The sequence below is a fragment of the Pieris brassicae genome, chromosome 12, assembly GCF_905147105.1.
Source record: "Pieris brassicae chromosome 12, ilPieBrab1.1, whole genome shotgun sequence".
NCBI lineage: Eukaryota > Metazoa > Arthropoda > Insecta > Lepidoptera > Pieridae > Pieris > Pieris brassicae.
In genome coordinates, this window is record NC_059676.1 from 4652641 (window position 1) to 4724729 (window position 72089).

At 32.4% G+C, this 72089-nt stretch overlaps 2 protein-coding genes across 2 annotated transcripts; both read left to right on the forward strand.

Moving 5' to 3' along the window:
• The first annotated feature begins 2334 nt into the window (after positions 1–2334).
• LOC123717350 (phenoloxidase-activating enzyme 1-like) lies at positions 2335–10568 on the forward strand. Its single transcript, XM_045673292.1, has 7 exons — positions 2335–2493; positions 3996–4201; positions 4724–4892; positions 5892–6006; positions 7591–7778; positions 9337–9432; positions 10227–10568. The coding sequence occupies exons 1-7, from the start codon at positions 2442–2444 to the stop codon at positions 10535–10537; spliced, it is 1137 nt and encodes a 378-aa protein (XP_045529248.1). The 5' UTR covers positions 2335–2441; the 3' UTR covers positions 10538–10568.
• A 3232-nt stretch (positions 10569–13800) lies between these two features.
• Positions 13801–16584, forward strand: LOC123717371. The gene is made up of 4 exons (XM_045673323.1): positions 13801–13901; positions 14364–14525; positions 15310–15462; positions 16285–16584. The coding sequence occupies exons 1-4, from the start codon at positions 13806–13808 to the stop codon at positions 16450–16452; spliced, it is 579 nt and encodes a 192-aa protein (XP_045529279.1). The 5' UTR covers positions 13801–13805; the 3' UTR covers positions 16453–16584.
• The last annotated feature ends 55505 nt before the right edge of the window (positions 16585–72089 follow it).

The following is a 72089-nucleotide window of genomic DNA, read 5'->3' on the forward strand; positions in this document are numbered from 1 at the left end:
TGTGCAACTCTTATAAGTAATAAGTTATATAAATGAGCTCTTGAATACAAATGACATAAATAAATACAAATTTCACTTTACCACATTATGAAGTGATAATCAGGTTTCAACATATAAATCAAACATCTATCGCATAGACGAGAAAATAATCAAATGACGATTGAAATGGGGGGCGGAACACAGTTAGTAGTCGGAACACGAAAGTTAATGATGTTAATCCTTAAGCGAATTGAGGAAATTGCGCCCCAGTTCCGTAGAAAACGACTGATTGGGCACTAGGTCGATTACCGATTAAAGTAAGTGTGAGTGATAAAATAGCTTTGCTTTTGAACATATATAATATACTTACTATACCTATTTAAAAACGAATTAATATAAAACATGATGATATAAAATCTATCTAAAAGGTAACTGTGACATACTTCAGATAGTAACAGGTTTTCATGTACATAGATAATGTTAGTTTTGGTTCCTAGAACGCTTAGGTATAGTTTCTACAGGTTATCAGTGCAACACTGACTGATACCTGGCCTGGCTGGATTAAGAATGATTGTCGAGCTAAAACAGGGCTTTAGGGATAAATGATTTTTACAAAAACCGACACTGCTATAGTCAACATATTAGTTTTTTTGTAAAATTTAAATAATTTATTTAACTAGAATGCGTTATAAAAACTTTAATGTATTAAATGCATTTTTTATTGTTAGTGTAGATTTTTCTTTTATATTTACGTAGAGTAAATTTTTTGAAAAGATTTTTATATTGATAGGCCAAAGAACGCGTGTACATAAGGACACACATTGCTTTTTCTCTTTTAAAGTCTTGTGAGATTTTACCTTGTCGAAGTAAATAGGACAAATAAAGTAAAGTCGGCTTTGGGGAGACCCCAGTGAGTGAGAAGTAATATTGGAATTACATCTTATTAATTATACATTTATTTTTATACTTACTTACCTATATCATATTTAATATAACATATTTATTGGCTGAATAATTGAGTCTTAAAAAGTAAAACACAGCTTAATTTTACTAAATAAAAATAATCATTTATTCTTTTCCTTATTCCACGTTTAAAAGGAAATAGCAAGAAACATGTTTTCACTAATTATAATCAACTTATAATCCATAAAAATTCAAAAGAAAATATTGATTTGTTTGTTATGAACGAAATCCAGCAATGTATAGATTATGATAAGTTGTATTTTAAAACGTTTTATCAATTATGAGATAAGGAATCATAAGTAAAAAGCATTGAATAATCTCAAATCATTATATATAAAGTAATAACAAAAAACAATAACTAACCTCAAAATATAGTTACTAGAATATGTTAGTAAAACCAGTCCATTTAGACGAGGTTCCGAAGATACTGGCAGCGTTCCCCTATAAATAGACTTATTCTTAGTCCGAGGTACGTGTCAGCTTTTCGGTTTCCTGTGATGTCGACTAACCTTTTGCTATTTCCTTAAAAAGCCTTATAGCACTACGGACCAAAGGTCTCGACACTGAATGGGACAAAAATATATTCGGAGCCCAGACCACTGTATTTGAATGCTTTAGCATTTTTATTATTATTTGAGGAAAATATTTCTATTTTAAAACTACTATCTGCACATGACCAAAAGTTTCATGTTAGATAGAGGAAAATATTTAATGTAAATACAAGAAGCGGTCAGAATAAAAACTGGTTAGTCCACTGACGCATCCGTTTGTACGGTCAGACAAACAAGTATACACTATTTGATAATATAATTATGTTGGTATGAATTTATTTTATTGTTGCGAGATGAGAATTTTCTATATAGTATACCAAATACTATATAGAAAATCAGAAAAAAATAATTGTACAGCTGTACGGTCTTTCTATTTTAACCAACGAGAGCTTGTAAGGAAGTACACGTCTGTCGTGTAAACTCGTTTTGCAATTACGTATACTGTATTAAGTTTGTAATATTAAAAATTGTATGTAACGACAAAAATTTGTAAAGTATTAGTGACCAAAAAAAAGCGATTCTTAAAACGCCGGCAATGAACTTGAGAGCCTTCTAGCATTGTACGAGTCCATGGGCACTGTCACTTAACATCAGGTGAGCCTCCTGCCCGTTTGCACTCTGTTATATAAAAAATATAAAGGGGTAAGTCAGAAATAATAAAATATTTTTGTTTATTTAACCATAACTTTCAAAGCAAAAAAATGTTATTAAAATCCTTGTAATAAATTAAAATTATACCAAAATTCATTGACATTCTCCAACAAAATACAATATTTCCATGCATTGTATATTATGCGGACCGTAATTAATACAGATACACATATACATAAAATATAGTGTACATGACCTCTAAGATCCAGTACTACTCCGCGATCTGAACAAGGCGAGATCTCTTTAGAATATCTATTATTAATTTGTTTAGTGATGACTGCGTAAATATAATTTAAAATGAAGTGTTTTATAGTGATATTTGGACTATTTTTAATTGCGGATAATGCATGTAAGTAATTAAAGACCAATTTTTTGGTATATTTTTATTTAATACAGTTCCTAATAAAAAACTTTATATTAGCAGTGTAGGGTAATTGCAAAACTGTGCATTCTTGACCAACTGATGTCCGTGACTTTAATTTTCTGTTATATGCTCTAATTACGGGCTGATATAAAACCAAAGAACTTGTAGATTATTATAAAGACTTTTTAACAAATTTTAAGTATTTTTTTAAAAATAAAGTGTTTAAAACACGATATTCTGAGGTTTAGATTACGTTCCAAGCTTTTCTACGTTATACTGTATTTTAATTGGAAATCGAATTAAGAGAAAAACAACTAGTTACAAAGACTAGTTAATTGATATTATTTAAGTGAGAATGATAATTTAAAACGACGTTGTTTATAGTATCAATGCAAGAAATCTTAAATGGTAATTCCAAATTGCCGTATTCAAAACATGTTTTTTCACATGAGTATAAAAGGTAATTGTTATATAAAAATAAGTCGTATTAATACTAAAACATGTTGTTGTTTTAAACTTGTTTAAAATTTAATCAATTGTTATTAGTTGTTTTTTTCTAATTTACGATTGAATCTATGATGAACTTTTATAAAGAAGCCGGACATTAATCGACAACTTATTACGACTTAAAATATTATCATCATTATCAAGGGCTGTTATTGGCCTGACCATCCATCAGTATTTTTTCAGACATTAAAGTTAACGATACCCTTGACAACTCCGTCCCGGTAGAATATTTAAATATAATTTTTTATTTTGATTTATCTGGAAAAACATAGTCCCGGAATACTAGTTGCACATTAAGAAGTCATCATAACATAGATCACAGATCAAATGTTATCTTGCAAGTGTTTGCGTACCTATTTGATAATATAATTCTGCGTAGATTTCAAAAGATTTAAGTTCCTTTTTGCAAAAAAACGCTGGTCGGTTCTTTGAGAATTGTTTGGTAATATTTTGGCATCAAGAACCTTACGTATGTTTTATTCATCTCTAACCCTAATTTACTCCTATTACTATAAAGACTATTAAAGAACTGGTTGTACTCCTCCACGTTAGTATTCCTAACCACCTCACAAAAAAAGGAAAATTTTTATAACAAGAATTGTAATTATATTAATTACAACTTTATATTTATCAATGACACTTAAATAGAACTAAAACCTCTCAAAACATAAAGCCTTTGATAATTCATACAATTTACGATTTCTGTTTTGTTGCCTACGCTTAGTTTAAGATGAAAAACACAAAAGCACTCAAAGTTATTTTTCAATAATAGGGTTTCTGATGCTTAAAACTTAAGGTTCTTAAGTATTTCTAGATATTTAGTTTGTGTATCTAATGTAGTGTTAACCATTTAATTAAATAAATTGATTTTTTTATATACCTATTTATAGTTGCACCTTTACAAATTTCCGTTTTCCAATAAAGTGAAATACCTATTTATAATAAATATTATAAATAGTTATAATATTTGGAAAATTCAGTTTCAGAACAGTGTACAACACCGCTCGGCCGGACCAGTAACTGCATATCGCTTTATGACTGCCCCGAGCATTTAGTTGCATTTGCGCAGCGGCCTTTATCTGCCTTTGCAGTAAACTTTCTTCGGCAATCACAATGTGGTTTTGATGGAAGCATTCCTATCGTTTGCTGTGGTCCCTTACCCCCACACACACCAGCTACTCCAACGGTTAGTTCATAAAATATTTTTTTAACACAAATCGATTGTAACTATATTATATTTGACAAAAAAAAACGAAAGAGTGTGGACGTATACTTTATATTATAAATCTTTATGGTATCCACAAATTCGTTATTCGTAATATACTTGTAAAAGCCCTTTCAACCAGACCCCTTTTTCCTCTCTTTTATATAACAATATGCCTTATGAATGATACATTACCAACGTTAATGACACAACGGATGATAGCAATGCTCTATGCTGAAATTAATAACTGAATATAGTTTTTGGTGAAAGTATTATATTTGTAATCGTCAACACAATAATGCATTCTTTTGTAATAAGACGTTTTCAAATATTTGATGATTTTATTAAAATATAGTACATCTGAGATTTCACATATTTTTCGTGCTAAGGCTGTATCCCTTCTAACTTGTATTTATATTTTTCTATTTGATCCGACGAAACATTTCCAATTTGTAAGATCCTATCAAGTTTAAATATAAAATACAATTATACAAACCATTACAGACACGGCCTCGTCCAACGCTTCCACCAGCTGTAGGCGTAGATCCAACAGTTCAAGAGGACTCTTTCCCAGAAGGCCGTGGAAAATGTGGTATCGAAAGGAGTGACAGGATCTTTGGAGGCATAATTGCTGATCTCGATGAGTTCCCTTGGATGACGTTAATAGGATACCGTGAGTAACTACGCATGCATTCGATTGATTTGTAAAGATTGACTTTGTGGGAAGTTTCCACAAATTATTACCTTAAGAAAACACTTTTAAACGGATTGAAACTATGTATTATTATTATAAACTTATAATTATCACCGTAACCACGCACGCTGTAAAGCACGCGAAACGTCGGAAAATGTTAAATTTAAAATTATGTAAAGAATTATAAGTTTATAATAATAATACATAGTTTCAATCCGTTTAAAAGTGTTTTCTTAATGAGTAAAAGCTATATTAACGAAAGACAATACAAAATTATTACCTATTTTGACAATGGCATCATCGCCATATTATAACCGTTTGGCGGGAGGCTGCAATTATAAAAGCCGCCGTAACAAGCTTCACGCACCATGCAAATTGGTATGAATACCACCAGTGATGATAGCGGCTGACAAGGTCTGGTACAACGGCTTGCTTTACAATCTCTACCACCAAGTCCCCATAAGTGCGCATTGTACACTACTTGACCGCTCCCTCCGCTTTCATGTAGAACGAAACTTATCCTTCCCGCGACCTGTTAGGGCCGGAGTCCCTCAAGGCTTGGTCCCAGACCTAAAAGGTTGCAGTGCCACAGAATTTTTATTTCGTATTATTCATTTGATTAAATTTTTAAGTTAGTGAATAAATACACCCAATGTATGAAGTGGTATTATAAGGTCAGATATGCAGCTACAATTTAATAACGTAAAAGTACTTTATGTGGTGTAACAGAAACGATAATTGTCTGCAGGGATAAATAATTTTCGCTTGCGTATTTGAAATTAAGCAGACTAATCTACCAAATCTATGAAACACATCTACGTCAGTCTCTATCATCGTATCGACTATCTAAAAACATTTGCTTCGAAATGTGGAGACGTTATTTAAGGCCTTTAATGTATTATATAACACAGAGAAATACATCTATGTCATTCCCCATTACATTTAACTTTACACAAAATATAATTTATAATATTTCAGGTACTAAAAGTGATCGAGTGACATATCAATGCGGCGGAGTTCTCTTCAATCACCGATATGTATTAACTGCTGCTCATTGCGTCACCGGACAAATTCTTACCGTGGTTGGAAAATTGTAAGTAATAAACAATCCGAAAAAATAATAACAACTCTCTATAACAATATACTAGACACAATTCTTACTGTTTTTGAATGAGGCCAAAAATTATATCCAAGCATGGCAGCGGTGGTACTGATACCATGTGACCTTGATCAACTGAGCGTTTTTTAAGGCAGTTATTACCACGTACCACCACTATGTGGTGCTCACTGGAGTGCGAACCAATTTGACTCCATCCTTTAAGAAACGAGAGTATCAAATCTTAAAACGTATTCAGTGTCCATTAATGGTGGTATCACATAACAAATGATAAATCTCCTAATATGTATATAGCCCGTAATATGTATATAGAAAAAAATGCTACTGTTAAGCTAAGGTTTCCTAAAAAAATTGTCCTTGTCTGTAAATAACATCGGAGTAGGTTTCCTAGAGAACTTTCAGTATCACCGTAACGTCAAATAGTGGTGCTGTCATTTGCATGACGGCCGTCATAGCGGTGATAAACAGTAATTCAACGTTTTTCGCGTGTGGTGCGCATATTTAATTAATACAATGAGTGGAAACGGGACTTGGACCAGCGAAAATGATGAACAATTAATTGATTTTGTTAATAAGTATTGCCTAAATTTTTAATTACACTGCAGATGGCAACGTACTAAAATTTGAAATGCACCCTCAGTATCACGGTTTTTGAACATGACACGAACGCTTTTTTTCGTCTTTCGATCAAATCGTCAATTTTTCACCAGTGAACGCTCGAGTGAGTACTGAGTGACTACGATTGTATACGGTCAAACTACTTCCTAGGAAACCACAGCTTGGCCACCGTAAAAACGGCCGTTATTAACAACCGTAAAATTACGGCCGTTAGTGACGGAAACGCTTTTCTAGGAAACTATAGCTTTAGTCTAGAAGACTACACTGAGGTTGTGGGTTCGAACCCCTGTGTCCACATACATACTCATACGGTTGAGGAAAAGTGAGGAAACCAGCAATTTCAAAAACCAAACATCGACAATCTCTCGGTGAACACGATTGCTGAGAAGTCCTTAAAACAGTTATGTAAATAATATTATAATCGCGTTGTGTTAAACAAGTATTACAAAACAATACTTACTAGCTTAACTTAAAAGCATTTTTAAATCGTGTCTTTCCTCTAAGTAATTGTATGGAAAATCTTAATTTGTACCTAAGTAATGCTGCAAAATTTATTATTTTACTTTTTACTTTCTATTTATAATGTAGTTTTTAGTTTAGTTTGTTTTTGTTTCCTGTTTAGTTTTGTCTTAATAACTGTGTATAAAATGTTTATTGCACTACTTGCCTATCTAATGTAATTTAATACATTTTTATTTTATTTTTTTCTTTACACACTTTTCTTGATCACAGTGGTTGCCTGGAAGAGATCGCTCGAAAGCGATAGGGCCGCCAGTTGCCCTCCTTTTGATTTAATTATGTTAAATTTTTTTATATTGTAGTGTAACGCAGTGATAATAAATAATAAATAAAAATACGATTTTTTTACATACTGCTATGGACAGATAACAGACAAAGACATGGTAGAGCGACTAAAGATTAAATTGAATAAATACTTTTCAGAGAACGCGTACGCCTGGGCGAGTACGACACACAATCAGATATAGATTGCTTAGCTGATGATTGTGCAGAGCCAGTTCAAGAGATACTAGTTCAAGCTGCCTACCCTCACTCTGGCTACTCCGATTCTAATACTAACAGACAAGACGATATCGCCCTCATCAGATTGTCTAAAAGGGCTAAATATTCAGGTATTTATTTTCACGATGTCTAGATTAGATTACCTTCAGTGGCGCTATAGCCTTTTATATTACATATAAATAGATTTGTCTCCAATTTTTGTATGTATCAAATTGATATAAAAACAATGAAACTGACCAGAATGTCGCAAAACAGAAACGTGTCGTATACCAAGAGCCGACTCGTCAGAACTTTGGTATTTTCCATATTTTTAAGTCCTGGTCAATTCATGCAGCTGCAGCGGACCGAAAAAAGATGGAGGTATTCGAGATGTAGTGTTGGAGTAGAATATTTCGAATACCGCTTGAACTGCAAAAATAACCAATAAGTCCATTCTCAAACAACTAAACATCTCCACGAGACTCGTCGACTTTCGTTTACAAGCGGGTGCTTAGCCACTTTGGCCATATTGCCAGAAGAGCACCAAATGGTAGGGACGAATGATAGCAGGAGAAGTAGGGGTCGATCGCCTCCGTTGGTCTGACCAAATAAAGAAAATTATGGGTCTCAATATGCACTAAGACAATGAGATAGGCAGCTAGTCTACGTATCGCTAAAGGTTTTGTCAGAAGAAGAAGACGAAAGACCAGCAGCCTACTGTACCTAACTCGATATTGGTATAAAGGACGCCCTTTCTCCTCACCGTGCGAAAAAGTTTTATTTTAAAAGGCCGGAAATGCACTCGCGAGCATACTGACTTTGAGAGTTTCCATCGGCGGTTTCACTGAACTAGCTTACTTAGCCCAAAAAATTAAAAGCTTTTTTTGTGGTCGGGTTTTCAAACTAAATGTTTCCGATGAGAGATATATGATTTAATTCTAAAGGAAAGTTAGCGATAGCATACGTCGGTCTCTTCGCAATAAGCTAGGAAAGTAAAAACACTACCACACGAAATTATTGCAGTATTCATGAATTTCTAAAATGATTCATGATGTATACAATTTTTCACGGTTGGTCACGGTTGCCCGTACGAGTCCGGAGTACACCCGCTCCGGATCATGCAAAAATTTTAAAATATAATAAGCACATATTATGACACAGAAATTAAATATTTTTGTTTGAAGTAAAATTCTGTAGAAATCACTTTATAAAGTAAATTAATTTAGCACATTTATTCACGATAGTTTTCTACATATAAAATGATGTTAACGGATCGTTTTCACTAATTAAGGATAATGAAACGCTGAGTGCATATAACCATTACTTGTGAGCGCACCTGATAATGCAGACTCATTAATTAACAATTTCTCTCTCCTAGGTTATAAATTTGGCTTAATAATTAAAAGAAAATCCTTTTTAAAATTTAAATTAACATAACCTTTCTATATACCCAAAATTTCTTAAAATATATCAAAATACACTAAAAAGTGATAATATTTATTATTTGTATTAATAACATTGCAATGATATTTAAATGTATAAAGTAATTTTTATAAAAGCACTGAAATCGCACTAATGTAGTCAAGTATATGTTATATAGTATCTATTTTGTGAGATGCACTACGGAGATTATAGAACTAATTCAAACTTACCCGGAAAACCAGTATTAAAGTCGATTTTCTTTTTTAGATTTCGTTTCGCCAATCTGTTTGCCAGACTATCAACAGGCGTTGCCGCCAGTTGGCGATGAAGTCCAGGTTGCAGGATGGGGAAAAACCTTGGAAGGTAATTTTACACTTCACACTCAAGGTCATTTAGCATTGGTTTGATTTCTTGATATAAATTGTTTTGTTTTAGCTGGTTATTAAACTAAGAAAATAGTTTCATCAATTAAGTTTAGGCCAGTTTAGTGAAAGGTTTTTGCCTAGGGTTTATTGCCTATTTCTTATAATATATGTAAAATTTGTAAAAAAAAAACAATTGTAACCCGAAATGAAATCGTTTTTGATATTATAAGATTTGAAAACCCGTCTGACTGAATGAATGACTTAGTAAACAGATATTATTTTTCAGCAACGTGTTTCACCTTATTTTTACTATTAAAAATACTAATATTGTAATATTGAAAATTAAAAACAGTCAAAGAAACACTAAATAAACGTAAAACTAAGTTTATGTTAAATTAATTCCGTTAAATATGTTATCGCATGATCATAACACGACTCAACATATTTATATACATTGATATATATTTTCCTGTTGTGTGAACAAATTATCAGTTACTATGACGAATTCGGTATTTTCCAATGTTTTGACTAACTTGAACTATATTAATAATATACATTTAATTCAAAATGTATTTACTCCTAAATTGATGAAATATTGCGTTAGATTGTGTCATTCTTCTTTTAGTCAACATATCCAACTGATTTTCAGATCCCGATTGGGTTGGGAAATTCAATTACGACATTGCGATTATTTTCAAGATTTATGATACATTAAATAAAAGTAATCAAAGAGAGAGTAACAATATCATGACGACGTAAATTTAACATTCAATATTAAAACATATTTTCCAGGAAGTAGTAGTCCGGTGAAAGTGAAACTCACAATACCAATCTACGATAAAATGGATTGTGCTAGCAAATACAGAACACTTAAAGCACATTTAACGGACAAGCAACTATGTGCTGGTGGAATCTTCGCAAAGGACTCCTGCAAGGGTGACTCTGGTGGTCCACTGATGAAGAGGACTGGAGATATCTGGACCAGTGTCGGTGTGGTCTCATTTGGTTACGGTTGTGGAAGGGATGGCTGGCCAGGAGTCTACACATCCGTTGCCAGTTATATGGACTGGATACAGGATAAGCTAAGATCTACTAATGTTTAGATAATTGTGATAAATACATTTTTTTACCTAATTTGTTGTTGTTTTTACGATATATTTATACTGTACTCTGAAAAATACTTTTAGGTTATGAGATATTTTGTTTCGTTTAAAAAATGAGTAGGAGGCTTCCACCACTGGCTCCACCACCAGCCCACAATATAAATGTTGGTAGATCCCCAGGCTGCAATCGTGTTCTTGGAAGTAAATTTTGCGCTCAATACTGGTTCAAAGATATAGCAACTCATCGACATCGGGCGAAACGTAGAAGGCTTCACCAGATACCAACCAGAACAATATCTGTGGACTTCTATATTAGAGAGCTGTTATCAAACATTAAAGCTGGTTTATTGTTGGAATTTGTATAATCAAGATTCCAATCAAGTGTGCTATATTGTATGTGCGTTTATCCAAGTTTCTGAAAGCTTAAATCGCCTCTAGATGATCTTAGAGATGTTTTTTAAATTAATAATCGGTTTAGAATGTTTTGAGAGATGGGTTATTGGTGCAATATATTTTTTTATATCAGTTTATAAAAGAAGGTTTTTAAAGTTAGTTTAACTTTGTTAAATTACTTTTATTTATTTTGTGAAGATTTATGAAAAAACTTGTAATGCTACGTGGAATACAACTTTAATTTTATTAAGTAACATTAAACCTATATTGTTTATTATATACAAGACAATTGCAAAAATTAAAATAACAAGTAACACACCTTTAATAAATTCTGTGATAAAAAGACATTATTTTTATCATATTTAAGTTTGAAATTAAAGGCGTATTAAAATTAAAAAAAAAGAAAAATGTTCTTAAATATAATGCTTCTGTTGGCTACCAGAAACCCAGGAAGATAAAATAAAAGTGATTTAATGTCGTATAAACCCCTAGATGGGGCAGTGACCACACTGACAATCCAGCGCGTTCAGTCATGATTGTATTTTACCACTCTCTTTTACTTAGGACGGCTACGCTTTCGCTTTTGCCGGATCCAATCCAGCGCTTGTTTGGAATCTCTTTGCAAGTGGAAATAGGCTCATATAGAGTACATATAGACGCTTGATCAGCTGGCTAAATGGGTTTTCTCGGCAGCGCTCCCGAAGTTGCTCGTTGGGGATCTTATGGGCCCAGAATACGGTGAACACAGCAGTTGACAAAGGCTGTTGAGATGCCGCTAGTGACCTCCCACGTTTTCCTCCTACGAGTTTATAGCAGCAGAGATTTGATGTTACAGTCTTCATTACTGAAGGTCCTTTTAGTGGTGGCGCACAACTTCATCCACTTACCCCTGTCTTCGGCAAGCCTCTGTTGGTGATGTTATGAAATCCTTTACGTAATCGGTCCAGCGAGGCCAGACCTGCCTATTCCCTATCCGTACTAATAAATACATACATACATAATATATTATTTATCTAAGCTCTCTATGGTAAAGTAAGCTTCTTTAGGTAAATGACTTAAATTCAATGTAATATTCAATTGAGTTCTGAGCCATTGGCGTTAAGGGACTTCCTAAAAGTCATAGAGTTCTCTAACAAAGATATTCAATTAAGCGGTACGTATCATTTGCATAGGTGTCACTCACAATCAAATTAAATGGGACTACAATTCTATGCGCATAATTAAATCATTTACCCTTTCCAACTTATGGGCGCCTGGTAATCTAAAATTTTATTTGGCTTTCGTCCCTTGAATATATCCTATTTTAATTTAACGGACTTCGCATTAAAAAAGATGGTTGGTTAGTTATGTTACCAAAAATATTATTTATCAAACAACTTTAATTTGAAGCAATATTTATCGTAAACAACTTTTATAACGGTGGCACCGCGGTGGGTATAAAAGTTATAATAAGCTTGCGAAAGTTGAAAAAATATTTTGAGTGATTTTATTCCATATAACTTGTAGAATAAGTCAACTTAATTTAAAAGCTTAATAGGGCTTTTAAGCTTAGATGTTTTAACGCAAATTAATAGGCAAATTTAACAACGCTAAGAATTTTTACTGCATGTATAATTTATTGATCCTAGCAAGACTTCATATATTATAATTACATTAAAATTGTTTTAGCATCCAATTAGTTAGCAAGGTTTGCTCATGATAAACTGTTATTATACAAAGGAAACAATTATTTAAATTAAATCACAAAATAATAAAAATAATATATAAACTATCTAAAAAATTTAAATCTAATTGTGAATTTATTAGCAAGTAACCTAAAAAGCAAATACGGCGTAATATTCAATTTTTACTAAAATTAGTTTTTAAGTATCTTTTCTATTAGTCTGCCTATTTTTTTTAATTATGGCTGATTGAAGAAAGCTTACTTTTTCTAAATCGTCCATAAGCAGTGTACTCTACACGTAATTAAAATTTTCATCTTAAAATCGGTTAATATCAATAAAATAATATATTTTTTTCTTCAAGCAATATTATTTCATAATATCACTACAGCCACAATAACAGGCAGTAAATCAAAAGATTGAATTCATTTATCTCTTAGAGATAACAAATACTGCGAGGGGGAACTCCAATCGGAATCTAAAAATTACGACAGTTTAAAAGTAGGCGATATTTACATAAAACTACTATATTGGAAATGATATACACCTCGCTCACCCCATTTGTTTGTTACACGTGAAAAATACCGCGCCATTTCTATAACATACTTTTGTCTGATTACTGTTTATATATTACACAATGTAATATTTCTTTATTTTATGGCTTTCCTTACAGAGAAAATCAACTATTTCAACGTTCTAGATAAAGTTGTCATATGTTAGTTAGTTTGACAAAAAGCGACCAAAAGATAAAATAATTTAATTGGTACAAAAAAGTTAAGTCAGAAAATGTATTTAGCAATTAAAAAGTAAGAAATATTAAATATACTACTAATAAAACCATTTACATACGAGAGGTAACACAGCTTGTAGGAAATATGACAAATATTTCCTTTCATTATATGGTTTATAAGTATTTACACTTATAATTATAAAATTAAAGAAGGCAAATATGTCAACAAATAAAATTAAACGTACGTTCATTTCATCGTTCGCTTTAAATTTTCTGCCCCGAAGGTTCGGATACAACATGTTTAGCCTTGACAATGAATAACTGGCCTTCATAATACAAAGCTTTACATAGCATGCTTAAAATTACACTAATTATAAAAAACACGCAACCTTTCGTTTTATTTGTTGTATTAAAATTATGTTTATCTAAACACAATATAAAAGATATTGCGTGAAGGAAACTGTTTGTTTCGACAGGATACGTTATGAAAATGTCACATCAATATTTATTTAAATATTTTATATTGATTGTTGTTTTTGTCGATATTAAAATTGCTCTTGCTGATGATGATGATGACGGGGTATGTTTTGTAAATTTGATATTTATTTTGTATTTTATTAACATTTTAGTCTATGCCCAGATGTTCACTTGAATATGTATCGTATGTCGTGTTGTATCGAATTTTTTTTCAAGAGTCACAATGATTAACTCGAAAATAGGTTCATACATACTTCTTTTATTATAGAAATTTTCCAATATCCCCCACTCTTGTGGTGTGGGACCTTATTTTATACATATATTTTGTACAAACATATATATATATATACATTAAAAATTTCCTAATATATATATATATCCATATATACAAATAAATATATTACTACATATTTATATTCATGGGCTAGTCTCGTCTCACCTCTGCAACGCTCTTGTTGTAGTGAGTGACACAACTCACTACCTTACATACTTCACGCACACGTAATATAATTAGTATTAGCGTAATAAATTAAATTAACTAATTTATTAAGTGTTATTGTTATAGTGTGTGATAAGCTTCAGTGATGTGGTGGAAGAGTGCGACGGCTTCAACAATCAGTTTGCAAAATTGAAATCCATGTCCTTAGGATATTCTCACAATAATGGAAGTGGAGTCAGCCTATCTGGCACAATAAGTTTGTTCGACGAAATTGATGACGGATATCAGGTATATATTTATAATTTGACAGCAAAACTTATCGTAAGATTCAGAAACGTATTCAGACTCCTGTATGTCAATGCTTTTGATTTAGATAGACGGGAGTCTCGCTTTGCGTTAAGATTTGACTGAAAATCTAATTTAAAACAAAATGCGTATAAAATATCAGGAAAAGGGTTTTGTTTGGTTAAAAGAATGTTACAACAAAAACAAACGCAGAAGGCTTACCTGATGTTAAGTGATATCGCCGACGATAGACACTCTCAATGCGAGTGCGTTGCCGGCCTTTTAAGAATTTTTACGTTCTTTTCTGGAAGGACCCAAAGTCGAATAGGTTCGGAAATGTTTCAACTGGTTTCACATAGTGGAAGTTTCTGCTGCGCAGCAGAGACTTCCTTAAAAACCCTCAGTTGTGGAACGGCGGACATCAAGGTGAAAAAAGATTTTCAAATGTGTAAAAATGGAAATGTATTACAATTTTGTTATATTTTAATCATTATCACTGTGACGAGCGTCACAGGTATCAAACACAAACAAACACGCTTTGTGTAATCTTCGGTTTAATTTCTTCTAATTTAGATTACATACACTAACCTTTATAATTGAACGCGTGAACAATGATTCTGTCAAAATGCAACACGTTTCAACATACTGTAAGTGTTGCTGCTGAATCTAAGCCAAAGGGCTAATCTGTGACCATCTTACCTATGACAAATGACGATATAGGCCATCGACTACCGAACTGTACTAATATAGACAAGAGTAGTACGTATTAATATATTTATTATTTCAGTTAGAGTTACAAATAGCAAAAGTGTCAGGATCATCGTGTAATGATATTATGTGGATAGCAGCCAGTAATATTTGTGCTAGTTTGAAGGAGGAAGACATGCCATGGTACGAACTAGTAAAGAATTTGAACCTAAAAGAATGTCCAATTGCTAAGGTAATAAATATGATAATAAGCATTACGCTTAGCTGTCTTCTAGCAACGGTGGCCTGTATCCCATAAGGCCGTAATCTGCACTCAGGCAATATTTACTGTGTATTACATTTATTTTTGCAAATATAATTTTAAAAAACATACGGAAACTATAAAAAATATACATGTTAATTTTGCACTTGAGTTACTGTTACTCATTTTGTAAGGAAACATTATTCTAGCCGTAATTTAATTCATAGTTTATAAAGCGATTGAGTCCCTGTTTTGACGCCAAATTATTATTTCTATTATAATATGTATAAAACGTAACATAGTATTGAGTATTGTTTTAATTCAAAGTTAATAGCCTGTCTCGCTTTTACAAATTAATTACTAGCACTGATGAAAATAGAAAGAATAGCAATCTTCCAAATTACCGTAACTGAATTTTTCATGTTCTTAAAAAGGGATTAAGTGTTTATTTATTTTATTTGTTTAAATAAAACCTAAACATAGCAATCAAATATACAGTATTTACAATTTTCTTAACATACATAGTAACAACAAGCTTATTAAAAAGATAATTAAAACAAATTTTAAAAGTTTGGTATTTAGTTTTAATTATTATATTTTGGTTTTATTTTGTGGTTGCTTGTTAAATTGTTTCACATATTCCCTTGGTAAGCTACCAGTTTAAGTTCTAATATTATATTATTCATGTGTATGTGTATTTGTGTAAAAAATTTCATGTCATATTTTCTTATACAATTCAATGCATCGTGTATTCAATGCATTGTTTTTGAAGTTATAAATAAATAAAATCAACGTAGTATAATAACATTTCAGGCTGACTATCCCATGGAGAATCTACTTATAGAAGGTGGCTCGGCATCGGACTTCTGTACCCCCGAAATGGTTGGTGAATATTGCGTACAGTTATCGATCACAGACAGCATGAACAAGCAAGTAGTATGTTACACTTCATACATCAGTGTAGAGGGCGACAATAAATAACTTCAAATTATTTATAAAATCAAATAACTTTAACTATCAAAATCATTCTATCAATATTTTAAAATCTGACTTCATTGTTATATAATTGTAATACGATATAATTGTTAAATTTATAAACTTACTTAAACTTAAAAGGAATCTAATTGTATAATAAATTCTTATATACACAAAGGTATTTAATTGACTATGACAACATTGTTTATCCGTAAATGTACCTCTATAGCTTTTCCTCCTAATTAACACACCAGAATAAATATTGTTCGTAAAACTCACGTATAAATTAATAATTGCGACGGGGAGACCGTCAGGCTTTATTAACTTTTTCCTAGTCTGGGCGGTTTTTATACCCACTGGTCAGTATTAAAGTTTCGAGTCATTAATTCCCTCGGTTTTATGACATTTTAGAGATAGCGGTTCTAAAAATTAAGTTAATAAAAATTATTACGAACTAATGCCTTGTCTTTGTCTCTGTAGAGTTTTCTTCTGGCGATATTTTTGAGTTATTATTATGCGATTTTCGTTATTATTGTCTTTTATTGCCTTATTATTTACTTAACTTGACCTTCCAAAATGCTTTACAAGTTCTGTCTAAAGCAAATGTTCTTCGGCATCTGAGCATACATTGGTATCACTCGCGTTGATAAGAAAAATTAACAAAGTCACTAATGAACATTACAGCAAAACTGTTACGACTATCGGTTACTACTACTACGACTACCGGCTCGTTATATCGATCGGTTGATAGAATTATGGTTTTACTATAAACAATTATAAAAATCATCACAATGAATCCCGAATTTACACTATTCCGCTATCAGACTCTTAAGTACTAGGACTAATATAAAAGTTTTTTTTACATTTTCAATTTATGTATTCTTAAGAAAAATTGTTCTTAATTAAACACCAATTATTTGTAGTTTTACTCTGACTTAAAAAGATGTAAAGGGTCACTATCAGCTGTATGCAAATGCAAGCACGCTTCAACCAACCTTTTAGATTTCAAATCGTTATATTATTCAAATTACCGTATATTTCATACGGATTTGTATAAAATATACTAAAAGTTAAATTAAAAAGCTCGGGTTGAGTTTTAGAATATTGCAAAGTTTCATTAAAAATTTTAATGTAACTTCTTTGATAATGTCATCAATCAAATTTTTATTCTAGCCAAACGAGCCATGGAACCAAACTAATTTTTGCGTCTTACCGATAATGTAACCAGATACATAGAACGACTCCAAACTTACTTAATATTCTTATTTAAACATAAAAAGAAAAATATTTTTTTACGTCTTATTTGTTTTAATAACGAAAACTACATCGTATATGACACCATACGAAATAATTAAAACGGAAAAATTACATATGCTGGAAAGAATGGTATACATTTTTAATTTAATATTAAGGTAATATGTAATATTTTTAAACATTTTCGTATTAATTGTTAATAAATATTTATTTATTATCTATATAGAGTAGTGTTGGGCAAGTGGCTTCAGCGTGCGACTCTCATCCCTGAGGTCGCAGGTTCGATCCCGGCTTTGCACCAATGGACTTTCTTTCTATGTGCGTATTTTACATTCACTCGAACGGTGAAGGAAAACATAGTGAGGACTGAGAACTCGCTTGCCTTAGATGCAAAAAGTCGACGGCGTGCGTGTGAAGGCTAATCACCTACTTGATTATGAGATTGACCAATAATCATGAAACAGATACAGAAATCTGAGGCTCAGACTTAAAAAGGTTGTAGCGCCACTGATTTGCTTTTGTATCGTGACATTTTAACGTGAAACCTTATCACTAGGCTAACATTATTAATAATGTAAATAAGTGCGCAGTTGCAAATTGCGATTTTGGTTGTACTCAACAAGCTTCAAGTAGAATGAGCCTCAAAATCAAGTTCATTGTTCATAAAAACAATGGAGTTGACGTTCGTTTTTCACAATATGGAGGAAGTGCTGTAATTTGCAAAAGGGGTTAGGAAATTATTTGAACTTTGCGTACTTTGAGACTTGCTCATTTTGTCGCATGGGGACCTTGATTACATTGACTGTCATTTTCGATTTTCAGCGCATTGCGAGCAGTGACAAATATTAAGCTAACGTAGGAATTAAATTAGCTATTTTTTTGTTTAGTTCTGTTTTTAACTTTTCCATAAATATTTTTAGTTTTGTAGTATTACAAACAATATACAGGATTAACTCTGTTCATTTAATGATTTCTCAGATATAAATTTACGTGTGTAATGTTGTTGTGTGTTATGTTCCGTAATACTTTAGTGGGCAGTTGGCTCAACATAGTGACGGACGTCGAGACGATACGGGTGGAATTTCGTTGATAACTTATAAAAATATAATGTATACATCAAAACGCAATTAATTATAACAATTTAATTTGAGGTTAAAATGTATGTTGCCATATATAAATAATTAAAATAAAAAAATTCCACCAAAATACAAATGTCAAAATATTTCATTTGTTAAATATTGCATTCAATAGGCAGACAGGTTTTAATTAAGATAGACATTGATTTAAGCCGACTGTCGACTAGCGCAATATGTCAGATGTCGTCAGTAAAAACTAAGCGCGTGCGCATAATTTTCATACCGTGCACATATTTCTGAAACCGTATATTTTTTTAAATTGGAGGAGCCTCACTAAAGCACCAGTGGACATAATCAGTAATTAAACATTCACCAAGCATCACAAGCATTATATGTTTTTGAGGGTAAAGTGAATCTGGCTCGATACCCACACAGCACACTTTGATGTTTCTTTCTTAATGATACGTATCTTCTTTGAAATCAGACTTGTAAGTGGCATCTATGGTCTTCATAAACGAAACCAAATCTACAAACGACACAAAAAGACGAACGAAAACCCGCACACATCAAAAATGTTATAACTAGCGCAAGGGAGGTGTGAAGTACACTTGAGTCTGATAATACCGAGTTGAGTTCGCAATAAAATTGTCAAGTAGTGATCCGCTAACGACGCACTTTGAAATCCAACATTTGAGTTCGGAGTTAAACACTGCTAGACGCTTTGATTATACTCACCATTTTAATATACAGAATATTGAATTTGATTTAAATTACAATCTTATACTAAAATGGGAAATAACTTGTTTTTGGTTTAATAAATTTATATTTATATATATATATATATATATATATAAATTCGGGTTTATTATGGCGTTGAGCAGTATAGCGTATTTATAATTATCATTTGATAAATTAATATTATATAATAAACATACAAACATATAGTCATAGACATGTTTAGGAATTCCGGGAATAATGGACGACGATAAATGAGACACTGTTTTATTATTTTACCATTCCATTACTATTGACTTCAAAAATGTTAAACATTCTCCCTTGTATATTTTTCAAGAGTCTTTCAAATTGTTACGGAACACTTTTCGAAACTTTTTTACCTATTGTACCATTACTTTTTATAAGTGGATTACTTTGTTCGATAACGTCCTTCAATATTCGGTGAAAATGGTCCCAGGTTGAAATGTAGCCTTATCACCGACCATTAGATAACATGAAAATCACACAGAAAGGGACATTTCCAGCAAGCTCTGAACTTTACACACGCACTCATTAAAACTTATTTTAAGACCGCTTTAATTTAAATAATATGTACGCAAATAGAAGAATTGTAATCACTACTAGAGCAATTTGGTTGCGGACAATAACATTCCTTCCTTTGCAATATTACCCGTGGAAGCCATACACCTTTTGGAAAAAGTTAATGGTGCTTCAAGCTTGGCCCGTGTCCTGTAATTACGAATTAAAAAGTTCGTCCGCCGGACCCTACTTTTTTCATTTATTCGAAGATAATGTAGCATTCCAAAACAAAAATTTTATACAATTTTGACTTCTGTTTCACAGATAATAAAGACCTATTTCCATTAATAGCACGGCCAATTACTTTACTGTTATCTTCTCATATACGACGCGTTTTTACTATTTACTTTCGGAATGAAAATTAACTTCTGTTTATTAGGGTGAAGCGGATTTTGGTTTTCTCTTGCAATAGCATCAAAATTTGGATCGTTCGAGCAGTCGTGCCTTAAAAGTTTATATACGTTTTTCTCTTTATGTACATTTAATTGCAATAAATGTATCGTCTCTAAATCCATTTATAATATATTTTAATGCCGCAGTTACAGATATCATACGCCGGTCCCTTGCCATCGTCAACGTGCCAAGTGCCGTGACTGGAATTGCAAGCGACGATGATAAGAGTCCGGACGGTATGACTTTGATTCCATGGAAGATAGGCCGGGTGCCAGTATGGGATGCAACCTGGTCAGACACACTGGCCTCTTCCCATCTACATGGAACCAACAACATAGCTGGTGCGGCTTGTGATGTGGTCTAGGCTCGGAATATGATTTTGTTTTCGGTGTCGAGACCCTTGGTCCGTGGGTCCCTAGCACTATAAGCCTTTTTAAGGAAATAGGAAAAAGGTTAGTCGACATCACAGGAGACTGAAGAGCTGGCAGTTAACTCGGACAAAGACTTAGTCTAGTTATTCATAGGATGGGAACGCTGCCAGTATTTTCGTAACTTATAAATTATTATTCGTAAACTTATTCGTATTATTAAAAGGGACTCCTTTTAATAATATATTTTAGTTTATATAATAATATATTTTATATTTTAAGGTTAGTTGCTGTTTTTTGTTATATTAATTTATGTTAGCAGTATTATCTTTTTTTTTAAATTTTGAATAATAATAGTATAAAGACGATTTGTTTGTAAATATAAAAGCTGTTAAACAACGTTTTATAAATATAAGAGGACAATTCATGTAAGTCGTTTTAATAAATGCCATACTTAATTTGACTAACGCATAGATACAACCTGTTTTTATCGCATTGTTACAGCTAGAAATAGAAATCTACGTGTGACTATTCCCCGTAGATTTAATATAGTATAAAATACGGATTAAATTCAACAAAGCATATCATAACAAAATTCCCCAACTTTTGTTTGATTGTTATAGTTTATGGCGATAATAAAAAGAAGAATTAACTACGAGGGAATGACATTATTCGTATACACATTCAGTTACTAATAAAAATGGCATGTGGTTATATTTTTGAATTACAATGCGTAATAAAATGTATTGTGAGAAGTTGTAAGGGGATGAGATAATTGTTGTAGCGTTTTACGACCGAAAAATGATAGACACTGTCAACAATATAACCAGTATGGGCTGAATAGTATGAGTTTAGTTTACGTAAATTGTCCATAGATTTATCATGATTTGTCTATACTTTCTGGCAGTATGTTTTAATCACTGTGCTGAAACACTTGGCGCGTTGCTTTACAATTTTACATGTTATCCTATGCCAACTTTATTTTTTAAAAAAAGTTAATAGATTTTTCTTTTTTTTTCACATGGTATGGCGACTGTAAGGAGGGAGAGACCATGGCAAATTTGCTATTTTATTTAAAAAAATAGTTAAACCTCCATTATTTTTTTCTTTTTTTTATATCATTGTGTCTATGTCTAATGAAAATTATCCTACGCTATGCTGTGTTTTTGACTATTTACTATTATTTTGATTAGTGCAAATAATGATTCGATTATTATTTAGTCATGACATTCATAGTCATAGTATTTTCCTTAGTTACTATACTTTGTGCATGTGTTTTTGTTTGTGTACCATTCTTAAATTAAGTTATAAATCACATGAATTACGGTCAGTTAGATTTAATAGCAAGTTTCAGATATATAAATTGCGTCATATTTTTCATAACACAACAGCAGGTATCCAAGGCATCTTAGATGCCGCTTCAATAACATATTAATAACTGAACCATCTCTAATATACTTAAATCAAAAATAACTTGAATTCAATAAAAATCTAAATTTTTATTTTTATAAGAAATAACATTTAAACTTAAATTAAAATGAAAACTCTTAAAATGTATAATGTTACGAACTAATATTTTATTCAACCACATGAAAATCAAATTGAAATGATTGTAGTCTACAAATACTGTACCAACATTAATTTCAGAACGAAACATTTAATCAAAATTGCAAAAACCGCTATTGTCGTTCCACTTCAATCGTAATTTTGGTAAAACAAAGGGGGCATTCGGAAGATCGATGTTGGCCGACGGCTTAATGTCGATGTATTTACTGCACTGTAAAGCCAGCGATACCACCGATTGCCTAAAGCGAGCTCATATATCGCCTGAATATTCCACAATCATGCCGTTCCCCACCATTACTTTTTGTTCGTTTGTTTTGCGTAATTATTCTTTTATACTGCTTTTAGGATATTGGAAACTGGCGAGGTTTACACGTGACGTAGTCCTATATTTGCTTACACAAGCTTAGCTTGTATATATTGTTGAATTCATTAAAAAAATCTATAACATTTTATAATAAATCAATTCATTTTTTATTAGAATATCTTTAGTTAAAATAAATATTTTGACTCAAAAACGCTTTTTCAATACTGGATTACTGTTAAGCACGTATTAAACGTAACTAAATAATGTAAGAATATAATACATACAATTTCAGTATTGTTAATCTTTTAAGACGTGAACTATTTTGGCTAACTAATTTTGATAGATAGCTGATATAATTGTACTGTACGTGTGTCAGAAGAGTTCAGTACTTTTCTTAAACGGCTGGACCGATTTGAATGATTTTTTTTGTATGCGTTTGGGTGGTGGATGATATACATACACAAAGCCCGGCAGATAGCGCCGCAGTTGGTAACAAGGTTTTTTATCTATATAGAAAATAAACTGCTGTTATATGTATAAATCTTCTGTGAATGTGTTAGTAATTCAACTCTTAACCGGCTGGACATGTTTGATGAAATTTTTTGTGTGTTCAAGTGGAGTCGATAATTATTTAAGTACATTTTTTTGTATATAAGACGTGTACAGGACAACGCCTGGTGGGTCCGCTAGTCTTCTATAAGTTTTTCATATTTCGTAAACAGAATTATTTTGTAAGTAACGACTTTCTCAGAAATGTATTTAAATAAATGAAATAACACCCTAAAATAACATTATTTTAGTATCATAAAACACCGAAATGTATCTACTCAATATCCAAGTGGAGAGCTACGAGGTCAAACATATACACTGATAAACTTACGAACCAATTAATAACTACTACCAGTTGTGGCATGAGGTTCCACCCGCTATTTCGCTCATATCTTTAACATCACGTATGAACATAGCCTTCTTGAAAATTCATTAACACAGAAATAAGTTTTAATTGGAACCTAATAATTTATTATGTTAGTACAGATTAACTCCAGTTAAACCAAACAAGTACACCAAAACTTAATGTCAAATTAAAGCAGTTTTAATTTGATTCTAGACTTGTAGACGGCTATAGTCAAAGTCCCCAACAATCGTAATTATTAATTAACTGACGACGATTCTTTAGGAATAATTAAAAAGCTTGGAACAAAGGAAGAAAGATTCTCGAACTAGCCACGAAGCACTGCAGATTGCTTCTATGTTTCACTAATTGTGAACGGGACTCACAAAGCCTGGTTAATTGAATGTGGTAAATAGGAGTTCAATTTTCTTATATGACGTCTCATAATGTATGAAAGACAAAAGCTGTAATTGAAATTGGACTAGAGTTCATTATTACATAACAAGTTCAATACTAAAGTATTAAGGATAATATTTTTTTAAAAATGTGTGCGTGTACACACGTAAGAAGTGAAATTTCTTTATTACCTTATTTTTCGAAAAACTATCTAATATATGAAATTTTACAGAAATTACTTAAATGTAGTTAAATTAGATAAAGTTTAACAAAAGGATTTTATTATCATATATATGAATACAAATAATATAATTATTTCATTTTACCTTGTTACTGCTAAGATTATTACAGAATTTCATTAATTGTAATAGTTAATTATTACTATCATTGTTATCGTTATTATATATTTTTCTTATTAATGGCTTCGAATCTCTTAAAATCAACCGTGGTAGGGACATGATAAAGATGGCGCGTAACGTAAAAATGTGACGCGTAACGGAATAATGTGAGGCGTAATCGAAAAATACGACGGTACATTTTTTTTACAACGCCGATAAAGAATTTTTTTTTAGTGGAATGGAAGGTGGTCAGTATTATTTAAAAATAAATAATTGATTACATTATCAGCTTGTTTATGTATATGATAGATTTGATTCAACCTAATCGGTTTTTATAAAATTTACAAAAGTTGATTTCAATTCAAGTAGATGTTTGATCCTTGTTAGTTCCTAATTCTAGTATTTGTAAAAAAGAAGAATCTCTAGTTCCTGGAAAGCTTAACATCCAATAGTTGATCATGTTTAAATTTAATTAGTCGTGATACGTACGAGTCGTTAATACAATCAATGAGTATTTACGGAATTCATAATTACTCCCTTTTACAATTAAGTTAATTGCGGGGAAATAAATAGAATGTAGTTGAAACTAGGAACGGGAAGCAGCCACGTCTAGACTAATGAAATTAAACAGAAAATATCTTTAACTGAACTAGAACATTTTGTTTTACTTATGTCACCAACGCGAGTAAGTAGAAACGTAATAACAACATTAATAAACAGTTGGATAATAACTATAATATAATAAGACTGTCCTATATTGTAACTTACGTCCAATTACGTTTAGAAAATATAATTTATCAAAAGGCCTTAAGGATTAAGGCGTTTATGGCATGGATGATATTTAAAGTAATGTCCGATAAAAGATCTATATACCGGACATTTTTTACCGGGTTGGTAATACGATGGTTGGCTTATTTAGTTCTAGTCTTAGCCCCATTATAATCCTTGCTCTGCCATGTGTTATCGAAAAAATGGTCGGAAGTGATGAGATATGAGATGTAGTGATATACTTTTGTGAGTAAGTAATACTACAGGAGAACGAGAGGGAGCGCTCTAGGACGAATCCTGGGGTAGAGGAGACGAAGTAAATAAGAGAAGATATGCCCATCTCCTGCCTTCTATAAAAACAAGGATAATTCACTGATTATAACTACTGTAAATATATTATACATACTCCTGTTGCAATTTACGTTATCTTTAAATAATTAATGACTATTTATCTTCGTTCTGTGTTCAGAATATACTATTAATTACACAATTTACCACAATAAAACGCCAAACTTCAAATAAATTGAGTTTAACAATTAAACAATAGTGCTTAATCTGGCTAACTTTTGCGGGCTTGCAAAGATAATTTCCGCAGCGGGTTAAAACCGTGGGGGTTCAGATTTAAATTTTATGTTTTTGCCACACTTTAATCCAAGTTTACGATATATTGCTGTCGATATTGAAAGAACTACATTGAAATATACACAACATTATAATTCTATAGAACGCGTTAAATATGCGTACTCGTTCTGAGATACCGTCAGATCTATTTAAAATAGCACTTTGTAAAAAAGAGTTTGTCTATTCCGCTTTCAAATTATTGGAACTTCGGAGGGTCGTTACGTTTACGTTAGGTCTTTCACTGCTTTATGATTCTATATCAATCGTTAACTCTTTAACGCGTAGTAATATTAGTTCTCTTTTAAAGAACATTGACATTCACAATAGGAATACAAGAACCAGCCATCTTACAGGTTGGAGAAAATAGATACTGCATCCCCCGCCCTCGAAGGTTGCAGGGGTATGTGGGACTCAACCCACGCCAAAATCTCTGATATTAAGAGACTGGGTGAACAATACCCCACTAAAACCACCTCGAGTAGTTCCTATAAAGCCGCGTTACAGAGGCTCCGGGTTCGCTGTCGCATTCTACTGGAACCTCAACGGCATGTTACACTCAAAAACCTCCGATGCATTACACACTACATAGGAGGTAGGAGATGGGCATATCTTCTATTATTTACTCCCCGTGTTCCACCCGTATTATTCGTCCTAAAGCGCTCCCTCTCTCGTTCTGCTGTCTCCTTGTGTAGCATAACATGCTCACAGAAGGATACCACTGCATTCCATACCTCGTCACTGCCGACCATTTTTTGTACAATACAAGGCAAAGCAAGCAACCCACCACGAAGCAGCTCGGTGTTCGTTCCCGCCGCACGATGTCATGCAAGTATCGCCCAAAACATCCATGTCCTGTCAACACTTGCACAAGACGACAGGTAAGGGTACCACTTTTTCTATTTGCCCAGTCACTAAGTACTGGACGAATAGCCTCCATCGTCAGCCGTCATTTCCATCATCGCCAGCCCCGCTATTGGATCTGCTAAATCTTGGTACCATTTCTGCATAGTAGCTGATCGCGCCAAACTCATATATGTGCCTAAGTATACGCGGCTATAACATGATTCCCAGTAAAATATTAGAACTGCCTTTAAGCAGATTCAAAACATATTTAATAAAACATTAACGTGTTACACAGTTAATGACTACCTAGAAGACAAAAACGTGTGGCAATAGTTATATTGTTATGATTTGTTTTGTTATCGTTGAAGTGTTATGAATAGGTGTGTAAAGGTGAATGTGGTAAATCACAGTGCAGTTTTTTACTTATGTAAGTTTAATGACGTTGTGGATTATGACATTTTCCTTTGACTAATTGCAATGTAGAGGGAGGATTAAACTTGCTGAGTTTCTTGCTCGCTCAGAACAAGGCCTCCTGGCAGTTTTGCGAACAGATGGTGTACTCTTGCCCTTTCGAAAATATTCTAAATGTTTTTGTCATTCATAAGCATGCGCTAACACGCATCTAAACTGAATGAACGTATTTTGTTTTGATTTTGATTAAATCAAAATTAGTAGCTGTGTTATATGTAAATATATTAAATGTTTAATATTTACTGTAACCATGTGTTACCTAGACCATGTTTATGCTTATAAATTTACCTAGAGTCAATGCGGAACCATTGATTGTGGGATTTGAGGTTTCTGCAGTGCTAAATTACCTTTTATGTTATGGTAATAACACCGTTACGGTATTATAGATCTTGATACTTATTATGAAAGAATTAAAAGTATTTATAAAGTTGTAAGCTTAAATATATGAAGTACGTCTTTATTTGTTCCCAGAGTGAATTCGCAGTAGCGATATTGTATATAATATATATACATCTTATGTCTTTAATATTAGGTATTTTACTATATTTTTTAATGTCTTCGTATTGGCTGGATAGTGTTTTTCTGAATAAATAAATATTTTTTGTTAATTTATAAGAATTATATTAGTTCGCCCAACCGCCACGCCCTTTCCACACTTAATGATATATATTTTAATTGGCGATGCACCTAATATGCACATAAAAAGATAAAAAGATTTCGTGGAGTAAAATTAAAAAAGTTTGTCTCGCGGTTAGAAATAAATAGTATATGACAAGTTGCAAGCGAGAGTTGTAAGTTGTAACAATAAATACAAAAGATCGGACAGCTTAGACGTAGAAACACTTCGGAGTTTTTATTTGAGACAGGTTCTTTATAGAGAACAATCTAGAACTTTGTCTACTTATGTTTGTCTGTACATTCGGATTTGGAACTATTTGTAAGCCTTACAATGTATTCTGTTTTTAAATCTTTTATAAAAGTTCTAGCACTCGCAATAATATTGAATGTATTTATGCACGGGCAGCATATTATGCCTTCATTACGTTACATTATCTATAAGGGCAGAGTCTTCGATAAAGGCTCCTAACAGGCTTGACTTTATCCAACACTTACAACAATTATATTCTCACCTTATATTAGTGCGAGGAACCGCATGAATGCCGTAAAGTATTTTCTAAGTTCATTGTAACACATAAATTCCGGAAGAGTTTTATAATTCTAAAATAAAAAATAAACCGAGTGCATTTTTCATCATTGCATTCCAGCTATAGTTTGAATATAAAATAATCATTTATCTTTTCCATATTAAGAGAGTTCCAAATATACATGTAATTCATTCGCGGTTATATCCAGGGGACGTTTTGAAAATAGTATAATTGTAATTCCAGCTAGTAGTGTTGGTCTAGTGGTTTGAAATTATCAGATATCAGAATTATTAGATATCGGATCAACTCTCTATGTGCGCATTTAACACTCGCTCGTACGGTGAAGGAAAACTTCATAAAGAAACCGGCATACCTTGAACCCAAAAGAGTCGACGGTGTGTGTCAGGAACAGAAAGTTGATCCTACTTGACAATAAATTATCACGGAACAGATATTTAGTCCTAGACCGTAAAGGTTATAGCGCCATTGGTATAATACTTAATACCGAATTTATCAGTTATAGCGCATTTTCTTTTACACGTTAAACAATACGAGGCGTTATTTGCTTTGTCTGCTTATCAGATTTTACCTGAACAAGTGAGACGTCCAATCTGCGCCACTCAACTTTTACGAGCGACTACTCAACGGGAATACAAATTGTTTCAGTGCAATCGTAAAATACAAACACTGAACATTTGTAGATCGTAAATGTATTACGACACGGTCTGATACTAATGCCGTTTGAGAATTATTAATATGGCTCGATTTTCGCAACTCACATGAAATATGACTTCATTACAGTGTTAATCAAAGTTTTATAGATCGATGCGGTTACAACGGCTATCTGTATTGAAATGGTTATTTACACAGGACAATGCATAACCAATATTTATAATATTCTTATCCCGATAAGACGAATACTAACCGAAGTACCCCAATTTCCTAACTAAGCATTGAATTTTTTATTAATACCTTAAGATGCATCTGTATTACATACCGAATCGATTGGGTTTCAAAATATTAAAAAAAAACTTTTCATACATTTACAATACTTTGAGTATGTATCGTTTCTTTAATAGCGTAAAGAATATTTTTGTAAATATATAAACTTTTTCTTGATTGTATCGATCGTCTAATATTTTTATTATTATTGAAGAGCCCATAACATTAATTTCATCATAATATAATAAAGTTAAAACATTTCTTGATATACGGTAACTTTCGCTACTCAGTTTATTTCCATGGCAACCTCGGTCACACATTTCGTAATATAGTACATTTTCCTTTACCACACGTGTAAAGGTGGACCTTTAATACAGAAGTTCAAAGGTTTCTGATTGGCAAATGCTCCGTGCGTGAACATAATCCGCTCAACGTACAAAAAATCGCTACTACTCTTTTGAAAGCGTTCCCGTGTATTTTCGTTGAGCTGAAAAGTTTTCGCAATACTCGGCTAACTCGAGTTTAAATTCCCGAGAAAAGGGGATTCAGCGATCATCTCACTGAGTCTAATAAAAGGCGAAATATGTTGTCACTGAAGTTTATGACTTTAGTTGTGTGATGAAGTTTCGTACGTCATATCGAGTCAGATGAAGATTTAATAAGAAAAAGTATGCAAAACAACATTTTATTTGGAGAAATATATTTGTATTTTCGTAGCACACGAAACTTTAAATCTTTTTTAATGCTAGTCTACATGGTGATCCATCTCCAGAAGTACACTTAATTTTTTTTTTATTCTTCTTATCCGGTACACTCTTGACAGAGCCGTCATGATCGCTATGTAGTAGTGGTATTAGAGGGGGCAGATGTGATGCGCTTCACGACGTTTCACCAACGTTGCCTGCTCACTCCAGAGGTCATCCTGCTACACTTATTGAGTGAACGTCCTACGGGACACTTGATCTGGTCAGTCCAACGCGTAGGTGACCTTTCGCACGGCCTAGTGCCTTCCAAATTCCCTTGGAAGACAAGACGTTCTTTGGACTGTTTTTTTTATTAAGATAGATAAAATACGAATGTAGGACTTTCATTCACGTGTCATAATGTTGTTATTAACAAATTTGACATTTCCATTAATTAAGACCTATTATAATCCAAATGAGAAAATGCATGAAAATAAATGTACTTAGGTTTGCAATTATTTTTTATTTATTATTACTTCTTTGCAGGAACATAATACAATTGACATAATTAAATGAAAAGGATGGCAACTGGCGGCCTTATCGCTCTCGAACGATCTCTTCCAGGCAAACACTGTGTAAAAAGAAAAATAAATTAAATAAGAATCCTTGTTATTTGTGTCTTTTAATTTATAATGTAAAAAAAAAATATGTCGAAAGCTTTGTGGTTTTGTAAGACATATCTACTATTAAACGAGCTTCTCACTATCCGTTCAAAGAATAAAAGCAATTATGTAAAGTTGATCATCAATTCTGTGCGTTACGCAAATTTTATTGTAACCAATCTCGATAGTGCCCCGTAACGCCACTTAATGTGATAAAATTGTAACGATATCAATAATTTTTCGACTCTCGATTTCAATTTACATAAAGCGATTCATTTGCCCTATTGGTTGTTTGAATCAAATTAAGCGTGATTTATTTTTTCCTTTAATGTGTTGTATAATATTCGTATCGGTATACTGAACTATAAATACTATTTTGAAGTTATACTTTTGGCGCGTTAGGGAAAATTTATGAGAGTAAATTTTTACTCTCATAAAAAACCGACACCATGATGTTAGGTTCATTTATTTAATTATGTAGAAATACATTTTTGTGATTTTTAAATAAACTTTTTTAAGGCGTTATAATAAAACTTTCAATGTATTAAATACCTTTTTTTCTATTGTTAGTGTCAGTGTCGTTTTTTCCACAAACGTAGAATAAGGCGATTTTTATCTTGTTACGCCAAAGGAGTATAACTTCTAACGCGTGTACAAAAGTAGAAAGACATCATTTGGCATAACGATCTAGCCTAGCTTAGTTCAATAGTGTCCAATTACAATAACACTAATTACTTTTAAACATTTAAACACAAAGTAAGACAAAACAGACTTTTGTAAGACTAGTTCTTGCTTAGTGATATTAATAATGAATCCTTCGAGTTATATTTAATTTAGAATGATTGAATTTATATAAATATTTGAAGCAAATCCCTTAGTAAATCCCATTAGTATATTATGAATTTCTGACTGTGCATTGCAGAAATTTGATAAACAGTCTCGTCCCCGTCCGTAATTTCCAATTTCGCATCAATAGCTGTGATTTAAGTATTTCCCGTATCATTTGTTTCCTTCGAATTCCAATATAACGTTTTTTTATTTTGTTAAATTGCTTTCCTTTGTAGAGTATCCCCCTTCATATAAACATGCGTGAACCGTAACATAGATTTGTTTTTAAGGACTCTCTTTATTTCGTTTTACCTTACGGCGATATTGTTCATTTCGCGTCTTAGTACAAAGTTTCATCTTTTTATGTTTCTTAATTTATGAGTTTTATTCGTTGTCTTAATACAAGGTACATACTATTCTCGAGGTCTGTCAAAATGTTATCAATTGTTATATATATTTTAGGCGTTTTAGGTATATAAATCCCAGTGTGTACACTAATTTTCATTTGTCATGTTAAAGATTCTTAGGCCCAATAAAGTGTTTATCTGTATTTAAAAAAATCAAAATCATTTATTCATATAGGTAACACCAGGTTCACTTATGAACGTCAAAAACATAAATGTATATGAAATGCTTCTAATTTTACATTTACTACCAGTTTTCAAATCAAAGGAAGAAAATAATAATAAACTTTACGCCACTCTTTCTCTCTTATATATGGATTTTTTTTTCTATATTTGGGGCCACCCAGCACTTCCATAGCACTTCCTAATAATAAAAAGAAAATTTTAATTATTACATACTTATATATATTGTAAACATGATGAATCCATGTAATTTAAACTAACAATAAGGCATAAAATTTAGTACAAAAGCTAAAACGTTGGTCACAATTTTTACGGCGGTTAAAAAGAGTAAAACTTTTATATCAAAGGATCTATGAAAATCAAGGGCTAGTTACTGTATCTCCTTAAACATGTCACTTAAAGACAGTTTAACATTACAAACTAATTAACAAAAGTATGATATTCGCTACCAGAGCAAGGGTACAGCATAAACGATATACGCTAAGTTCTTATTAAATTCATCATAAGCATGATTAGGGGTAAGCTCTTCAACCTCAGCTCTTGTATGAACATGACATATCATAAAAAATTCACATCCAATTCGCCTTTTATATCCGGAAAGTCACCGAAAACCTCTTCATTTGCCGACGCAAATCATTTCTTGGTCGCTGACAATAAATAGATTAAGGCATGTTACAAAAAATGCACAGTACACATTTTATCCTGCCCTCGTTTTGCTCGTAATACAATAATCAAAGGAATATGAGGGGCTGAGTGGAATCAAACGTCTCCATATGCGACAAGCGATAAAATAAAGTAAGCATTGAAGAAAAATCGGGGTCATATGGGGTGTTAGGTGTTGTTTAACGCTGTTTCCTTTATCGGATAAGTTTCCGTGTAGATTCTATATACATCTTTCCATATAATATGGTTGTGTTTGGTATATATTAATTATTTTTCCTCTTCTTGGGTCGACGGTGGCTTGGCAACGCAACTGATACGTGGCAGCCGACGAGTCAGAGAAAGTTAGTTATATATTTGATACAAGACCAAGGTCAATCAACACCGTAAAACATTATTATTTCTTCAGTTTTTGAAAAGTTTGATATTTGTACGGATGTTAATTGTATTTATTTAATGTATTGGATTGTATGTAAAGGTATTTTTTTATATAATAAATATAAAATGTTTAATAATAACAGAGATATAAAGTCACCATAATTCAGCTTAAGTACCAGAGTGTTAGAAGTTCATAGGAGCTGTCACGCATGAGATAATCTGTGTGAATGGAAAACGCGCCCTCAGCGATTGTGACTTTTCAAACCAATCCCCACTCGACAACCAGGCTCACATGATAATGCAAAAAGTAATTTTTATATTAAATCTTGCCGAAACATAAAAGAGATTTCCTGGCGCGTCTTGCTCTCATGGTGAATGCCCCGCATAAATTAGTTTTCCGGAGATTGTCTGTTTAGTAGATGCTTTTTATATTTCACGTTAACATTTATGAGTTTTTCGACGTACTGAAAACGTTTGTTTGGATATTCAGCGGTACGTAACACAATAATGGGGGAACACAAACTCTCGTTTGTAAATTGCATAAAATATGCGCGGATAAAATTTGACGTACATTTTTTAATTTCTTAAAATTTCATTTCCTAAATGGTAATATGTAAATTAAGTGAAAGGCTGAAATTCTCATTCATATGTCGGGATCTTTTGGTCGGGCAGTAATTAATTAGAAGCTTAGTTACTACCATTATGGGTTTATGCTAATAGACGGTGGCTAATATCAGAGCCTCAAAGAACGTACGGAAACATTAAATTTCAACGAAGCGTACAGGCATGAAGGGTGCTTAATACATTAGATTAGAACCTACCCTTTAAACCTTAACATATTGTTTCTACAAACTGAAGATTTCATAAAAATTACAACGTGAGCCTGTTTGTTTAAACTACCGAACGGACCGAGAACTAAGAAGGTTGCGCTAAGTATGACTCCATACCTAATAATTTAGTCCACGCTATATTTTGACTGGCACTTATTAATTTGTCACCTACAGACTCTAAGGCACTACCGTTAGCAATCAAATGATTAGTAAGGCATGACATAATATTGTTAATTCGAAGGTAGATTCCTAATAATTACGTCACTAGAAGTCTAAGAATATTCACACAACTATTTATTTATTAACACTTCGTTACCTTAAACATACATATAAGTAACAGGTTACATAAATTATTAGGCAACAGCCTACTATATTGAGGCTACAAGTAGGGCTAAGCTGAATTAGCAAAAATAAAATTACATTTAACACTAGAATTATGCGATACAGTAAAAATTAAGAGTAATTAATCAGAATTAATACAATATATAAGAGGCTAATTACAAGGTAAAAAAGAAATGCACAAAAATTATTAAATTAATTGAATTTTTCTTGTCTGTGAAGAAATAAAGTACGAAACATGCCGCGTCGGAGAATAGTCACACACTATAAAAATTGCGGTTCAATACTATACATATATATGGCCTTGAAGATGGAACATCAGATTTTAGCATAATTTAGTTGCAGCTGATATGCAATTAGGTGAGCCTATTGAAACTATGTAGTCAAATTTATGCAAGGGTATTGAATGCATAGTCATACACGCATAAAGGACCTTGTACACGTGCGCATTATTAGTTCAGTAACCGACTACAAAATACACTTGAACTATTAAAAAAATATACATTATTTGTATTGATTGGCCCGATTAGAATTAGTTAGAGCTATGGCTGTTCACTACTGGAGTTACTGTTTATCTAACACACGTTAATATGTCGAAACCGGCATGTCTCAAATTCAAAAAATTTATGTGTCACACAGAAGGATGATCACTTTTGTAAATAATATAAAAATGTTTAAAAAACCTATGTAATCCGACTATAATATTCTTATTCGATTTCGGAAAGGTCATGAAATCAGAGTTATTTAAAGAGATTGTCGATTTAAGGCTTTATATAAACATTTTGGCAACTTAAATAGTTTTTATCCATTTTATTTTATTGTTAAATTTAGAAATACTTATATACATACTTTTGGGACCAAACGGGTTTTATATACAAAAACAAATGTATTAATTGGGTCCATGAATGAATAAAGCAGACAACGGGACGTCGTTTTGACACTTTTCTACATGTGTTTTTTTGATCATTTTTATTTTTAAATAATGTTAATTGGCCTATTCCATATAAATGGTAGCCATGGAACCAAACATGGTATCTTTAGTCAACGTTTCATGAAGCCCGTTTGAATTTAACTTTGAAATTTCTGTTAAGGCCGGAATAGTTTAAGCAAAACAGTGTAAAAGTGCTTTAGGGGTGTGAGGGTCGGAGCGAGAGGGGACGGGGCACCGCGTGCGAGTTAAATTGAGCACCGCCCAGACTCATTTCCTTGATCCGCCATTGTACGCTACTCACAATACAAAACATTTTTTTACGAATTTCGAAAAAGTGCTTTGAATTTTTTCCAATCTTCGCTTCCATTCAGCTCGTAAAGTTAATGTCTCGCAATAGCGTGGGCGGGGCGTATGGAAATCTGTGCTAGGATAAAAAGGCTTCTAACATCTTATATTATGATGACTGTCCTTGTCATAATATGACCATAATTTACGCTGTAGTCTTAGCGTAGCCTTTAGGCTAAACTCAAAGATTTTTTAATTATGTTTATAAATAGAATCAGAAGATAATTTTCTTCATAACTTCTTCTATATTTCTGAAAGTCGTGTTAGTTGCGCCGCACAACTTCCTCCACTGTCCCCTGTCTTCGGCTAACGCTGTGCGATGGTAAGACCTGTAAGGGCCTTTACTTGATCGGTCCAACAAGGAATCGAGGTGTGGTGGTTTTTAGATTTTTCACCTGTAGCCGTCTTGGTATGGACACGTTTATTTCCTGACATCACATCTTAAAATATGGAAGAATATTAAAAAATCTTCAAACATTTGGCGAGATTTTGAAGTCTTATTAATCTGTAGTTAAGCACGCATTCCTCAGTTATATGAATATTTACTTATTTTGTTAGGCCCCATCATTGACAAATACTAAAGAAATGTAATTCCTATTATTTTTTACTTAAGCTTTAGCTTTCGTCTCTTTCTATCAAACTGTACTTATACTGGGATGAAAAGAGACGAGGCAGTACTTTTTTTAAATTATGCAATTATACTGATGTAGTTTTTTGTTTTGATTTGTTAACTAACTAAAAAAAGGTAATAAAACTCAAAGTGAATGATATAGAATACAAGTAAAAGAAGTCTTAAGAAGAATTTTAAACGAAAACTCAGAAATCTCAGGTCAGCTTTGAGACATTTTAATGGGAAATTCGATTTTTGATGAAGATCAAATTGAGTCTTTGATGTCGGATGGCCAATCCCTAAATACAAAGTAGTATCCACTTTACTTATTTTAGTTGTAGGATCGTAGATTAATATTAAAAACAAGGCAAAATTGTATACAGCAAAGTTCAGAATAATTAGGTTTTTATTAGCCACATCGCAGGCATATATTTTGAGGACAAGTTAAACGTGTTCCTGTAATAAAAATAAATATTTTTAACTGTAAAAGTAATTTAAATGTAATTATTGTTGCTTGTTGCCTGGGTTCGATAAAGGTCAATTCCGTATTTGACTTTGACATACACGATTCTTGGCTTCAATCGCCTACACAGGAAAGTATACAATATTTACCTGGACACGTGAGTTCTCTCCACACCCAGGGTAGTTTTTATTATTACAGTATACTGAAGTATTTTTATATAGCCAGAAAACTGTCTAACGCGTAAACCCTAATACCAATTCTAAAGTCACAAAGATACGTGTAGCTTTAGCTCTACTCATGCTGACAATTGCGGACGTTTTAAGAAATGAAATGTTTTCTCGAAGTATACTATTAGTCTGGTAACTTTGATGTACAGTTGGTTTATAATAGCCTTGGTGATAAACTTAACGGGACTTTATGTTTTTGGCATATTCCAAGTCCACTTCCAGTTCTGGAAATACAAAAAATTGTCGTGTGATGAAACTAAGCTAGTAATCTAGATTAGAGAATTCACACATTAAATGTTGACTAAGCATAGCCTATATAATCGTTTATTACGACTTTATTTTAGGAAGAGATTTAAGGGATAACAATTAAAAAGTATGAAAATGTCATAAAAATTATCACACTCATAAAGAATGCTAAATGCGACATAAAACTCACTTAATTTTATCTTTGTGATAATTAGGAGAGTAACTCTTAAGGACGATCATTAGTCATTTAAATCCGCGTAGGAAATTGCTGTATTATATTAATTAATGGTCCTACGTATAATTTTAATTGATGTTATGTGTCTTGGGATTAGAACCTTCTGGGTCAACTTTGATTCAGTACTGTTATTGTAACAACTTGGTAAAAATTTTTATAGCAAAAATCTTATATTTACTTAGTATTTACTATTTATTTGTGTATAGAATACTCAAATAAATAGTAAAATAATAAAGCTACTACATTATAGCAGTTAAATATATCATCTTTACCTTAACAGCTCTTTAGATATATTCAATGAATAACATAATGTATTCACCAGGGATTCTATACGATAGCAAAGCATGAGTCATAGTCCCGTTACGCTCATTGTCCCGTTACGCTCATTCTACGTTTGCACCGTATCTATCACTCTTTCACTAGAAGATTTAAGTAAGCAAACATTTCATCATGTTTTGTTATGATGTTCTCATGTTAAATTATCGTCCGTGAACCGACTTTACAGACAATTAAATTTTTATAAATAAAAAGAAAATATAGGAAATTAAAAATTTAGAAATGTAAAGCTTATTCCACAAAATAAGTTATATATTTCCGTTTTTTTATACTAAAACAAAACAAATTGAAATACTGAAGTATTTTTCACGGGAAAAATAAAGGCTATATTTCATCTATGTGTGCTTACCACGGCGTGATTAATCCTGCTACGATGGATCCTGTGACGTAAATCACTGTTTTCGCTTTTGTAAGCGCCTGATTAAGTAGTATTTTGTAGTGAATAACTACTACACCCGAGTTTTGCCTTTCAATTTGTGTTATTCAACAAAACTGAATACACTAAAATGTCACGCAATTGTATAACACATAAATTAATGACAATGCTTAAGTAAATTGTCACATCTATTGTTGGCATGCTTACAATATGTTTCCGTATATTAATCGACATGTTTATTATTATTTAAACCTAAAAAATAGTTATTGAACACAGGCTTTTATTATCATAGACTTGAATACGAATAATACAATTATTTCATTTTACCTTATTACTATTAAGATTATTACAGAAATAAATTGTAATAGATTTATTACTATCCTTTTTATCTTTATAATATATTTTTGTTATTAATGACATTGAATATCTTAGAATCAACCGTGGTAGGGACAAGAAAAAGATGGCGCGTACCGGTAAAATGTGACGCGTAACCCAAAAATGTGACGGTATTTTTTCCAACGCCGATAAAGAAGTTTCACTTCAAAATAACTTCTTTACAACTAGCATGACAGCACCATAAAAGTTCCATCCGCCCATCGTAGGTCGTTAAAGACTAGCAAATTTGCATCTTTTCAACGCGTGACAACACCGTAGCCTGTATCCCACCTTCCACCGTTAGTTACAGTAAGACCTAATCTAAGTGATAAAAACTGTGTATTATAAGCACATTCATACAACAAATTCCATTCAACTTTCAAAACCTAATATGCATTGTTTAAAACTTTAAATAACCAAGACAGACGTTTGAATAAATCGAAATCTCAAATAACTTTTGATAGAAGGTAGACGTCGCATGTGGAATGGCGTAGCAGGTATCTAATAAATCACCTAGGTTATCGACTGGGGAGCATGTGCAAAGCTCGAACTTATAGACTGATTGAACAGGGTGTCAAATTACGCATAGATATCTTGTTACTCGGAGAGATATATAATAATAGTCGATACCTAATATTGCCAAAAAATGAAAGTAACTTAAATAAAAGAAATACTTTGGTGTACATAAATAACTGTTACCTGAAAATGTTACACCATGAAGGTTTTAATCTGTATTCTAATGAAAAAATTGCCGTAAAGGATTGCTTCAAAAGTACAAAGGTTTTAAAAATAGAACACAAAATTAAAACTCGGGCATGAATTACATAATGGTAAAAATATACTGAGACACACGCCGCCTTAATATATTTTTAAAGAATTGTCTTAGTGTTAATAAGGTTCGTACGAGTGAAATTATATTTATTCATTTTTAAATGCCAATTCCAGACATTTGAATGTTTTATGGATTTTGTTCATTACATAACTATGAAATTTTAATTTTGATTTGATTACTTTGAAATTATATTTATGCTTAGTTATAATATGTTCTTTTCTTTGTCTATTAAAACTTAGTTAATTACACTCATTCAAATAGAATATAATAATTCGTGCTGTTTATAATCCAGTTTCTGTTCTTCATCTCAAAATTTAAACCACAGTCCTATTGAATTCCAACCTCCTTAGTGAATTGAAAATCAATTTGATCAGACCTCGAATTGTTAATGAATAGTTTAGATGTAAGATGTTTAAATTATTGGTGAACGATATTAAATTCAAAATGTAAGTTTGCTTTATGTTAAATTAAATTATTTAGTTATTAAGCAAATATAAATATATGTACTTGACGTAGTACAAAAAAAAACAAATTTTATAATTTAAACTTTAAATAATAAGGAGTCTTTCTCTACGCTACTTTAGGAACTCTTAGGTACATCTATGTATCTTCATTAGGTTTCAGCCTGTAATCACTAATTATCATCGGATAATTGAAAAACTATTGAACTTAAATGGAACTAAAGAATATCGACAGAAGACGACGGCGTATGTCAGGCACAGAAGGCGTAATCACCTACTTACCTATTCGATATACAAATGATCATGAAACAGATACAGAAATCTGAGGCCCAGACCTAAAAAGGTTATAGCGCCATTGATTTATTTGAATTAAAAGAACTATTGAATGAAATGGAACTAAAGAAGACAGTATGATAAAAATGCAATTTTCCTGTCAAACAAAAGTTTGATAAATCCAAATGTATTATTAAATTACATTCGGTCACGTTCCATCAAATATCTCAGTATTAAAAATGGAATGCTTTATTACCAGCTGATACCCACAACTTCGTCTTTGTGGACTGTGAATAATTTGCTTCATATTTTTAAATATATACTAGACCTGTGGTTTCACGGTTTATTTAAGACTCTTTTTTTATCCAAGAAAATAATAAAACAGCTGCAGTAAGAACTAATGTGACTTTGATATTTGGACTTGCACAAACACGATGCTTATTTATTTTACTATCGTACACATACAAAAAACAAAAGAACTTAAGAATGCGTTGAATTTGACAAAGTATGAGATAGAGAGAAATTAGGGAATTGTAGCTTAAAAACGAAAATCTTAATAAACGGATCTACGTCTGTGTCAAATATTTGTAGGGAGATTTGTACAGCGTCCCTGGTGGCTACTCACAAAACTATGTTTTCTATAATTTCTCTGTTTCTCATACTATGTCTATCTATCAATGCATTCTTTTAAGGATCTTTTGGTGTCGGTTGCTATATACCTAAAGCTAAATAAATCCAATTCGGCTAAAGGCAATATGATATGCTGTGCACCGCCGTAACAGCATTAATTTGAGTTAAGCCTTGCTGGTCTGTCCATGTAGATATATCCAATTTCTCCATAATACGGCACGGAGGATGTTTGTTAAAGATCCGATTTTAGTCCTAGGCTATTTCGTAATTAGTTTTTGTATCTAAAGCTTTACAAATCGATACATTTCTTTAAAAATATTTAGTGTTAACAGACATATCGCTTTTGCTTTATCTGTATACGAGACATCATATTTGACTGGTAATATGGAAGATTTTGAATCTATCTTGAGTTTACGATGCGTGAATAAAAGTATTTTTATCTTCGTTTTGTTCTTTTTATATCCCACAGTAGCTTTGGGAGTGAATTGTGAAAACGATTTTTATTAATTAGTATTAAAGATATTAATCTGTATCCAGTCAAATGAAAACCGAACCGAGGACCTACACATTGCATCATGTATTTAACCACTACGCCATGGAGGTAGCTAGTCTATTTAGTATAGAGAGTAATATTAGAGTTATTCACTAATCAAAAATTTTACACTAATTACACCATAGCAAAAACGTAATTCCTCAATATTATTTCTCTCGTAGCAAGACTAGCTTGTAGCTATAATATTGAAACTTGCAATTTGCTTAAGTAAAAATATATCCCCAGGCTAATTCAATTAATTACAACAAATTGCTGGTTTCACGCTCGGATTAAACACGAAAAAACACCATCAAATCAACACCCTATCAATTTGATAAAAATTGTTATAGTTTAATTAAAGTGTTATCTAAAATATAAGGTAATTACGTTAATTACTAAGTCGATTCCAACTCTTTACGAGCGCTCGTCGGCCACGATAGCGTCTCTAATTGTCGAATAAAAAAGGATTACGGCTAATCCTTGTTTAATAAAAATGTTAATCATGAGATTTCCCGTCGCAATATGCAAATGTTATGGCCACCCCGTTCGCGATTGACGAGCTCCGCTAATATACTGACACTTACGATTCTAATTTTGTTAGATTCATTCTAATGTAAATGCGGAGCGGTAATAAGAAGGTAAAACGTATGTTTTGTAAAAAATTCAATTGGTAGAATCTTAAAAGGAAAATTTTTTTAAAGTGTACAGTTTTGGAGGGACCACAAAAACCTTAAAACTCCAAAATAAATGTTTTCATTATGCGTGAAAGATTTCTCAACAAAATAATCAAATAGTAACGCCTGAACAAATCTTCAGAAACTGTGTCTAAGAACCTCGATCACGTCAGTTTTATAATAATAATCCGCAATATATTCCAGTCTTTTTAGGAACTACCTTATAATACGTCTTTGCATTAGAAGGTAAACTATTTGTATTATATGAAAATGATTGTTTCACATTCATATACTATATCTACATCAATTTATCAACTTCAACACAGTTTTGAAGTTATACTTCTTTTGGCGCGTTGTGGAAAAATTATGCGAGTCAATTTTTACGAGGCGCGTGCACACCGTCACAAGAAACCGACACCCGGAAGTTAGCTATAGTCAACATTTTTTTTTAAAGTTCTTTTGGTGCGTTACGGAAAATTATGAGCTAACATTTTTAAAAGATTTTTATCTTTTTACGCCAAGGAAGTAATTTCTAACGCATGTACATAACTACACACGTTTTTTTTTAAATTAAAAAAATAAATAAAATGGTCTTCGATAAGCAAACAGATAACCTTTCAAATATAATGAAATATTATTGCAATATTTTGTACATTGTTAATTTAAAATATTTATTAATATACATCACATAATACACAATTCTATAGTATACGTTACAATCTATCTAATATAAAATACATGAAAATTACGATAAACATATATTTATATACGGCTTCTAATTCAGAGCTTGATATATTCGGTATAGCTGATCAATTAAAAAAACCGTTGTTAAAGGCATATTTTAGTAAAATATATGTTGCATATTTTAGTATATATATAAGTATATATAGACTCTATATATATACTAGTACCATTTATTAGATTCTAGAATAATTTCTTTTGAGAGGGCATTTATTTTTATTTTTCGATTTTTAAGAATCATTGGGTAATTTTTTCTTGTATATCTAAATATCATATATAGCATCAATATGAGGAATATGTAGAGTTTACTCAAAGCCCCTTAAAATATTAAGGTAAAAAGGTGTATCCGTTATACAAATGGTTACATCATTAAGGAGAAAATTCTTAGGGATTATAAAAGGCCCTACGGTTTGGGAGAGCGCGTAATTTTTAAACCGTGGTTTTACGATCTGCATACGCAACTTATAGTGATGTACTGATTCTTTGCATATATCGATAAAATCCCCAAGAAGTGCGTTTTTATAGAAAACTAAGTTGAACTCATTCAGCATGTCAGCCATCAAGTTGCCAACAGTCAAATTATATCCTAATATATTTTTATAGGATATGGGCTAACGGGTAGGAGGTTCGTCTGATATTAAGCGATACTCACACACTCAATGTCAAAGGGCCCGCGAGTGCGTTGCCGTTACATAAAAAATGTAAGTGCATAAACATTTTCTGCGGTTTTATAAAACCTGGACTAAAATTATATTATATGAAAATAAAATTATATTACGAGTCTCTAATCTGTCTTATGAGGTAATGTTCGTTAGGCAATGACTTCTTGTTAATTTATTTCTATATTCTATGGTTACTTGTACTCTGGCGGACCAGTTTGATACAACTGCTTCGTTGGAATAAGGAACAACACAAAGTTACTAAGCTGTCAAAGAAGGAAATAATAATAAAACAATCTTTTAAAGATTATTTACACTCAGAATGGTTCTTAGAAAGTTTAAGTTTAATGAAGCTGATGTTCATTTGGTTTTGTTGCGACATCTACAATCCACGACTACAATGATTATGATTATGTCATGCCCGGAATCACGTAAAGTAATTTTGACTGCTAAGGATGCTATACAACATCACCTTAGCAATTGGAGTCTTCAGGCCGACCTGTCAGTGGACTTGAGAATCTTCTCTTTAGGTAAGAGAAAGAGCAGCACTTTTCCTCCACAGTCCGAAAGAATGTTTACTTTTTGATTGGTAATCTTTATCGATATTTACTTTACATCACAGCGTAATTTATTCTAACAATTCATGCGAACCACAAGTCGGCTTATTGTAAATAAGTATGACCCGACACCCAAATTAATCCAAGCTCTTTTTAGCGAAATGCGAAAAAGTTTCTTAACTAATTCTCCACGTTGACTTCCAGAGCCCCCATGAAATATCGTTTTACGCGCAATATTATTTGTATCAATAGAATGTTTGCTGAAAATTTTCCTCTTCAAATAGAACTGCGGTAAATGTTCGAGGGTATAAAAGTGTGTTTAACTTCTCTAATAAGTATACGGGTACCTGCTGACGTTAGTATACTAATAGAATGTGTTCTTAGGTCAAACATTTAGATATATCCGATATTGGGTGGTATGCAATATTCGAATAAAAATATTTTTAATCGATTATATTCTTTATGATTTCTGACATTTGATATATTTTTATCAATTTGCACATACTTCTCTAACACGGAAGACTTTATTATAGATATGTATGTACTTTATTTTGCCAGGACTATATTTCATGGGATGCCAAAGCACTGTTTGGCTTCAAAACAGTTTCATTGTTATTCCTTACTTCAAGTTGCCGATGATGAAGATATGACGGGGTGATTAAGAATTTAGAATTTTGCTAGGTGTTTTAAATTAAAAAAAACTTTTGGAAATTACAATTTTTTTAAATCATACAATCAGTCTTTGCGATTATAAGTAGATACGTTGGGTGCTGCTTGACGTGTTAGGCGCTACTGCCAGCGGAGCCTGCTTATTCTTGTTTAAACTAAGTCTGTTGGGTTGTCCTGGTCACAAATGTCTCGCCGCTTTTTTAGTTGTCGAGTAGTTTCTAGTATAGTTAGCTGTGCTGCTAGCTGATTGGGGTGCTTTTGAAGCCTTAGTTTGTAGTTATACCCATGTGTGACTATTTCCTCTGTTACCATGGGCATATTAAGAAATTCATGGAACTCTGTTGTTTTGGAAAACCATGAGGTGTTTGATATTTGGTTGAGTATGTAATTTTGAGCTCTTTGTATTATTATTATATTTGAGGCACTAGCAGATCCCCAAAGCTGTATTCCATATGTCCATATTGGTTTTAGAATGTTTTTGTATAAATTACAATTTAAATAAACAAATAAAGCAATTTAAATTGAAGACTTCTTCTTTGTATACCAAAACTCATCATAGTTAGATCAATAGTGTAATACAGTTTTACAAATATATTAATAGACCGATTATCTAACCTTCCTATAAGGCTTAAAATTAATACCATACACAAAGTATCACTTAACAAAGCATTACTCTTGTTAGGCCACTTATCAAATAATATATCGCTAAAAGCTATCTCGTTAATTGACCGCCCGAATAATTTAAATATATTTTGCTAAAGGCTATATTTCACCGTCATATTATAAATCAAAGGATTAGAAAATGGGTAAATGGATGCTGGCGATACAGATACTCAGCCGCTTATCCTGCATACGTTACAGGGCGATAACGACAAAATAATCGCGGGGACAAATACAGTGTATGTTATGAGTAGTAGCTCAATTGATGTTTAGGCAAAAAAAGTCATTAAGAAAACATTTTTTAAACGGATTGAAGCTATGTATTATTATTAAAAACTTACAATTATTTACATGATTTTAAATTTTTTCCGACGTTGTCGACGACGCCGAAGTCACCGTGACCACGCACGCTTTAAAAATAGCCTGTTGTATGGGTGCAGTGTTATGTAAAATAAAGCAATTACTATACTTTTATTTTAAACACACCGAAAACACATACAGATTTAAAATGTGTGTAAGTATATATATTTCCAGTAACTAGTGTCGATGTTGCCTTGCAGAATTTAATTTGGAGTTCATTTTTAGTACGACCAGTGGTTCAATGGTATTTACACTGTGTTCATAACATGCGGACGAGGTCCAGCGCAGCGGGGAGCATGGGGCAAAAATTACTAAGTGCGAGTTAAATACCCTTTGTGTCATTCTCCTGTTACCATTCATCGAAGGGCTCTCTCATTATTCAGTCGAAATTCGATTATATACCCATCACAATATCCATATCGTCCCTGGCTTTCTGTTTAATTGAAAATGGAACAGTGTTTTGGTCGTTCTGACGATCATTTTTAATTTACTTACCTTTACATAGAATGATATTTAAATTGAGTTTTTAGTAGCTTATATACATGTGAAATCATACATATACTAAATTTTTTAACAAACTTTAACCTTATTGATAAAAATCTGTCTAATTGCTCATTTTAACAAGCTCTTTTTCAATTTTTCTGCCGCGTTGTCTTTACGCTGTTATGAAAAGAAATAGCTTGTTTTTGAATTGATACTTCTTTATCGGCGTTGAAAAAAATTTACCGTATTTTTCGGTTAAGTGTCACATTTTTCCGTTACGCGCCATCTTTTTCTTGTCCCTACCACGGTTGATTCGAAGTCATTAAAATCAAAAATTTATAATAACGAAAACAATGATAGTAATAATTCTATTATTAATGCATTCTTTTGTAATCTTAGTAGAAATAAGGAAAAATGAAATAATTGTATCATGTCCATGATAATAAAAGCCTTTTGTTAAATTTTATATAATTTAACGTTAACCAAATTCTGTAAAGTTGCCCATAGTAGATCATTTTTCGAAAAATAAGGTCATAAAGAAGTTTCACTTCTTACGTGTGTACACTAGTAAATGCACCCATTTTTTATGTGTTTAAAATTCACTAACCTAAACTCTCGGCACTAACTAATAACATTCAAAATCTCAATCAACCCCTAACCAAGCAGGCAATATGGTAATTTTTCTATAAAAATGAAATATCGAAATAAACGCGTTCTACTCCAATAAATATAAGTTTTTAAGTGAACGGTACAGTATTTATTTCTTCACATTGAAACTTTCAATATAGTATGTAATACTACCACTCCCATATCAAAAGCTAAGTAAGCCACTTCCATATGAAGCGAAAATATGAAATCTTTTTAATAAGACCCGCCGCAGACGGAAGCAAATATCCTGTCCAAAATGATTACTCAGCGTGCAGTTAGCCAACGTTATGAGCGGCTTAGGCCCATTCCGGGAGTATTAGTCTCATGCCCACCAATTTCTGTAATTTATTAAGAGACCCATAGACTAAGAGCTCTTTATGTGCGTAATATATATATATAATTTTGGTGCAGGCTTTTAAGCGTAAAGCATTTTCATTTTTTTTTAACTTTACGTCTATTCATAAACTATAATTTTATAGTATGTAATAACTGTTAATAGGTGAGTTGTATTTTCATAACTAATAATTATTAATTTAATTTAATATACTTAAAAATGCTCCGCGGTTCCACTCGCGTAGATATCGATCTCGTGGTAGTTGATACGTTCTATAATACTGTACAACTTTTTGTTCTATCATCAATTTTTTCCACAGCGCACGCGATGACAGATTTTTCCCCACCGTGGGTTGTTATTATATATTATTGAAAATTTCATTCATATATCATTGAAGATGTAGTTTTCCAATGATAAAATAATTTTTAAAATCGTGCCAGCAGTTTTTGTGTAAAAACATTACAAACATACATATTAAAACACAAATGCTTCCTCTTTATAATATTAGTATAGATATCCTAGAGGTTGCGTAATATTTAATTTGATAAATATTACCAATACTATTAATATCTCAATTGTTTTTTACTCAACGTAGAATATTCGACTATAACAGGATAACCAATTCGACTTAGGGTCCTTCAAGAAAAGAGCGTACCAATTCTTACGCGAGCCCTCTGGCATTGAGAGTGTCCATGGGCGGCGCTAAAATAAGCCAAATATATATATATGCTGTATCTGAGGATTAGATAATTAATAAATAAAGTTACTGACTCTAAGACTTCCTTTGACCGCTGTTTCACGGCTTCTTTCTCGCTCGGAGGCGGAAAGAATAAGTTACCTAGCGATCAAAGTCCTTTCCCTGGCCTGATCCCTAATATTTCACTCATAATTGGTTTATACTAAGCTCGGAGCGTTTCCGTATGTGTTCCTTTGATCACTGTATTACGGTGTACCGGAGATGTATAGAGGTTATTATTTCATTGGATCTAAAGCTTCATTCGATGGTAATTTAACATTAGAATCCCTGTCCGTCTCCGTTGACATTATTAAGGTTTTGTGTGGATACGGTATCGGGGATCTGATATAAAATTATTTATAAAATCTCTTATCAAAACTTTCAGTTATGTCGTTAATAATATTTTTTATAATGTAGTAATGAACACAAAAGAAGACACACGGTATTATATCCCTAACGTTGTGATTGATATAATTAATCTTAATCTTATCAAATAGCAATAATTTCTGGATATAAATAGTTATTTAATAAGATAGTCGAATTAGTTGAAGTCGGATGCCACGTATTTTTGAAAAAATTTACACATACACCTGCTTACTTCTCTCCAAAGAAAACAGTGGACCTTTTGTGACACACATATAATAAGATACCAAAAGATTGTAACGATATTCTATATAAAAAATAAAATCTTACAATTCTTTAAATAACCTGTTTTTACTATTACTGCGTAAAAAGTTTGCGTGGCAAATTAGCATTTTCACTGAATACTTTTGTGGAATATTGCTCCCTATGGACTAAATGTCAAGTGTGTTTAAAACTGTTGCATGATACTTGAAATAAATCTTAAAATTGCACTGTAATGAATACATATCTTATTAAATGTACAGTAAAGTTCAATAATTATAATAATTTTAATGATAATAATTAGTATTTGTGAAACAATTATAAAAATATTTACTGTTTTACGAAAAGTCAAACCCAGGGCTATACACCAAGTACATAACTAAGCGATGTACCTAGTCGGAGGAAGTAGAGACTTAATATTTTGTGTAATTCCAATCGGAAACAATATTTTTTCTGGAAAGCGAACGATCGGGTCAATCGTGTACAAGCCATGAAGCAAATTGATTATACAACTTTGATCCTTATATATTACAAGAATATTATTAAGACCAATTCATCAATATCCATGAGAAGAAGCATTAACATAAAGCGGAACCAACTATAATTAACATTTATTACTTAATAGGTAATTAATTATCGTGCTCATGATTTACGTACGACAATTTCCTTAAGTTTGCGATATTGTTTTCGCTGATTCGTTTACTGTGTCCCTACGGAAGTGGCTGCCCGTGTCCCGTCCATTTCCGCCCACAAAGGTCGACGTCAAAGCCTTCGGAAAGTTTATGTTGTGACAAAAGCCTTTGTCATGTTCTTATTTTGTCGCGGCTCGGTATTTCTCGTCATATTGGATATTTTGGTAGTTTTATTATTGAAACAAATTTGTACGGACCACCTTTTGGGTTTCATTTTTAAAAACAAGAGACAATACAAAACAATTGTACTTGAGTTATAATTTTAAAGAATTATTAAAAAATTATGATAACACATTTTATCCTACACATACATGAATACAGTTACGAACTTTATCTATAAAAACTAAATCTGTCCAACAAAACGTCTTTCCTCACTTTGTGTTGACTTTGTTATAAAAATAGAACTTCAAGATTAAACAGAAATTAAACAAAAATATTTTTATTGTTTGCCGTACAAAAATGTCATTTATTAAAGTTCCCATTTCAAAAAGTACATACCCAAACGTTCTTCGTAAACGTGTTGACATCTAAAGGTAAAACCGTTTTGTATAATGGCACTGAACTCGCAAAAGCTTTAAATATCGAGATTTGAAACGTTCGTGAAAAATTAAACACGAGCGCTGTGTATTGCATTTAAATAAGATTTCGTAAAGTTTGAATGGGAAAATATTTATAAGCGTATTTTTCTTTTACACTATTTGAATTTAGAATTACAATAACTTTTTTTGATTGAGAAACTTTGAAAAGCTTATTATGCGTTCGAGTATTTATAAAGGTTGAGAAAGTTCAAATATCGATTATTGGATATTTTAACGAGGTATTGGGAGACTGATATTCTATTGAAGGCTAACTGTGGTTAAGGTTTATCATACTAATTCACGTTTTTTGCGTTAAACATGCAAATATTCTAGCTACACAATGATTGCTTCTTACAAGGATTGTAAAACAATGATTATTAAACACGCATATTAAGATTTTAAAAAAAATTGAAGAATATTTTACAGCTATTGAATACCATCAACTAAAACATGCACGCAGATACCCTGGAGAAACATGTGATCCTCGACTCGTTGGACAGGCCAAGATAAGGCGCTTAGGCTCGTAGAAGGCAAAGAGGAATAGAAGGCGTTATCCAACACCTGTCAATCAGACATGAAGAACCTAAAAATTCTAAATAATAATTTTTCAAACTCTGTTAAAAATCATCAATAGAAAAAGGGCATATAACACCCGTATATTTCAGATATTAAAGTAAATAAACACACAAAGACGGAATCTCCAAATTGATTTTCCTGAACCGGACACTTCAGAGTCAACTTAAATTCTTTGTCCACTAATAGCTTATTGAAACTTTCACTCGCAGATACGAAGATAATATACGGCAGTTACCCGATAGTTTTCATTAAAGGATCTTATTTCGTATTTTATCGCATTGTTAAAGGATGAAAAGCCGTCTGATTGGGTTATTTGAAGGCACGGAGTTTTCATCTCTTTCTAAACAGTACTGATTAATGTTTACGCGAAGCCATGAAGTTGGCTGGAAGTTTTTAGACTTTTTAATAACTAATGCAGACTGGCTAAGTAATTACTAATTGGCCGTCTAGCCCTTTTAGTTTTGGGGTTTTTGTTTTTTAAAACGGGTATTTGAGGCTGTTTACGTTCCTTTGGTTTTTGCGTGCATACACTAATTACGAAGTATCCTTAACTTAGTTTTTTTTAAGTACCTGATAACCTAGACTTATTATATTCTAATTAATTATATATTTTAAGAGTATTTGGGTGCAAAGAAAATCACATATTTCTCTTGGAAAAGTAATGACATACGCAAAAATATCTGTATCCTTGCGAGATTCTAAGACTATCGTTTTATGTGTAATACGCATTACGCTTTTTAAAGTCATTCCTTAATTGACCGGAAATTGGTATAATTCAGCCAGTTTGATATTAGACCTTGCGGAAATAATTACCGCACTATAATTGGAATAAAACCCTTGTTTAAAACCCTGGTCCTGCAGGGGACACTATTGTGTTCCCCCATCAAACTGACCGAGAAAATTATAAATTGTTCCTAATATACTGATTCACTATTGTTCGCTTACGTGCATTGGATTGACAAATTTTCGCCATTATACATATTTAATTCTTACTGACTTCGTTCAAGGCTTTTATTTTTCTTCATTTCTTCGAATATGTTGTATTATTTTCATTAAAAAAACCTGATAATGTTACCGGCCCGAGGAGTCTGTATCCTTATTCCTGTTTTGTATATCCTGTTTTTTTTAATATCTTGAGAAATAATTTAAATAAATCAGGCTTAAAACTTTTAACTTAGAAAAAGGATTATTAGCATGGAAAACCGATATTCAAAAATATATAATATGATGCAACCATAACTTTATAGTCGTATTTTCACCGAACAAACACTAAACTAGGCATAAATTTGTTTACAGGCTATGGTTATATGTTATGGCTATGGTTGACTTCACTTAAATTATCGATTGCTTAGGAAATGTATAAGGTATATATCGAATTTAAAGGCAGGGGTCCAATTCTAATTCAGTTAATTTGGGCTTTAAATCTCATATTGCAAAATGGACGCGGACAATAATTGCGTTTGGTAAACACCACATCGTTCTACGACAACACAGGGTATCCATTAGGAGTCTATGGTGTCTTAGTACACACGGGGTGATTGTTATAGACATTATATAACTTCATCAATATATATCTTCATTCACGAATTGTATGAATGGTTATATATAAAAAAAATGGAATAAGACAAGCGCTATAAACAGACAATTTTCTATATGTATATAAAGTCGGTCGGTCCACAACTAAGCGTTTTTAAAGACAGGTTTTGCAGCGCACCACCACTATGTGGCACTATCTGTCCTTCAAGAAGCGTACCAATTCCTTTAAGGCCGGTAACGCACTTGCGAGCCCTTTGCCAGTGTAAGTGTCTCTGGGCGGCGGTATAACTAAGCATCGGGTGAGCCTCCTGTCCGTTTTCCCTGATTGCCCTAGTTTATAAAATGATAAAAAATAGACACATTTGACATAATCATGTTACTATGGAACAGATGAGGAAGGATGTAAAGTGAATGAAGGCACCGCGATTCTGGCGAGAGAATAAAGCCGTGCCTTGCGATTAAACAAGCCCAGCTTAGATTTTGCATGCTTTAAATAACTTAGTATAATCTAGTACATCATATGACCAGGCCCTTTCTAGCTTAGCATATAGACAATATTGACTTCACAACTTCATAGCGTTTATTCGAATGTTTGTACTGCATCACCACCGAGTGTGACATCGGATGGATGGAGACTTATTGGCGTAATTGCCTTGTCTTTATTTACAAAGGTTAATTTATATTAAATTAAGTACTATCAGCGATTATTCAATAATAAGTACCGAAGTAAAACATTATAATGATGGATATTGCCTGTCTATAGATAGTAACTCTATAGGTAGGAAGTGACCATGGATATCCACTTGCTACGGTTCTAATATACCTCTCTCACTTCACTTTCATGACATTTAACTTTTGACTTGTCTTTTCTCTAGGAACTCCTGGATTTGATCCAGGTATTTCTGACAAGTTCTATCCAACCCAACTTCACCTTTCACTGTTGTCTTGTATTTAATACTTGTAAGCACACATCCGTTCTATATGTCCAAACCTTCTAAGCCTTTCCTTCTTATATTTTAAATTTTATTTTAGCCCAAATGAAGAAACAACAAGGCTAAATATATCTAAAACTAACTGTTACTTGATCTTTTTTTATGTTTGTTCTTCGTTGTACAAAACCAGTACAATGAGAATGAAGACTGGCAACGGCCTCAACGCTTGCAAGCGATCTTTACCAGGCAACTATTGTATGTCAAAAAAATATTCTGGTAAAACGGAAAAATAAAACATTTTTTTAAAATGTTTCATAATATCTTAACGCTACATAGTTTGAGCATCAGGAGAAAAAGCCAAGAAACTGGATACTGCAATATTGCGTTGCTATCCATGGTATTTATTAGATTTTTGGCATTCAAGGCATTCTGAGGGGTGACACGTGTTATTGCCTTAGTGGATCATATTTCTATTGTCCACTCTAACAATACGTAATAACTGCACGAAACGTGATTATTGGGAAGCGAATTAATCTAATACGATTTTTTATTATGAGGTTATGAATTATCCTGTTGAAAGCGATATAAAGGCTCTTGCAATATGACTAAAATAGATTTCAAGTCGAAGACAAAACCACAGATAAATCAGTTACATCGATGAATGTTGCCACATATTTAGACTAGATGGCGCTGTTATTAAGATAGGTGATATGTGTGGGTAAATTACTGTTCTTGAAAAACGTACGTACGTTGTCCAAGTCACTGCCTTAGAAAACATCAAACAAACATCTCTATAAGTCCGTGTATATAAAACAATTCAAGTTAGTATTAGTTAGTAGTTTATTAGTGAAACGTTTGGCCTTTTGATTATACGCCTCTAAGGCTATTCACATGACGCCTTATAATGCCCGGTTTTCAATATCTACCTTGAGTTGTAACGCACTAAAATAATGATAGAATGTTTTTTGTATATTTTATATAGGGTTCTAAAAATATTTTCAGTATAGAGAACTGTATTAAATGCACTAGAATTAAACGATGCAGCATTTAACGATGCATAGAATAATAATTCACTATATATTTTGTGAAGTATACTTTTACGAATGTATAATATATATTTGTAAGACAACCGGAACAGTGTACAATGTATTCTGTTAAAAACAGTAGTGTATACAGGATTTTTTTATTCTAAGAAAAAGATTTATTGATAGGTAAGTATGTGATATTCTGTGTACCTGTTTCCTAACGATGTTTTCCTTCGCCGTACGAGCGCGTGGTTAATTCAGATATAGAGAGGAAATACTTTACGTTCTGAACCGTAAATCCAACGCAGGAGAGTCACATTCTGAAGCCATGATACTAACACATTTCATATTATTATATTGAAGGTTTTAATTTATGAGTAATATAAGTAGATACTGCAATTAAAACATTTACTAAGCACAGACGGCAATGGCCTCAGTTTTATATTTTCGAAAAAGCTTCTAAGGTATTAGTGTGAACTAATTATTTTCGGCGTTTGAAGTCTAGTATTAATTTAAAAGTTTATTTCTTGAGTCAATGGACGTTACGAATTTCATTAAGAAACTAATTTAGGCTGATTTAAAATAAATCTAGTTTATTTTGTGTACGTATTTTATATTTTAGGGTATATGTTTATAAAGTTGTACAGTACAAAGAAAAGAAGTACATCAAATAACGAAAGCTTATCAAATAATTGTCTATTTACAAAGCCCAAATTTCCCCTACACGATTCTTAACAATACCAATCAATGAAACATGAAATCCGACTAAGCAGATGCATTGATTCTTTCCAATATCTAAGACACCAAACTAGCTCTTAAACTGATAGGGAAAAGTTACAGTTTCGTATAATACTCTGAGTATTACAACGCAAACGTTGGCTATTGTTGAGTGAAAGCTGGCCAATCGTGGGCCAATCAGTTCCATCAGCGCTTGAGAAGCGAATGAAGCGTGTCTAATGCCTCACTCGACTAGGGTTAAGTCGCCGTTGGTTTTGTCATTTCGCTAAGTGGCCTGTTGCTGAGGACTAGAGACTGTTGACATGTCAAAGTGATTTGAAGATCCTATCTGACGTCTGACAAAAATTCGCTATTGAAGTATACTTTCGTTTTCTTGACGTTTCAGGCTGTGTAGAATTAAAGAAATTCTATAGCTGATTTTCGTTTGTTTTTTTATGTCAAAATAGAATAATAATAAATTATATCAATAGAATAGGTCGAGTGTAGGCGTGGCAGTTATACCAACTAATATAACTCAGTGAGAAAATGCTACCAGCGTTAAAGGTACACTGCCACAGGGACCAAACTTTTTACATTTGTTTTAACTTTCTATTTATTAATTATAAATAATTACATATTTTGCTTATTTTTATACTTTTCATTTTAAAAATTCTAATTTCATTTGATTTACCGACAAAAGTGATCTATTTTTTTATATTTGGTATCAAGGGGACTACTGACGTAACCATGTTGTTGACATAGCAAAAAAACCTTGCCCTGCAAAGTCCATAACGCATTCCTTTCCGCTTATATCTTTTAAAACTAAATAAATATGCAAAATGTATCATTTCCATATAAATATATACAAATATCCAATTTACTTTACCAATACGCTTACAGAACAAACATAATGCGAGAATATTCTATGAGAGTGATTTCGAAAGAGATATTTTGATGAATCGCAACCATCAATTTCGTATTGATGTATATGCGTATATTGGAAATACAAACCCAAGTCTAGCTGCTACATCAAGGATGTCCAATTTAATAAAACAATTTCAACATAATAATTTTTTGTCAAACGGACAACCGATCATGTCCCGTCTAGAGGTGCTGATGACGTACTTCTCTAACCTTCTGTTTCACATTTAACATTACAAAGCTCTAGTTTGTTTTATGTATTATACAATATTACTTGAAGTAACACTGTAATTTAAATAGATACATGAATTAACAAAAGGCTACTTCAATAAAAATCTTATATTTAAGACACCATACCTTTCCTTTGCTTTAAATAAGTTTTTTTTAATATATTGTCTTTGATATAGGCAGCCCTACAAAGGCGCATTCTCGGTTATTGGCATATGCCCTTTAAATAATGAATAATGACATTCTGTAAGCTGCTGTAAGTATATTGCGGTGTCTGAATTTTGTGCAAAAATGAACGCTTTTCAGACAGTGTTTAGACAGCGGTTAATGTGTTTTTTGGACAAACAATTAACGAGAAACAACTTATTTAGAGTCTTGGAATAAAATACAAAATACTGTTGTGAAATGTGTAGACATTTTTATAAGAAAATATCAAAACATAGCTTTTAAAATATTACAATGTTTTGGGAATTTTCAGTTAAGATCCGGAGTTAAATAATATTTGAATTTAATTTTAAGATTTATCTCGAAATTGCTCTCTTAATTGTATCTGTAAAATGTCGTTAGGTTTACTTTACGTAATTTCAAGTTACTCTGTATATTTACATAATAAATAGTATCAAGTTAGTAATAATTCCATGTGGCGTTTTGTGTTGACTAATCAGTAAGAAGTAGTTTTATAAAGCAAAATAAGGATTTACTGGTAATTTGTTAAAATTATAATAATTGGCTTGGCTTAAAATTGTGGAGGAAGGAAAGTACTACTCTTCCTTAAGGGTCCTCGCCACTGGGCAGCCCGTAGGCCCAAGTGGCAAAACTCGAGACGTTTTATGTTATTATTAGTGTTTCATGCTCATTGCCGCAACTGTAGCCATAGCCATATAAAATCAAAATGTCGTATTTAAAGGTTCGACGCCAAACACAATACGATCCTATCTACTTAATATATACAGAATCCTAAACAAGCAGTTCCTGGACCTAGGCCACCCTTCCCTTTCGTATACATATATTTAAATATCTTACTAAATTACTTACACTAGTTATTCCCATACAATATAGTTAATATGAAGCGAGGAAGGTTTAAGGGGCAATTACTATAAGATTAGTGGTTGGTTGCTTAGTGACGTCACCGCTCCGTGCGTACGTAATCCGATTAAGATAATTGCTGAAAATCCAGCCGAACATAGGTATAAATACTTTATTAAGACAATATTTACCTGCTCGTAAAATTATACGCCATTATTCATGTTAAGTGCTTCTTGGATATTGAACATGTTTCTTTGAATTTTGCATACGTGATTTTCTCGTAGAAAGCACTGTGTTTATTTCACACAAGTCTTATGTTTACGCACTTTTTGATATACTCTTGTAATTTGAGACTGACATACAATTGTTCGAACGCGTAGGCTACGCAAGTACATACACTACAATTGGAAGCGAATGTATAAGAGTTCGCTCTACGGTGGTTTTTTCTATAACAAATCTTTACGAGAATTTATAAAGCACAACTTATTGATTCTCAACTTTTGACTATTCATTTACGACATTTAAATGAGGTTCACAGTACAACGTTGTTGGGTCCGTACCAAAGTCAAACAAAACTTATGAAAATATTTTTTTACTTATCTACACGTTAGAAAAAGACTCATACCATAATAGATCGCAGAACTGCTTTTAAGTACAGAGAGATTGATAAAATTCAAGGTGTTATTACAAATTTATCAACATAGGATTTGTAAAATAAAAATTTCAATTAGTCTTCAACTAAATTAGAGCTTAGAGAAATCTTAAAAAATTCAAGTTATTTAAATTGCTCTCAGACAATTTATTCATGCCTACGGCAGTAATTTCAATGCCTAAAGAAAACATTTTAATCTCGGTAAAGCTTTATTGTACTAGATTAAAGACAACAGCTATAAAACAATTGCCAAAAGATTAAAATTATATATTTCATAGATTTATAAAAAATCCAATTTAATATTTACAAAATGGAAACAATTTACAACCATACAAATAATTCATCTTATAATTTAATAACTGCTTACATTGTGACTGTTTGCTCAATTGTTTTTTTTGTTGTTTTGTTTGAGAATTCGATAAAAATTTAATTTCTCGGATAAGCAAAATAGTGTATTATGGTGACAATTTAAAGAAAATTTCAGACAAGAGACGCGATTGCATACTATCTATATAGTTTTAATAATAATAGATTTGGCTGTTAACTTTTAACTTTATATTTAATTTTTATCAACATTTAAAACAGTTGTATATGAATATTTGTATATAATTAAATAGTACCTCAGTCGAGTAAACAGCGAAGTCTGAGGTACTTGTTTGATCTTAATTAAGAGCTATGGAGCGATCACGAGTGCCTGATCAAAGTGGGTGCTAATATTTGTCGGTGTCTATTGAAGAAGTCATTGGCACAGAGGAAGTTCTGTAGTATAAATAAATACTAGAGATTCTGCCTGAGACAGTCTCTATATAAATATGGGTTTTAAGTAAATATTTCAATTTTTGACGCTCTATGCCGTCAATGAATAAAGAGTTTTGCTCCTGTTCTCAATCGTTTGATACTTGAATCAAATCGTTCTTGATACGCGTAGTACTAAGTATAATAACCTCCTAGTTGGGTTTTTTAAGTTGTTTATGTTCTATCTTAGTGACTAATTACAAGTAATAAACATAATATACTTATTAGGAAAGTACTGCCTAAAAAGCCCCTGATGGATCTACGATTTCACTCAGACGGGAACGTTTAACTAATAATAGTTTATATAAAGTTTTTTGATTCAATTTAGTTTTGTTATTATAAGTTGAGTTAAGATGTTGTAAGTGACATCTTTGACTTATATAATATTTTACTATTATATAAAATTAATGGGAAAGATAATATAAAATTCTTTTATGGAGTTTTATTTGATTCAAAATTAGTAACGCTACCCACACATACAACACAGCAACACATGGATAACCCAACGATATTAAGAGAAATTCTAATCTTTATTTTTCAAAAAATCCAAGCGTGTGAACATTATTGATCGTGAGGTGTCTGCTCTGAGACCATTGAATGTTAATTAATACGTTATTCTCGCTTATTTGCCCACAGAAAATAAATTCACTTAGCGAAAATTAATTATTTTCAACAGCATTGTGGTTTCAATTTTGTGTTGAACGCAATTTGTTCAAGTTCGATGAATTATAATGTACTAGCGAACTGTTTTGCCTTTAGACTTACCAAATTATTCATAAATTAGTTTAATTATTAAGTACTCATGTGTCTATTTTCATTACTGTGAAATACTATTTTATAGATAGAGACGAAAGGTAACTTAAGTTAAAATAGATTAATTTAGTTTTTATGAATAAGGTTTCTCGTATTAAGAGATGTACTTATAGAACAATAATATATATTTACCTTTTTACAGTAGTTGGGTGCAGTGGTTACCGTTTAATACAAATTCATAATGCAATAGACCGTACAAATGAATAAGTTGCAATCCGCATATGTCGTTGACGATACGTGGCTGAGCTGCGAGTATAAAATAGTCAATCCAGAACCAATATGTGTTTACAACACAACCTAAGTTTCGCAAAGACAAATACGACACATACTATGACACGCAACCAAATCACTGAACCAGATTGTATTAAGGGTTACCTTTAAATTAGAAGAAATTCTCTGATTTCTGTTTCAATTTTCATTTTCAGTATATTTCTACAAACTTTCTAGGACTGGGTTTTATCCTCCGCCATTAGTATTATCTACGTAAAAGTCATATTAGTAGTAATTTAGTAAGTTTCATAAGTTTCTTAGAATTTTGAAAATGGAACAATCATTCTCATATTGGGAAATTCGACAGCAAGTAGTTCCTTCCACCCTTTATCGTCTCGAAATCTGGCAATAACGTGTAGACGATACCATACAGCCGGCGGCCACAAGTTTCCAATAAGTAATTAAAATCCCGAAACGGAAGATTACAGCGTCCTATCACAAAAGACGAGTATTTGCTCAATACGCCTTGCTGAACACTCAAGAGAGTCTCCGTTTCCTTATCTTATAGCTTAAGGGGCATTTCAGACTGGATCAATATAGTTCGATGAATAATAATAAAAATATAAAATTATAGATTAATTTTTACATTGCCACTTAAATTTGTATTATTAGAGAACAAAATAGATCTGTCGGATCCCTTACGATTTAAATTATGTATGTTTTGGAAAAAGTATGTTCATAAACTTGACATTATAATCATATTGCTAATAGGTTACTACGGCATTGATCTGTAAACATTTTTATTGTTAGATAATACTATAACAACGATGGACATTTCGGGTTAAAGTCCAACATGGAGTTATCACGTTATATGTGTAAATTCATTTACCAATGAATGCCCAAATATTTTCAGTTCAAAAATCACAATCTTTACAAATGGTTCGCAGCGATAAACGAATAAAACGCTAAAAATAAATTTCATAAGCAATAAATTATTCAAGCGACCAAACAGCGAAAAAGGATTACACGAGATAACATCGTAAATACACGCAAACCGCTATAAAGCCCCTGTTTACAATAACTGTTTAGAGCATTTTTATGAAGAACTGAACAAATAACCATCCACAAACATTAATCTACTTTGAACAACAGAAGATGTAAAGGGACTGCGAAAAGCCAATATTTTCTTAGGGGACAAAAGCTACCGCATCAATTAGAGCGTGTAATTTTTATGTAAACTTAATCTTAGTAATTTGTTCTAATGAAATGTCTTTTAATTAGTGTTAATATTGAAATGGCTCGTCTTGAAATTAGAGTTTTGTATTTAAACGTGCCGTTTGGGACTATAACTTTGCAATTTATAATTGAGTTACAAATCATTCATCTGTTTCATTGGAATAATTTGAATGTAAATAATACTTAAACTTAAATATTTGTTATCTTAATAATAGAAGTATTGGCCCAGTGGCTTCAACGTGCCTCTCTCGTCCCTGAGGTCGTATCTTCGATCCCGGCTGTGCACCAATAGACTTTCTGTCTATGTGCGCATTTAACATTCGCTTGAACGGTGAAGGATAACATCGTGAGGTAACCGGCTAGCCTTAGACCCAAAAAGTCAACGGCGTGTGTCAGTGTGTACGACACATCTTCATTAGATTAAAAATGTGTCAATAAATATTACTCTGTTTGAAGTTAGTCAAAACTACAAAATGTATATAGTACTAAAAATTGTCGCAGGCGATATTATAAATATAGCTTTATAGTAATAACTGAATGTTTTCCGCGAGAACGAGAATTTTAAGCAATAAACAAGCAACCCTTTACACACGACGTTCATAATTCAATTATGAAAGTCGTTAGAACAATCGATGCGTGTCTCAATATTAAATTCGGTTTAAAATGTAGCGTCTAACTATAATTTAGTGGGAATGTTCCAAGATTTATGGATCTCTAGGGGAGTGGCGGTGACGCTGCAGTTTTACCACCGATTGCTTTAACCCGCTTTATAGAGGATGTTCAATTAAATAGATTGGTACTTAATATGCGTCTTATCTATTCCTACGTCCGAGCTAAGATATATCGCAGAATTTTTTGATTAAGTGTAAGTACGAAATGTCTGTGTTTTCAAAACGCTATTGGGATGACTTTAGAACGTATACGTATGTATACCTTTAAGAGTAGCTATATTCTCACCATCAAGTTTTTAACATAGTCAGTTTAGTACATGAGTCTTTATTTTAATTAGATTAATTAGTCTTTACTGACCTATATTTTCCGGTGAAATTGTATACAATACAATACGATACTAAATTTATTATAAGCGCAAAAAGAAGGCTCCATCACGACCTCCAGCACGTATGTCAAGGCTATTCAACTTCTGGTCACCTCTGGCTTCGTAAGAGAATTGAAAAAAGAAATGAATTCGTCTTCGTGCACGTAACCTACACCGTTAGTGTTAAGTTTAATAGTAAATAAGACTAGGCTTGAATTACGTGTTAATCTTACTAAGACTAGATGTTCATATTAAATTATGAATCAGTAATAATTACTAATTTATTTCTAGTTAACGCATGTTAATTGAATCACGCTGTATAAAAAATTTAAATGTACCTTGAATGCTAAGAAGATTAGACAAAGTTTGAATTTAAATTAATTTTAGCAGATTATTAATTTTGAGTAATGAAGTTGAATCTTAGTTTAAAGAACAATTTTGTTATAGAAAGTTTAGTTTCAGCTTAACTCGCTTAAATACAACATTATGCTGAGCGCAACGGTTTAATTTTACAAATCATTATTCAATCTGGTTTAAACGTTATTTGAATTCGTAAATAAACTAGGAATTAATCAATGGATTTGATGATTATTGTTTTAATCAATATTATATTTAACTCCAACACAACTTTTATCATTTTAAGAATACGTTTGCGTAATGGTTCAAGGAGTAAAAGTTCAATTTTAAAGCAAATTGAGGGATATTTTCTGCAAAAATCATGAAACAACTCCAACAACTGTCTAAAACATTTCCTACTAAGAAAATTAAAACTAAAACAAAAAGATCTATGTAATATATTAATCACAAAAGGATAAATTTAAATATTATTATTCTTAAAACTTCGTGCAAGTAACTTTAAATAATTTAAATATGGAACGTAAAGTATCCAATTCTATTTTCAATTTAAACTATAGCAATATACAATTACGGGAACAAGTTTCAAAGCATTTGCTCATTTAAACAGGCACTGAGATTACGTACCAAAACCAAGGCTAATTGCACTTGTAGGAGTTAGCGGGGCTCTTAGAGATCTCCCAAAGCCCGGGAACGAGTGTAAAAGATTTATATCTCGGTACGATTTTGCTCTAATCCCACGTTCGCGCTTCCAGGAAATTAAGACATCGACGAAAACTCGCATTTGCGCTTCATTATCCGCTTGTTTATTGCTTTTATTTTTAAGTAGATTATTAAGACTTAAAGTACTGGATTAGGTTGGTAATTTACAAGATTTTTAATTTAATTCTAGGTAACATTTTAGACATTGTGTAAATACACAAACAAAACGTCAACTCACAGCGTCAAACCATTAGGTTTACTCTTGATTTGTTTAAATAGCTACGACTAACATTATTTATTTGACGTTACTGGCGGTCGTAGCAAATATTATTTCGTAGTCATTTGCATCTTACATATAATGATAATGAACCATAAACTTTATGAGAAGTATTTGAGAAATATTATGCAGTAATTGGTTTTGAGTAATAGAAACAGTTTCAGTAATATTACCCACAGTTACGAACTCTTAAAGAGTCTCGGATATATAGAAAAAAACACAAATATTTAAAACTTTCAATTATAAAGTGGCTTTGAGAGTGAAAAAGTGAAGTGTGAACCACAGAGGTGTGAAGTGTGAACGCATCAAAGTGAGTGACGATTAACGAGCTTATAATAATGAATACACATTTTAATGGAACTATTCAAATACACATTTTAGTAAGTTATAATTAAGTGTAAAAAAATACTGAAAATATTCCGATACAGATTTTAGCGAATGAATTTTTTGGTTCAGTGTAAAAATGAAAAAAACAAATGAACCTATCTTTGGCCTTATTGATTTATGTTCCTTATGAACTGTCATAACTAAATAATTTTAATAAATTCTATAAGTAACGTAGTAGTAAAGTTAGTAGGAATAAAGATGTATTTGAAAAATCGTAACGCAAATGTCACATTTCATTGTTATGCATATTTACTTATTGGCTCCGCAATTAAATCAGGCAAGTGTTCATTTTGCGTGAAATGATAATTGTTTCATTGGGATTCGAAGCTGGGTGCTTCTAAGGTCCTAAGACAAAGCTCTTACCACTAACTACGCTACGCCGGTGGTGGTTGAGATAAATCAATATTATTAATACGATGTTGTTTTTTGTTATGAAGTATATTTGAACATAAACATATAAATTATGGTAATATAAAAGGGGCTAACAGAAGGCCCATCTGATGTCAAGTGATACGCCGCCCATGGATTGCATTTATGACTTGGTCTTCTATGACTTGGACTCGGTCTTTGGAAAATATTAAAATAACATTGAAAATTATGTACGTTTGCCTCTATCTAAACGAAAAAATGTGTGCGTGTTCTACACACGTAAGAAGTGAAACTTCTTTATGACCTTATTTCTCGAAAAATGATCTACTATATTGAAGTTTATAGAAATTGGTTAAATAAAGTTTAATTAGATAAAGTTTTTACATAACAAAAGGCTTTTATTAGATAATAGACAAGAATACAAATAATAAAATTATTTAATTTTACCTTATTTCTATTAAGATTATTACAGTTTTCATTAATTGTAATATAATTATTACTATCATTGTTATCATTATTATTAATATTTTTGTTATTAATTGAATATATAATATCTTCGAATCAACCGTGGTAGGGAAAAAGATGGCGCGTAACGGAAAAATGTGACAGTAAATTTTATTCCAACGCCGATAAAGATGTTTCACTTTCAAAAAAAATTTCAACACAAAGTTACGGATGCTTAAAAATAAATGTAAGATTTGCGCAGTCTCCTTGGTGGCAGACGCTACACACATACATGTAGAAAATAACGCAGATTTTTGCATCAAATACAGAGTATTACTTTTCCATTAGTATTTCGATTTTTGTTTGCGACTTTGCCGCAATATGCCACGATAGAGTTTCATTCTTTTTGCCGTAGACTCGAGACCAAGATTGGATCCCATTATTCGTATACTTTCTTATAATAAATTTTTATTCTACAGGTTTATAGTTTCCACTGGGGATACATCTCGTTACGAAAATTTTCTTTAAGACTGTCTTGGCAGGACTCAAAGCAAGAAAGATCCATTTTTTATGTCTAAGTGCCTTTAAAATGAGAATTTTGTAAAAATAATTTCACGTTGAAAGAAAGCAGGGAATATAAAATGGACTTGACTTTCTATGAATATATTTCATAACGACAGCTCCAATTATTATTTTTATTAGTCAGATTTAACATGCGTAAAGAAACTATAAACAATCATTGTAATTTAATTGGCGACAATTAATTTTGAGACAATAGTAATAGTATCTATTGACTAGGGTTGGTATTTCATGACATTTGTACTTTATGAACGCTTTTGGTTCCCTATAGGATATAATTACTATTTTTATCCTAGGTGATAACTACTATTAATTCAAAGGATCGTTTATTTACAAGAAAATTCAACTTAGCGTCTTTCAAGAAATGAGCGTAAGAATCCCTAAAGAGCCAGCAATGCAATCGCGAACCCTCTTGCTTTGAGAGTGTCCATGGCCAGCGGGCTTAACATCAGGTGACTCTGCCAGTTTGGTTCTATAAAAAAAAGCTTAGTAAGTGAAGTAACTAATGGGGAATTACTTTACACAGGCTTTAGCCTAAGCTAGTATTAGGACTTTAAACATAATATATTTCGTCTGAACCTCTACAGAAAATCGCTTCTATACTGTATCTCTACTAACTATAAGTCAATATATTTACTTAACATTAGCCTTTGAGTCGCGCTTCGTTAGTATCAACTAAGCCACAAGCGTGATACTGATTCAATCGTGATATCGTAAATCCAAGCTAGTGATGTGATTTACGCTAATTTCATTTTGTACCTCGCTAGTCTAAACTCACCTTAATCACGCTTAAAGGCACGAGTAATCCACGGAGAAGTAATTTACCGCCTCTACTGAACTTTAAGACGCTGGTGACATCTGTACTTGGCTTATATCTAAGCACGAACTATGTTGTTTAAGATAATAGGCAGTGGAGCGATATGCCTACGTGTTTTGTTTGAAGTACCAAAAATATTATTCTATATCAATAAACTCACACTTGACAAATTATTATTTACACTCATAAATTACTATTTCAGTATAAGAAGTTGCTGAACTATTATTTCATTTGTACTTTAAATCTGCATACTAAATTGTAACTAAGTTGTTTACAATTTACACATTAATAACCTCAAAAGAAAAACCTAGTTGAGCCTCCTTTAATCTAAATACCTTAAACCCTTATTAAAAGCCAGCGTTCCCCTTTGGATAGTTAAACCAATAGTATTGTCTTTTATTAACATAGCTTTTACACATCAAGAAAACACTTTTTAAACGGATTCAATCCGTTTAAAAAGTGTTTTCTTAGTTAGACTAATTCTTTGTCCAAAATAGATGCTAGCTCTTCGGTTTTATGTGATGTCGACTAACCCTTTAGGTATTTCCTTGAAAAGCCTTGCCTCCTTACAAGAATATGTCGAAATGACGTGCTTGATATGAGCTTGTCATGATTGGAAGTCTCGTAACGAATAGTGGTTTTTCTATATAATAGGGAGGCAAACGAGCATACGGGACGCCCAAGTCATCGCAGCTCATGAACACCAATTTTTAGTGGGTACTGTTCGCGCTAAATCGGTGTCAATCAAAGAAGGATGACAATTGTCGATTTGACTTTGACATACGAACCGGAGATGGTAGGTAATGCCGGGTAACGCCGGCGTAATGGCGCAAGGGAGTGAAATTTTAACCGTAGTCGCGTGCGCACTAAATATATACCGCATACGGTATGCGTACGTACGGTATAGCATTTACTTTTTTTTATTCATCATTGAAGGATCCAGTGTTTTAGTCAGATACGCCACCGTTAATGGTAAATGGTAAGTTTTAGTCTTATCGATTATTGGATTTATTGAAACTACAAGTGCTCGCCACAGACTAAAAGTTTTATTAGATCATTGAACATGCATAGACCCACAAAGTAGTTGTTTCATTATATATATAACTAGATGTCGCTAGTAGAATAAAAGTGCTATTTTGATACATATTTAACAGGATTTTTTTCCAGGACACGCGACAGCCAATCCAGCGCATATTATTTCACCGAGGGAAGGGAGCATCCTGGATATAGCTTCCGGATACCCAGGCCCACACAGGTACGTTACTGGCCTTGCTCCAATGGTGTTAAGGGCTCATTACGTATCGCACTTAGGAGTACCGGTTTATTGGAATATAAACGAAGTAAATCCAATCGCATTAATGACCTATATAAATTAAGCAAACAAAATAGTTACTTAACAAAATCTTAGTAAAACTGATGTATCCTACACTAGTATTATAAAACAGGTTATATGCGACAGAATAAAAATAACAATATATATAATGAGACGAATTTTCAATGTATAAAAGTAAATATTTTCTGCTAAATTATTTGTTATCTCCAGTAGGCTTGTAAAAATTCACAATATTTTAGTAAAATTCTCTTAGCCCTCTATAGACTCAAGAATTACAATTGAAAAATTAAATGGCGTAAATACAGAGATATTTGTTTTCTTTATTTATTATTTTATTACGCACAAAAAAGTGGGCACACACTCAGAATCCTGGAGACATGGATTTAAGCTTAATTGGACGCGGACAGCATGATCGCATACTTAATTTTATAACAGGTCGTAAGTTCGATCCCTGGCTGTCCACCAATGGACTTTTTTTCTATGTGCGCATTAAACTTTCGCTCGAACGGCGAAGGAAAGCATCGTGAGAAAATCGCATCGCTTGTCCTTGATCCAAAAAAATGACAGCGTGCGGCAGGCACAATAGGCTGATCACCTATTTGCCTATTAGATTAACAAATGATCATTAAACAGATACAAAAATCTGAGGCCCAGACCCAAAAAGGTTGTACCGCCATTAATTTTTATGTATATTTTTTTAATCCACCAAAACAATTATAGTAATATAATTTAATGAGTAGTGACTTTAGCTTGCGACTCTCTTCCCTGAAGTCGTATCTTCGGACCCTGGATGTGTACCGATGTACTTATCCTGTACATCCTGACTCTGTCTAACCGCTCGTACGGTTAAGGAATTCATCGTGAGGAAACCGGCATACTTTAAAAAGAAAACGGCGTGTATCACATAGGGCTTTTCACTCTTGCTATTAGAAAAAACAAATGTGTATACAGATACCGGTTACACTGATCTAAAAGGTTGTAGCGTTTTTTTGTAATCGAATGTATATGACGTACGTGACGCACAGACATCTCTATGGAATATGTACTAGCTATTAATTAACTGTATAAAACAGATTCCAGACTCGTATCTAATTAGTTCGTCGATGCACCTTTATAACCGTTAAGAGGCATCCCCATTTGACGGGAGATGCATTTTGTATGAGCGTCGGGAGCGTTTTAGATTAAGTTGCTTTAATTACAGTGTAAGTAAACACGGCAAAGCGACGCGTAGGTAATCACGATTAGTAATTAGGTGTTCGCGGATTTCGCAAGGATAAGGGTAGATAGTTGGCGATAATATAACGAGCTATACATTGAGGTTAAAATTCTGGCTTTGTTTCATAGAACAATTCCAAGGGAAGTTATTTATCCGGAATGCTATGTAAATAAGGCGGCACTGGAGCGGGCGCATAGCCCTTGGTGTGGTGGAGACGATGAGCGTCGATCTCGACTTGTCTCAATCGTTTTCTTGGTTCATCCATTGTAAGGGGTGTCGGGAAGATTCATGGCCTGCGGTCTAAGCTGGCTGAAAACGGCGAGATGACCTGCGGATAGAGCTGCGTTATCTGTTCTTGTCCCGGTGTTGTGTCCGATGTCGGTACATACGCGTAAAAGTTCGCACGGGTACGGAAGTGTCATGTCTGTATCAATTTCAGACTCCAATTAATTAATGTTAAATTATTGAATGCAATTTTATGTTGCTGGCTAACGTATGTTTGTCCGTTTAGGAGCTACGATTTTTTTTGTATTTGTGTATGGAAACCACGTTTTGCATCAGCCTGTCTTCATCACCTCCTTGTTTTTAAATTTATATCTATACTTATTTAGTATGGTCCGAAAACTACTATATTTCACTTACGTTTCCAACACCGATACTTTTTATGACTAAATCTTTATTCAATACATTACATATACGTTTTATAACCCTATCCTTATAACCATCATAAGAAAACACACGAGTCAAGAACACATGTTTAAGAAAGTTTGTTAATATTTAATGTATATAGTGAATGGCGTTGATTTGTTGCTTTACGTTTAATTTTCACCCCAAAGGCTTTAATTTAATAATATGACAAGCCTGGCATAGACTATATGGTTAGTAGGCTTTGCAAATTAATATTTTAACCATTTATGTTTAAATTATACGACAGACGAATATTAGGTAATTCTGGTTTAATTAAATATTTAGGTGAAAATGATTTTATAACTATTCTATGTGCATTAAAGATCTTTGTAAAAAAAGAATATTAAATATACTAACTGAACCTATGTATGTACCTACAAACTGAACGCTTATAGACACACGCGTCTTGACCGTTGAATATACGTGGGTAACACTGAAAATGTTTAGAACTGGCCAGTTAGAAACATTGCTAATGAATTTTTTTTAATTAAAATTTTAGACCTCTTTGATAACCTAATGTAGTATATTGCATTCATTTCGTGAATTGGTAGCACATCTAAAACTCTTGTTACACGCAATGAACCTAACACAAGTAAATTTTCGATCGATGATTTATTATGACTTTCCTTGTAGGCTTAGTCAGCAACAGAGCTATGATAGCTTGTGATTAGTATTTCTTTATGAAGCCCCATAGACTGGTGAATATTTGACTATGGCCAAGTGTCGAGATAATGAGTCATCCGCCATACAGTCCTGACCTGGCGCCCGGTGACTTTCATTTATACCCAATAACTAAAGATAAAATTCGAGGTATTCGCTTTACGAGCTCTGAAGATGCGGTGAAAGCGTACGAAAATGCCATAGAAGAGAAGAATAGGCCCACTGCTTTTCTCAGTGATTCCATCGAATGCGACGAAGATTAAAAGTATTGGCAACTTTCTACATTGAGCCGTTTTTCATTTTCTCGGTATAAAGGCTAGATCAAGAGTATGAAATTAAGCTCTCTATTAATTACTGGATTCACTATAGTTCACTTCATTGATCTCCACTTACCTTTAAAGACGAATAATGCCCGTGCGCATGTGCCACGGTTTTATATTCTGTGGCCTATTCCGGTTCAACCATTCTACTTCGGGCGGATGTCTCCGTATATTCGTGAACTACAGAATGAGACAAATGAACACATGGCGCACGGCTAATTATGTTAATATTTTTTTATTTATGGGGCAAACGGGCAGCATGCTCATCTGATGTTAAGGGATAACGCCGCTCATGGACACTCACATTTCCAGATCCGAATCTTCTGTGCATTGTCGGCTTTTTAAAAATTGGTAAAATATTCGAAAATACTTAAATAATATTGTATAATTAAGCTAACACATAAGCGATACCAATGCTAGTTGTAAAATAAATAATTTACAATAATTAATTTATTGCAAGAATATGGTACAAAAAGTTATTACTATAACTCAAGGTTGCTGTTTCAAACTGTTTTAAGTAAGTAATCTTAATTTGAAATAATAATAATAATAGACTTTTAATTCCTTTATGTTGCTGTCCATTACTTTTACAATGAAACACGTTTATGTTTCAATCTTCTTTTAGACACCGAAAAAACGATTTACACCACCAGTTTAGTACGTTTTGCTTCACTTTTGTGTTCGTCTTGCCATGTCAAGCCAACCCCACCCATTTCCACTTTAGTTTATTTTTTTACCTTAGTTGTTTTTTGTTGTCTATTTTTTTCGTTCCTACCATACATCGTTCCATCGATCTTTGACACACCTGTAGCTTTGTATGATGCGCTTTAGAGGGCGACTAAGTTTGAGATCCATGTGTTAGTGATGACTTCTTTATAAGGCCAAAAGCTCTTCGATGATTTTGCTATTCTTGTGTCGATTTTTTTTTTTGTTGTATTGGTCACAGATATTGTCTGACCGAGTATTGAGTATATATACGTATTCTTTGATACTGTTAGTATTAGAGTAGTAATTGCTGTCTGTAATTGCTCATTACTTTGGTTTTCTCGGTATTATTTCTAAGACCGATAATCCTGCTTTCCGAGTCCAAGGTCTCTGACCATCAGATAAATGAATAAGTTTAAAAAACACAACTCAATAATTTGTCCATCGTCTAATAATACCCATTATTGTCTCTAGCAGCTGTTTTTTGTTTCGGTCATAGAATTTTTCATATAACATTAATCCTTTCCATTTCCGATCTTGGTTTTAAAAGATCATACTAAATGTATTAACATGTAAAAAGATAATTCCTTTAACAATGTGAGCCATGATCAATATTGGCAGTCCACCCTTCCCTATCACTGGCCGAAAATTAATTGCACAAGGGTTGGTATTCAAGGTCAAATTATATAAATAAGTAATGTTACATACAGCGGATCCCTTGCAATATATTTAAAATACAGTATAATATGATTATCAAGCTGTCCCCCTAACACAGACAAAATCAATAGCGTCTGCGGGGGTGTATATGGAAAATCGAAAGATGCAGCTTGTACATTAATGTCGTAATAGTGGTATGAGTAACTTAATAATTAAGTGAACAGTCCATGTGTAGTGATATATTTATACAATTTTACATGTAATGATGATTAAATGCATCAGAATGTAATCAATATTTATCAAATAACTTTTTAACTGTCCAGTTTTTAATTTAATATATACGACATAAAGTTGATTCACGTAGGCTATAAACTATGTGAGGTGAAAAGACTTAGAAGCCTTTTTTTTAAGCAAAAACCACAGTATTATTTGGTGTAGTATTCATAGTGAAGAACCACTACGAATAATTAGCCAAATTATTATTATTTGATTGTATGTTAGTAATGTTTTACATACTTATACATTAGAAACACAATCTATATTTCTACAATACGCTACATAACAATCAAATATACAATATATTTACAATTTTCAAACATACATAGAAATAATATTATTTTTCTTAAATTAATAAAATTTGACATACGTATATATCGATGTCTTCGATTTCAAATCGTCGAATGCCTTACAGGATTTTTTACCTATATTTCGGTTTCCAGTGACAAATATTGAAAAGTAAAAAATTTATAAACATATTTTTACGTAATTAATACAGGGCTGTATCTGCCAATATTGCATATACTAAAAAACGGTTTCATCTCCGTATAGTCATACCTGTATAGCAGGCACTGCGATTGTTGTATTTATGCGCAACGACAGATTCCGCCATGGGGCGGAATGTTACTTGTTAACTTTAAAATTTTAATTTTATCGACGTACATTGTTACTGAGTGGCTTGTTTTTAGATAAACTGGCTTCGTTTTTAGTTTAGTATAACTGAATTAGATGAAGTTGAGGTTAATAATGTGGTATGATTAAACCATTTTTTATGAATAAATTCTTTTATTTTTTTATTATATTGCTACTATACTTTGCATTGTATTAATGATAGAATTTTTAAAAGGCCGGCCACGAACTTGCGAATTCTCTGGAGTTGAGAGTGTCCACTTAACATCAGGTGAGCCTCCTGCCCGTTTTCCGCCTGTTCTATAAATAAAACCATTGCGAAGCAAGCCCTCGACTGGAATCCTCAAGGACAGGAAACATGGTTGCCCAAATAAGACCTGGCAACGAAGCATCATTGCAGAGGCGAAGGAAGCTGGATTGACGTGGAGTGTAATTAAGAGAACCTCACAGGACCGATTAGCCTGGTTTTCTATCCTGGGGGACATTGGACCTTCAAAAAATATTGACTTCACAATTATGTTCCTTGGTCATGTTTTAATAAACGTTCTAGATCTGAAACTTGCCTTCGATTTATGGTTTCTA

What these genes read in the sequence shown, in the direction of transcription:
- LOC123717350 (XM_045673292.1), top strand. Translation starts at nt 2,442, where the DNA reads ATGAAGTGTTTTATAGTGATATTTGGACTATTTTTAATTGCGGATAAT. An exon ending in TTTAATTGCGGATAATGCAT is followed by an intron (nt 2,494 to 3,995) that starts GTAAGTAATTAA and finishes TGGAAAATTCAG; the next exon opens with TTTCAGAACAGTGTACAACA. An exon ending in ACACACCAGCTACTCCAACG is followed by an intron (nt 4,202 to 4,723) that starts GTTAGTTCATAA and finishes AAACCATTACAG; the next exon opens with ACACGGCCTCGTCCAACGCT.
- LOC123717371 (XM_045673323.1), top strand. Translation starts at nt 13,806, where the DNA reads ATGAAAATGTCACATCAATATTTATTTAAATATTTTATATTGATTGTT. An exon ending in CTGATGATGATGATGACGGG is followed by an intron (nt 13,902 to 14,363) that starts GTATGTTTTGTA and finishes TTATTGTTATAG; the next exon opens with TGTGTGATAAGCTTCAGTGA. An exon ending in AAGAATGTCCAATTGCTAAG is followed by an intron (nt 15,463 to 16,284) that starts GTAATAAATATG and finishes ATAACATTTCAG; the next exon opens with GCTGACTATCCCATGGAGAA.